The following is a 59268-nucleotide window of genomic DNA, read 5'->3' as shown; positions in this document are numbered from 1 at the left end:
TTTGCTGCTAGGTTTAGAATATGTGCAAAGCATTTAATGTGATCTTCAGGAGACATCAGGAGTTTGGATTTGAGGGCGGTCTGGATGAATTTGTTGTTGTTTGAAGCATTGTCCAACGTGATCAAGACAATTTGCTTTGCGAGATCAGAGAGATCTGCTTCAACAGTTGATACAGCTTCATTCTCGTCACTAGATTGTGTTTCATGGTCATAAGTATTGGATTTGGATGAGGTAGCTTTTTTTTCAGACGTCTCATCAAGTTCAATTAATTTCCTTTTTTTTGAATTCAAGTCGTCAAGTTCCTGATCGCAAAAGAATTCTTTGAGGATCTGGAGTATTTTGTCATGGATGTTGGCGCCAGTGTGCTTTTCTCGGAAGGGTTTGAAGCCAATCGTTGCTGAATCAGCCCTCCAATCTTTTGAGATGAAATGACACGTAAGGGATATATAAGGTGTTCTGCTAGCCGAGGACCAGATATCGGTCGTGAAAGAGAAGCGCTTGGATTCATTTCTCAAAAAGCTAAATACTACTGGCTTGCTATCTGCGTAAAGCCCCTTGATTCTACAAGAGACCATATGTTTGCCAAGTATTCTAATCCCCGGGTCAAGTCCATGGATCATCTTGATGAATTCAGGACATTTGACTTTGGCGTAAGGTAGCTGGTCTTTGATGATCCAGTCGATAAGATTAGAGTCAAAATTTGACTGTCAACACTTGAGCATAATCTTTTGGAGAGATCCTTTGGCTTTTATTGTTGGCATGGACTGAGAAGTGAAAGATTTCAAAGAGCTAAGAGTTTATTTCTTAGTTAGACTCTATTTATAATCTATATACAATTCATAGATTAAAAATAGAGAAGCTGGTATAGTACCTAAGAGCAAGCAACTAGCCGCTCTATCTTTTAAGACGAGGAGCTCGGTTGCTCTACCAAGTGTGCTTTGAGTTTAAGTTGAGAATTATTCCTCCAGTTCACTGCAGCTGTTGACGAGTTATTAGTCAGTTTAGGCTTTCGCAGAACTGCTGAGAGAAACATTTGTTTCTTACTGAACGAGGGCCTTTGGCTCGTATTGTCCAGTTTTCTTTGCTTTGGAGAATTGGCACAAAAGTCTCTTGACGTTGTCTGTTTCAGAGAACGTCAATGATCAACTTCAGTTTCCGTATTCTCTTTTCTAAGCTTTGGACACAATCACTCACCGCTTTTAGTATCTTCTCTTTGAGTAGCTACTGCGGCTTTATCGGTCTGTTTTTCATCCGGTTCAACGATGTCTAACAGATTCGGAGATAGCTCTTTAGTTCTTTCTCCTTTGATTGTTAGTTCTGAATTACGCTACTTACCTTTGGTTTTTGCTGTGATTCTTTTTTCTAACGGCGTTTGGCAGCGTGGTTCCACGTGTTGGTTCTTGCTGCTTGCGGATGCCAAAACTGTAATCAGCATTGAGCTGTCATCAGTATCTGCACTTCTCCCGCTGCGTGGCTTTGACTGCGGGGAAATGGTTCGCTTTGCTCACCTTTCTCCGCAGCTGTTTGAGCTCCCAGCATCTTCCTCAATTTATGAGGTCAATGCTGTTTGCCTTGGCATGTAATCTCACAGCCATCCATGCTTTGAGTCACAAGATTCGAAGCAGATTCAGAGATTGGAATGATTGACAGGTTTTGAAGCGCCTTTCTGATGACTGATCTGCCAACCAGCTTTGTTAGTAAGTCGGCAGAGTTGAGATGAGTCTTGATGTAGGCGAGTTTCATGAGTCCGACCGCTATGAGTTCTCGCACAAAATGCAGCCGGATCGACATATGCTTAGTCCGAAAACTGTTTTGCGAAGTTTTGCTTTTTGCAAGATTGATGGCTCCCCAATTGTCAATGTTCACCGTGATGTTGTTGTGATTTGGCAGAAATAGCGTTTCATCTGCGAGATTTACCACCCACGCGAGATCACGTCCAAGGTCGGACAGGGCCTTGTATTCCGCTTCCGTCGTTGACAATGAGACCGTGCTTTGTTTTGTTGACTTCCAGTTGATCAAGTGCCCGCCACCTAGAACTACATAGCCCGTGGTAGATCTTCTGGTGTCTGGGCAATTTCCCCAGTCGGCATCAACGAATGCCTTCAGTATATTTTCAGCCTGCTTCGCATATGTGAGCCCAATTGAGCGCGTGCCTTTGAGATACCTGAACACTTGAATCGCCGCTTGATAGTGTTTGATACCCGGTCTTTCAAGATATTGTGAAAGAGTGCTAACCGCATACAAGATGTCCGGTCTTGTCAGGATGCTAAGATAGTTTAACAATCCAACCAGCCCTCTGTAGCTGACTCCCAGGTTTTCAAATGCCTTCACTTCTTCTGCAGTCGCTTTCTTCAAATATTCTCTTGGATTCAACGGACACGTTGCCGGATGAAGATTCTCAAGACCAAATTCTTCCAACTTTCTGTCAATGTATTGAGTCTGATTGATTTGAATGCTGCCGTTGAACCTATCAATGTTCATTCCCAAGAGAAATTCCGCCTGCCCCATATACTTAATCTCGAATTCTCTTTCCATTTCTGCTTTAAAGACTTCTGGCTTGTTGCTAATGATTACTAGATCGTGAACGTGCGCAAAAATCCAGGTAGCTGGTTTTCCTTTTTCCGCCGTTCTCCAAAAGACGCAGGGATCCGAGATTGCTGCCTTGAAACCTAGCGAGAAGAGATAACCCAAGAGTCTCTTGTACCACACGAGTGGGGCCTGCTTCAAGCCGTATATTGCTTTCTTCAGTTCAAGTACCGAGTTCGCAGGACAGTCCAATCCCGGTGGCGGCAGGAGATTCACCTTGTCTTCAAGTGGACAGGTAAGGAAAGCGCTCCTTACGTCTAGCTGATGGATTTGCAACCCATGCTTTACCGCAAAGGAAAGAAGAAACCTGAGGGAAGCTGGTTTACCAGTCGGCGCATACTTGGCCTCAAAATTCAAGCCGTGGACCTGCCGAAACCCCTGCGCACATATCCGGGCCTTGAATTCGACCACTTCGTTGCTTGAGCCTAGCTTTTTTCTGTAGGCCCATGTCGCCGGGATCGGGTTGTCAGATTTGACTCAAACACGAACAATCCAGACGTTATGCTTGTGCATGTTCTCGACCTCTTTCTTTTCCGCTTCCACCCAGCTTTGACTTTCCGCACACGCCATGGCCTGCTTGTGATTCTTGGGCTCTATCAAGACAGTCACGATGTACGCCTGCTTCCGTTCTCTCTTCCTGTCTACAATGTTTCGTCTATCGATGTTGCCGATGATTTCCTTGCCCGGAAGCTGACTTTCGTCCTCCTCCCAGTCCTCGGACCCTTCGACAGGTTCTTCCGCTGGAATGGCCCGTTTTAGCTTCGCTAGTATGTCCTCAATGTCCGATCTCTCCGCCTCGCCATCATCATCACGCTCTTCCAAGGTTGACTCCGCCTCTTCCTCCAAATCTTCAAAAGGCAGCTCAGCCTCCGAGTTGAACAGCGGTAGCCGATCCCCATTGGATAAGTTGTCAACTTGTAGCCCCTCCTGAGTGCGCCACATTCGGGAAACGTGCTTTCATCAAAATGAGCATGCTAACCAAGTTCCTGGTGAGGTTTGGAACAAAAAGCGCGTCTTTGAGCGTGAGAGTCCCTCCATTTGCTAGCGGTAGCAACGCGTCACCTCTGGCAGTTGCCACTAGTTGCCCAGGTCCACTCCCCGTCGCGATATCGATGCATACGGGACTAGTAGTTTTGAAGTATCCCATTGAAGTCAGCATGTGATTGCTGGCCCCCGAGTCAAGGATTGTCGTTTGCGACTTCAATAAGCCCGAATTTGACAGGAAGGTGAACGACGGCCGAATGTTGTTACTGTCCAATTGAGCACTCGACAAATCGGCCTCGGCATGATAGGAGGAGCTCTTCTCCTTTGCTTTCTTTGCGGCTGCGGCTTTCTTCTTTTTGAGATGGTCTTTGAAAAGATTTGGATGAAGAGTCCAACACTCATCTTCCGTGTGGCTTGCCTCAGGATTGTGCTTCTTGCCCGGACACGTTATCGGCGCATACGTCCGCTTCTTCTTGTTTGCGACATCGGCTACCAACGCAGTGGATGAGGTGTGTGATGAACTAGTATCTGGAGCCTTCCGTTTGTTGGCACGTTCGAATCGTCCTACTTCCCTCAAGCGATTGATCACGAACTTTCGTTTACCGAGAGAATCGAGATCTCCGAAAAGACTTTGCATTAAGAAAGGTCTCTTTTTTGTAATACAACTTATGATACTACAGCAGATCACAAAGTCTGGAACCACCATCCCTAGCGAATCAAACTTGGAAAGACACTCCTCGATACCGACTATGTAAGCCGCCATGTCATCGTTAAACTGGGTGTCCTCCCACTTCGCCCAGACCTCATAGCTCGCCAATATTGAATCTGACGCATAGACTGACTTGAACATCTGCCAGAGCTCGTACGGATTGCTTGAGTTGTCCTTTTTAACGACGGTGTTGAATACGCCGTCGGTCAGATTCGCGCATAGTAAATTCGCCGCCTTTTGCGCTTTAGTCTTGGCTTTCCGATTCATGTTGGGTAGAGGTGGGTTGTCGATGTAGTTCACCAGATTGTATTCAGATAGCACCATGCAAATTTTCTTTTCCCAAATCTCAAAGTTCTTGCCTGGGAACTTGGGAACCTTCATCATAGGCTTGCCGCTTGTGCTGTCGCTCGAGTCACCATCTGAATCGGCCATTTCGTTGTCTTGCTCCTAGTCTTTGCAATTTGATGTTGCGTTCGTAGCACCAAGACTGTAAATCTGAAAGATTTCAAAGAGCTAAGAGTTTATTTCTTAGTTAGACTCTATTTATAATCTATATACAATTTATAGATTAAAAATAGAGAAGCTGGTATAGTACCTAAGAGCAAGCAACTAGCCGCTCTATCTTTTAAGACAAGGAGCTTGGTTGCTCTACCGAGTGTCAGCTGGCTACTATGGCAGAGCCACTGTGACAAGATACAAATGAAAATATAAAAAGTAGTTTTACATATGAAAGAGACATTATTACTCTTACATATGTAAAACTAGGCAAAAACATTAAAATACATATGTAAATAATTGATTACTTAGCTTTGTGTAATCAATAAGTAAAATATTATAGAAGATTCTGATTCTACGGGTAAAATAACCTAGGGTACCTCTCTTACAAGTACCCTTAATTATTATCCCTTCCTTGTGTAAACTAACTTCAAAGTTTAAGCAAGTGCATCACGCCCCGCGTGAATGATCTTGTACGCATATGTATATATAAGTACATATGTTTACACCCAGTTTTAGTGATGTAACTGAGGTGTTGTGTATAGTTTAAAAGATGGCTTTATTGGTTGCGTGGCGCACCCAAGCCCGCGCGCAAGGTGTACATATATGCATATTGCATAAACTGGCCCGTAACCAATGCGCCTAGGCTACTAGTAAGTGAGAATGGGCCAGAATACGCCCCAATAGCAATATTACATGTGTTATATGTCTTGTACACATGTAATCAAACACCAAACAAGATGTAATTACCACGTCATTCAATATAAAAACATTCTAGACTGAAAAGAACTCTTGTAGCGTGCTCAGGAGAGACTAGAAAGCACCCCAGCTTCTCCCAAGCCTCACTACATGTAAATTACAACTGTAGTAAATATGTAGAAGGGGTCAACTGAGCTGGAGCACTTAATAAGCGACTCCAAAACATGTATGAAGCACTGCTTGCACGTGTACAAGTGCACAGAAGCCAGTTCTAGTACCTTCTGTGGCACATTTCCACGGAAATGAGCGTCACAGAACCCCCAAACCAGCCCCCATGACGTGTAAGGCATGTGTAAAATCACGCAGAACCTCTGTAAATGGTCCTTGGCAACCCTTGTATCCAAGCCCCAAGGTTCCACAACCCACAGCGCCTTCTAGCGCAACCAAATTGCCTCAGAATGCGCCCACAAGTGTCCCCATGTCCCCTGGGCGCCCCTGGAGGCCTGCCTAGGCTATAAAAAGGGCCCTTTCTCCGCCCAAAAGGAGATTCCCCAGCTTGACATTACCCATTAGTATTTTACCCGCCTTCAACAGCCTCATTAGCCTGTGATTTGCCAGGTAAAATACCTACTTTCGTGATTTTTAGCCCCAATTTCCGCCCTGAAGCTGTCCAGTAACCACCCTGCCCTCAAGTTTACCTCCTCTGAGCGCCTCCAACTGCCCAACTTCACGCCTGAAGAACCTCAAGTCACTCTAGGGTCTTATACTAGTAAGTTTAAGCCCCTTCTCTTGAGATTCTCCGCCATTTCTTTCCGGGATTTGAAACACCCCTGTTTACAGGCCCCAGTTCTTCATTCTAGAGGGATTAAACACCCCTGATTTCTCAAGCCCCTCTTAAGATTAATTATATCAATTTTATTACGTCTAAATTGGCCCAAATTGCCCTATTCTTACACCATAATTCCCAACAATTACATTGGAATTATCCCTTATAACCTTGTCTTAGAGTTTTATAACTCTAATCTTTAGCTTTGCACCACGTGTAGCTAGAAGGATAATATCCTTGGCATCACGTAGGCTGACACCGAGTCTGCTTTGAGTTTAAGTTGAGAATTATTCCTCCAGTTCACTGCAGCTGTTGACGAGTTATTAGTCAGTTTAGGCTTTTGCAGAACTGCTGAGAGAAATATTTGTTTCTTACTGAACGAGGGCCTTTGGCTCTTATGGTCCAGTTTTCTTTGCTTCGGAGAATCGGCACAAAAGTCTCTCGACGTTGTCTGTTTCAGAGAACGTCAATGATCAACTTCAGCTTCTGTATTCTCTTTTCTAAGCTTTGGACACAATCACTCACCGCTTTTAGTATCTTCTCTTTGAGTAGCTACTGCGGCTTTATTGGTCTGTTTTTCATCCTGTTCAACGATGTCTAACAGATTCGGAGATAGCTCTTTAGTTCTTTCTCCTTTGACCGTTAGTTCAGAATTACGCTGTAAGACTCAAAAGTGGTTATGAAACCCTTTTGCTGAATCAAGAAGGGGATGAAGGAGGTGCAAGCTCTGCCCTTCTATACTACTAGCTACAAGACCCACCAAGGTAAGCTTGGCAAGTTTTAATAAGTGATAGGAGTGGTTAGCTCAAGATAAGTTTCTCGTGACACAGTATAAAAAGGTTGTTATTCAGTATGTAAGGGTTGTTATATGTAAGTAAGAGGGTTGAGTGGGTGCGTAGGTGTTTTGGGTGATGGGTGAGTATAAAACTTGATGAGTAATAAAATGAGGAACTGCAAATGGGGGGGAAGAGAGCTCCTTATATAGACAAATGTGAGGGGTTTTGGCTCCAGGGCAGCCCCTGAGTGAGGTATTTTAGCTGGCCTGGACTGTACAACATGAGGGAGTTAAGAGGGAGTGGCTGTGTACAATTTATGCAAGGGGTGCATACATGAGGAGGGGCTGTGCCAGATGATGTCATAATTTATGCAAGGGGTGCATAAGCTGTGCAGGGAATGATCAGGTGATGTAATAAGACCAAACAAAGTGGAGTTAGAAGGAACTAGAATGTGGGGAACCATTCAGTTGAAGGGGCACAGCCTGCAGGGGCAGTGCTGCATGATGTCATGTAAATAACAAACAAAACCAAACCAATATATGTAGTGGGGATAGAATGGTGCGGGGAATGTGACTTGAGGCGCCTGACAGGTGGTTGACTGGGTGCTACAGGTTGTCCAGAGGGTCTAACTTCCAGTGTAGTGGGGCTCCAGTGATGCTTCCAGTGGGGAATAGGGGTTAATTTAGCTGTGGAGTCCATTTATGGTGTCAAATGGATGTTATCTTGAGGCCTTCTGTATGTACACAAGAAAAACTTTTGATTTATCACATTTTTGCGTACCACAACGCTACTTACCTTTGGTTTTTGCTGTGATTCTTTTTTCTAACGGCGTTTGGCAGCGTGGTTCCACGTGTTGGTTCTTACTGCCTGCGGATGCCAAAACTGTAATCAGCATTGAGCTGTCATCAGTATCTGCACTTCTCCTGCTGTGTGGCTTTGACTGCGGGGAAATGGTTTGCTTTGCTCACCTTTCTCCGCAGCTGTTTGAGCTCCCAGCATCTTCCTCAATTTATGAGGTCGATGCCGTTTGCCTTGGCATGTAATCTCACAAGAAGCGGCCGGGCTACTAGAACTGAGGGGAGATTCAATGCCGTCTTTGGCATTTTCAGAAGCTTCAAGGGCAATTTTACATTCACCGGGGTGCTTACAAGCCATGTGGTTCACAAAATTTGCCTTCGTTGTTTTGTTTGACATGAGCACATCGCCACAATACTCAATCAAGCAGGTACGTTTTCCACTTGAATCAGGAGGACCGAAAAATGAGATCGCTGTCTCTGATTGGTTTACACCAATCAATTTACGTCTCTTGAGCTGGAATTCCTGTGATGATGATGGAATGGATTGCAGAGCGATATTTGGCGTAGGATCTTTGTCATTCGCCATGATTCTGCTGGTGTGATTTGTAAACAAAGCAGGATAGTTTTTTCAGTCACTCTCATTGATTGGCAGATATCAGAACTAATTCTATACTTACCTTCCAAAGCTCCTAGTGGGCAGGAACCAATGTTGGTCACAGGTTGTGGTCCCGGTCGCGGTGCTCTGTGAAGTGCTGTGGTGGTGGTACTTGATGATGCCCAGGATATAAGATATCTGCAGCCCCGGTTCTGGGTTGTGTATTATACCCTGGGGCCCATAGACGGCTCATTGGAGCTCCTCCGGGGCCCAAATGGCCCCGGGTGGCAATTTGAGGAAATATTTGATTTTGTTCAAATATTCAAGCAAAAATATGCCCTGGCATTATTCAAATTGAATCAAATACAAATACAAATACTCGAATTGATTTGATTCGAAGTGCTATGCACTGAGCGCAGCGTTTCACCCTTGCTCTTGCCCATCACTGAAGTGTGTGTGTATGTCAACCACTTCTATGTCTTGAACATCCGCGCACTGATCCAGGCGGACTCGATCCTCATCCTCGAAGACCCAACCTGTCCCTCTGCGCTCTCCTGCCCCTCCCCCCCTGCTCCCACCACCAACCAAGACCAAGAATGCGCGTCCCAATACTCCTTCCGCTCCGCCTTCTTGTACAACTTGCTCAACAACCTCGTCAACCATGGCGTGCCCTCAAGCAACCCTTCTCTCAGTGCCAAAAAATCCACCAAGCTGCTCTAACACACGCTGTCTGTGAGAAAGAAACTGACCTAAGTGGGAGAAGCTGAAGCTGCTGCTGCACTATTTGCGGCGTCTGTTGGTGTTTAACGGGTGTGCACTGCCTGTCCAACGATGTCTCGACAAGATCCTTGAAAACTCTCCGCCCCAAAACCCTATACAAAAGAAAAAATGCTGATTTTAGTGTGTGTGTACAGAACAAGACAGTTTTCATCCTCTCTGCTTCCCAATTATCATTCAGAAACAAGAAGCAGAATAAATGAATGTTGTGCTCTCTATCACCAACACATACAACACAAATGCATATACATGTGTTACATATATTTATATACATTGGGCCTTCTCCAGCTATCCACAACACCATAAGCGCTGTGCTATACGCAGTGGGTTTAGGCCTGCTTTGCTGGCGCTTTATCAGCAGGCGGTGTGGAACTCCGACTGGTGCTGGGCCTTCGGCAGTTACTGGAAGGAATGTTGCGCTGAGCGCTGCCTTCGCGGTGATCCAGGAAAAGGAGCCGAGAAGATTTGAAAAGATAGCGTTTGGGGGGGGGGGGTTGTTGAGAGACGACGGGAGTTAGATTCCCGTCGGCAGTAGTTTTGTTGTGAAGGATCTGATATGGAAGGAAGACCGGCAGAAAATGCCGGAGGATGTCATCTAATGGAAGGGATCGGGAAGGACTCGAGGGCGCTGAGAGTTTAACTCTGAAGACACACACTTTGGATTCTGGCTAATAGACTCTGAGTTGGATTCACAAGAAGCTGATGAAAATGATCTGAAAAATTTGGTTCAGACGAAGTCCCATGCCGCCCCATCATCTGAGTTCAAGCTGAACTCAGACTCCGGGGACTGTGACATGTTGTGGACAAGTCATCATACACCTGCGTGCCTCTGCGCGCGCAACAACAACAAAAGGAGAGAGAAGGGAAAAGAAAAGAAACAAGACCAACAAAACAACCTGAGACAAAACAGAAACAAAACCAACCCTCCACATAAAAAACCTCTCCAACGCGCGCATTTAGAAACAAAGGAACATAAGACGGGAAAACAGAAAAAGAAACAAAACAAACAAAGCAAGAACCAAGGGTCCTTGATCCTGAAACATCTTGAGGATTCCGCCGCGCGTGAGCGCACTGATTAATCTTGAGGCTTAGGTCTTGAAGTCTTGATGTACTGAACTTGAAAAAATCCTTTGCGCCACGGGCGCCACAAAAATGATCACCACAGCGGGCCGCTACGCTTTTTACCGATTGTTCTGAGAGAAAGAAGGTATACATTTTTAGCACGCTTTTTCAACGGCCCATGGCAGGATTTTGCTACGCTGACCGCTGGAGTAGCGTCAGACTGCTCCGCTGAGCGTTAAAAAGCGGCAAAACTCGCTGAAATAGTGATTTTTGGTTGCTAAACACGCTGAGCGCTGAAGTAGCGGAAAAAACTGCGATGAGTGCCAAAAAGCGGCAATTTTTGCTGATCTCCAATCCTAAGTTCAGCGCACTAAAGCGCAGGGTTGTTCTGCGCTCTGCATGTCATTCTCAGCAAAGATAAACTTGGTGTTCAATAGGGCTGTGGCACAGTTCAATATTGGTGCTATGAGATGAGTTCAATTTCAGCAGCGCAGCCGCAAGTTCCCTAGTTCTTACATAAATACGTGCGGTGAAAGCCTCACCGACGCAGGTTATCTATGCCGCTTGAAATGCTGATCTCAGACAGGTTTGATCCAGCCGGAGATCATTTTTGATATCCAATATCTCGGTCCTGGAGACTGTGGCGCACGGTTATATGTTACCTGGAGTTGCTTGCCTCTTTGGCCTAAGGCTGATGTCATTTGACATTTAAATATGTTCGTTTCATTTCGTTGGAGTGATGCAACAGATAGCTATGATTCATCGAGGTAGCAATTTTTTGACTGTTGGTGCAACGCAATAATGTATCATGGACTGTGGAGCATCTCCTTTTTTACTTCAATGGGTTGACCACCCTTAGCCAAGGTATAAAGTTATGGACAACTAAGAATTTTATTTCTTGTCAGATTCTGAGTGGAAAACTATGTACAATTGCAATGAATTTGATTCCGTATAAGTTGAAATGCCAATTACCTAAGAGCAGGCGAATTTGCCGTGTCTCTGAGCTTTATGTGTAGAGTGGAAATTGGGGCACGAAGCCTAGGAGTGAGAATTGGAAGGAAGTGGGATTGGCTAGGAACTGAAGAGAGGAATAAGGCTGTGTCTTTCTCTTGGATAACAAATTGACACGCTGCGTTAGCATGCTGATTTATGATCGTCTTAATGCGACTAGTGAAGGTTGTTTACCTCTTGAGTTCAGCGCACTCGTGTCTATACTGTCGAGTCTATTAGACTGTGGAATTGTTCCTGTGGGAACTGCGGATGAGCGGTGCTCAAATTAGCGAGCTGTTGCCTGAGCACTTCGTAAGTGGATAGCTTACTCGTTTGTCTTGGGGCTGATACGAGCTGATAGGTTGTCTGAGCTGTTTACGCGGCTGGATATTCTTTGAGACAGTGAGCTGTGATGTATGAGCAATGATTAGTCTTGTGCCTCATTCATGATCTCAAGACTGCTCTTTAAGTACTCACGAGACCGAAGGTTCTGGAATCGCGGCTGCCTTGGAGTTGTTAGATCTTTCCGTCGCGGCTTGCGCCCTCGGAGTCTGGTTGCTCGTTTCACCTGCTGTGTTTGGAGATGGTACAAGTCGGAGTTAGCGACTGTCTATGTGGCTTGGTTTGAGCTATTGTCTGAGAGGGTGAAACTTGGAACTTACGTTGCTGTGCAACATAGTCTGTTTGCCCCCTGCGCCGTTTGGCGGGTTGCGCAGCTGGCACTGTATTCTGACACAAGGGTCCAAGCCTACAATGTTGAGCGACTCGGATCAGCACCGCGGTCCACCAAATGATCCCCTGCCTTTCAATTCTCGCGACAGGTTGTCTCATGCCCAATCCATCCTATGAGTATGGCCCAACCAGCCGAACCGTTTGCCGGATGTCGATGTGAACAATAAATCCTGTGTACCGCCAAAACATCCCAGTCGAGGTCAGTCGAGGTTTGCACAGCCACCGCGAGTGTTTGTTGAGACCGGTTTTAAAGGAGACGCCGAGACTTGTTCTGCCAAGGGTTTGCATTCACATGATGATTCAGGTCAAAAGTATGCCTGCTCTAAATGGTTTGCCCGGAGTTATTAGGATGCAGCTTCCACATATAGTCTGGGGTCAAGTCCAGGGAGCATGTACTAAAAGTAACCAAATCATTTACAGTTCTGACATTTGAGCTCATACAACCCCTGGAATTATTATCCCACATCCCATTAATGCTCATTGGTACACTTTAATCAAACTGTTTCCCACTTCTTGCTATAAAAAGCAGTTAGCAAGACAAAATGGCATCAAGAAAAGGAGATTATAATTATGCCTCACATTGCACTAGAAAACCCACCTTCTATCCTCTCTCTCTCAAAGTTTTATTACTTTCCTTCTTGACACTCTTTATGCTTGGAGTAGCTCTGGGCGAAGGAGCACTAACTGCTGCCACTAGCGGAGCTTCTAAAATTCACCCTGCCTCCAATTTCAATCACGCTGCAGATATTACATCTGAAGAACATGCGGTTTTGGCTGGACAAAAGGAAAAATCTGATCTTCTATTCAAAAATCCAATGGAAATCAATAAAGAGGGGGAGATCTCAGGACCTGACACAAGCATGTTTCAAGGACCACCCTCCAAGCCCACTCAACAACCACCAACAAATAAAAATCCAAGCAGATTAAATCGGATGTGGAGATTTGTAAAAGAGAAGTATAACCAACTGATGGAATGGTTTTCCAAGTTTGTTTTTAGGAAATCAGGAGATAAAGTAAAATGTAAGTTGCTAAAACTGATACTTCTATGTATGGAAAGAATTCCACATCATTTAAATTCTGACTAAATTTCTCACAATGATAATTGCTGAAAAAATGATTTGGTATACCACAACAAATAAACAAGACAAAATAGCTGGTAAAGTGGGTAAAATAGTAAAAAAAGAAGACCCATTGGAAACTACAGACCTCAATCTTCCCCATGAAGCCCAAAATTTCATCAGAGAAGATGAAATTGTTACCACATTGGAAAGAAATGCAGTACCACAAGGCTACCAAACCCCAATCCAGCCTGAACCACAAGATGATTCCTCCAAAACCAAACATGTTATCAAGAATGAGGAAGAAATGAGTGCCACAATGGAGAGAAATAAAAAACCAGTGTTTAAAACTCAAGAAATCAATTTTCCCTCCAAAAACCAACATTTTATCAAGAATAATGGAAAAATTGATGCCACATTGGAAAGAAAGGCAGTACCAGAAGAATACCAAACCCCAATTCTGCCTAAAACAGAAGATGATTCCTCCAAAATTAAAAATTTTATCAAGAAAGAGGACAAAATGAGTGCCAAGATGGAAAGAAATAAAAAACAAGTATTGAAGCCTCAGGACCTCAATGTTCCCTCCAAAAACAAAGATTTCATCAAATATAATGAAAACATGGATACTGCAAAGGGAAGAAATATGATAACAAAAAGCAAACCAGCTCCTATCCAACCTAAATACAAAGATATTGATCCTTCTAAAACAAATCTCTTTGTCAAAAAGGGCAAAAACATGGGTTTCACAATTGAACGAGAGCCAATACCAGAAGAATACCGTACTCCAATGCAATCTAAGTCACTGCAATATCTCTCTAAAACAAAAAACTTCATCAAAAAAGATCAAAAAAATGTGTATAGAGCACTTGCTCACCTCCGATACCATGATCAAGAGAAGCATGAGATCATTGAAAATGACATAATAGCATCCATTCAAAAATATCCACTTGTCTTTCAAAGATACAAAATCACAGAGAAGAATAAAGATGAATATCGTGATACAATTTGGGTTGGTGGAGGGATAAGGTATGGTGCAATCAGTCACAGTGGGGCAAGGGGGGTCATATTTGATGCCTTTTCAAGGTATCATGATGTTGGCTTTAGTATTTTGCCCAAGAAGGCTCCTGATGGGCGTGAAGATTCAAGGCTGATGTCACACTACTCACTTGAATATGAAGATAAGAAGAGCCTTGAAAAAGGTGGATTAGTTGTAGAAGGTGGGCATTATGAAATATTTGGGAGACGTAAGTACCATATTATTCCAAACCACTTCTTGAATAGTTTACTTAATCTTTATTCCATCTTATTTGAATCAAGCTGAATCTATACTGCTCACAAGATTTCCCTCCAAAATGAGCACTTCTCCCAAAAATGATAAAAAAATGGCTGTAAGAATGGAACAATATGCAATAACAGAACTGACTAGATTTCAATCCAGAAACTTGATCCATCTTTCTGTTACTGAAGATTTCATAAAACAAGATGAAAATAATGTCTTTAGAGCCCTTGCTCACCTCAAATACCATGACCAAGAGAAGCACAAGGTCATTGCAGAAGATATAGTAGATTACATAAGAAAAAATCCAGACGATTTTAAAAAATACAGGATCACAGAAGGGAATAAAGGAAAATACATTGATACACTTCAGGTTGATGGAATTAATTATGGAAGGATCAGTCCTGGTGGGACAAGAGGCATCATATTTTCTGCCTTTTCAAAGTATCATCAATTTCCAGTTGGTATTTTTCAAAAACAATACCTTGAGACCAAAGGTCTTGGTGATCTTGGTGAGGCTACACTCTATTCCTCCCGCCCAGATGAAGAGAATGCAGTAGAACAAAGGGGATTAGTTGTAGAAGATGGAAAATATGAGATATTTGGGAGGCGTAAGCACTCTATTATTTATACTCAGTTGTTGATCAATTTATCACTGATTTAGTTTTTAATTTAATTCTTATACAAATCAAGCAAAATCTGTATTTTTCACTGAATTGAAGGCCATACCACAGGATTCCTCAGACTTCAGAAGTTTTTCTTTTTACTAATAAACCAATCACAACACATAATTCCAGATGAGGTACCTTGATAGGAATGCAAGAAATCTGAGTTATTAAGACAGAAAATCATGAAAAAAAATCAAGGGTTTCCCCTACAAAATAATAACAAGAAAAAAAAAGCCACACTGCAAAAATATGTTTCAACTGTGAGCAGTTGACATGTGGTAACTCCAATGAAGCTTGTGGTGTTACCTCAGCCTTACTCAAGGTTTGCCTCAACCCAAGCTTCAATGCACAGTCACTGTGCGCCTTGCACAGTTACTGTGCCAGCAAAGGCACTTGTAGGTGGAGTTACAATGGCAGCTTGGATTGAGTATACTGTATGTCAACTGCAAGCAGTTGACCAGCTACCTAGCAGGAGCTAGCTAGAAAAATAAAAGAAAATAAAAACATATAAAAGTTTAATTATAAAAGGAAAAGGAGCACAAGCATAACAAGCAGTCTGAAAAGGAGCAAGAGCATAACCAGTAGTCTGAAAGGGAGCACAAGCATAACAAGTAGTCTGTTAAACAATTTTACAAAAAGCCTAAGTATAAATTAAAAGACTAAAGTTTGAATAAGTAAAAGACCTTGCAACTGCCACTTGCAATACTTCAAATAATCTTGTCACTGAGTTATGCAGACCTTGCCGCAGCTAGTTGCAATAATTAGTGGAAGCCTGGGACTACACGTGTGCGCAAAGTAGCTCTGACTTCGCCACAGCCAGGGTTAGTGTCAATTATGTCAAGTTTGGCCAAAGGGTGGGTGGCATTGGTGGCTCAAATTTGGGGTTTGGCCACCGGCAGAAAGGGGGACTGGAGCATCTTGTGAGGTTAGGCACAGTTGAGGGGGGGGGGGGCGTTGATAAACGCACGCCCACGCCCTTAAAAAAAGGGTGTGCGGCCAAACACTCCCTTGAAACAAGGCACCAGGAAAATAAAATATTCAGTTGATGACAAGTGACATTAAACCAGCTCCAGCCAGTTACCCACCATCTATCCAATATCTATCCACTTTCTACCCCAATCTCCCAACCATCTCCTCAACTTCCAAAAATTCACCTACAAGGTCCTGTTCAGTTTTTGATGAGCCCAACTGATCCTCAGTTCTGTCCAGCTGATACTCAGTAAGGATTGCCAAGTGAACCCGGGTACCTGCGGCGGGTGCGGATACCGCCACTTTTTTTTAGCAATTCTGGACACCCGCGATCCCACCCGGCACCTGCGGGTGTTTTCTGCGGGTACCGCGGGTACTTGCAGGGAAGAAATGTGCCTTCTCAATGAACAATGTGTGCCGGTCATCGAGAGGGAGGTGTGCCTTCTTGATGACCGGTGTGGGCCGGACATCGAGAGGGAGGGTGCCTTCTTGATGACCGGTGTGTGCCGGTCATCAAGAGGGCTGAGTGAGACCCTCTCAATGACTTGTCTCTGCCGGTCATTGAGAGGGTTGTGCACCTTCGTGATGACCAATGTGTGCCGGTAATCAAGAGGGAGGTGTGCCTTCTTGATGACCGGTGTTTGCCGGTCATCGAGGGGGTTGTGTAGCCCTCTCAATGACCAGCACCAACCGGTCCTTGAGGGCCTCAAGAGGTGCTGCGGCACCTTGATCCTAAATACAGTGGTGGGTGTTGACCACGGGTACCCGGGTACCTGGGGTTTTTTTTGCCAAATTCCAACACCGGTACCTGCCGTAAGGCCGCAGGTGCCGGGTATCACTTGGCGATCCTTAATACTCAGCTTTGGTACCCAGCTCATACTCAGCTTTTCTGCCCAGCTCATACTCAGCTTTTTCACGCAGCTCACTCTCAGAATTGGAATAAAGCCTTTTGACCAGTCCTTGCGCAGGTGATGCTCAGCTTTGTACCAGTCCTGGCGCAGCTGATGCTCAGAATTGTACCAGTCCTTTCTCAGCCTTCTCCTAGTCCTGTCCCAGCTGATTCTCAGCTTTGGCCCAGTCCTGGGCCAGCTGGCCAGCTGATGCTGATCAGCTTGTTGAGTATCAGCTGAGCCAGGCCAGGGAAAAAGATGGGAATCAGTTTGGACAGGATCAGAGCTGAAAATCAGCTAGGCTAGAGCCAAAGATGAGCATCAGCTGAGCCACAGCCAAGGCTGAGCATCAGCTGAGCCACATCCAAGGCTGAGCATCAGCTGAGCCACAGCCAAGGCTGAGCATCAGCTGAGCCACAGCCAAGGCTGAGCATCAGCTGAGCCACATCCAAGGCTGAGCATCAGCTGAGCCACAGCCAAGGCTGAGCATCAGCTGTGCCATGGCCAAAGATGATCATCAGGTGGCCAGCTCCAAAGCTGAGAATCAGCTGGGCCAGGGGAAAAACTGAGCATCAGCTGAGCCCGGGTAAAAGCTGAGCATCCGCTGGGCCAGGTCCAAAGCTGAGAATCATCTGGTTTTTTCACATTGAGTGCTTTGATCCTGACACCTATCATGTGAGCCCCAGATTTGCTGGTCGAGAGGAGCAGCATTGGAGCAGTGTTGGAAAACAAAGCTGTGTCATGTCACTTGCCATCAAGTGACCAATTTTTTTTCCTGGTGAGGGTGTGCGGCCAAACACACCCACTTTTGGGTGTGTTTTGGTGTGTATGTACACGCCCTTGTGTAGGACGTGCAGCTCGGCTGAAAAGGGAGTGTGAGGCTGCACACCTTCTTCCCCCCTCTCACTGGTCAAAGAAAAGGGCCCTTGCTCCTCTTTGACCAGTGAGAGTAGAACCCTCCTCTATGTCCAGCGAGATGAGAGAGAGAGTGAGGGCATTCCATCCTTCCCTTTTCAAGCGGGGAGGAGTGGGGATACGGCTACTGTGCGCCCCCCTTGTTTCCTCTCGGAAAGTCTATATTATGTGTCCTAACTCACCGGGTAAACCTCTTGGCGAGCCTGGATACAATCTAGGCTCGCCAGGAGCTCCTCTTTGACCGGCGAGTTGGGAGGGAGTGCGGGCCTTCCATCCTACCCTGTTCAAGAAGGGAGGAGGGGTGATATGGCTACAGCTTACGCCGGGAAGAATCCCCTTGTTTCCTCTCGGCAAGCAGGAACATATGTATCCTCAAAACCTCTTGGCAAGAAGGATACATATGTATCCTACTCTCCGGGAGGAAACCTCTTAGCAAGCCTGGATTATGTATCCTATGTGCCAGGCAGAAAACTCTCAGCGAGCCTCGATAGATGTTATCCAGGCTTGTTGAGAGGTTTCCTCCAGGCAAGTAGGATACATATGTATGTCTCCTGCTCGCGCCAAGAGGATCAAGGCTTGCACACCGTTTTATAGCAAGCCTTGCTATGTGCTGGTCATCCAGAGGAGAATGAGTCCCCTCAATGACCGGCACAGACCAGGCATCAAGAGGAGACCTAAATCCCCCAATGATTGGCACAGACCAGTCATTGAGAGCTGTGACTCCCCTCAATGACCAGCACATACCGTTCATGAGGAGGAGATATGAGTTCCCTCAATGGCCGGTCAGAGCGGTCATTGAGAGGTGTCACTCCCCTCAACAACCGGTACAAACCAGTTGTCAAGAAATGTGCAGACCGCAAAGGAGGTCAAAGTCTCCCCGGCCGCAAGTGTGGACACATTACTCCTTGAAGCCAACTTCTGTGGATTTGGAACACTTCCAAATGACCATGAGCGGTGTAAAGCTCAAAAGTGTTCCTGAGAACCTTTTGCTGAGTGCGGAAAGGGATGTATGAGGAAACTTCTACCTTTCCTGGGTCACTAGACACAAAAACAAGCCCCCCAATCTTAGATTGGAAGGTTTATGTAGTGATAGTGGAGGTGTATCAACAGATAGCCTACTTTGAGCAGGTGGCTTGAGGGGTATGGTGATGTAGCTGATGTGTAAGATTTTGTAATGATGTTGTAATTTGTATGTAAGGGTGTAAAACCACAATATAGAGTGGGGCTAATACTGTAGAGTGAGCAAGTATGGTACAGTTATGGGGTAAGCTGAGTGCAAGTAGCTTGCTGAGAGAAATTACACTTCGGGGGAGGAGAGCCTCCTTAAATAGAAAAGAGTGAGACATTTTAGCTCCAGGGGAACAAAAGAATGAGGGGTTTTAGCTGCCCTGAAGGCTACAATTAGGTATTTTGGCTGGTGGTTGACAGGTCACATGAGGTCATGATGTCATATGAGGGAATTTAGCTAGTGAGAAATAGGAGGTGAGATGTTTTAGCTGGCCTGGCCTGTCAAATGATGTCATCTGCAAGCTGCATGAGGGGTTTTGGCTATCCTGACACCCGCATGATCCTGCATGATGACATCTGTCAGCTGTCAGACTGCAGCCCCTATTACACTAGTCTGCATAAGGCTGCATAAGCCTGCATCAAGTGCGCATAATACTGCATGATACTGCATGACATTGCATGACATGTGCATAACACAATGTAATGAGTGCAGCTGATGAGGTAAAGTATATGTAAAGGGTAGACAAGCTGTCAGGGTGGTCCATGTAACGGATTACATGTCCTGGGTAAGTGTGGTTCATGTAACGGATTACATGACCTGAGTATGGTGTTTTGTGTGTATGTAACTGACTGATGGTGTCTTGAAGAGGTTTTAACTTGTGATCCAGAAGTGTGTGGGGTGTGTTGTCCATGGTGTCCTGTGTAGTTTTGGCTGTAGAATACAATGGTGCCGCCATATTGAGTGATTTGAGAGTGTACATATGAGAAAAAAAGGAAATCTTGAAATGGGCTAGATGGGTAACCATAAAGCATACCACAGCGGTCATCCTGAGGACCTCTCAAGCTGACCTGTATACACTCGGATGAGTGTGTATGTACATACAGGCCAGCATGTTGTCTGCCCAGGTGCAGGGCCCTGGCAACACAGTTGTGGTGTGCAAAGAATGTCAGGGCCCAGGGTGTTGTCAACTTCTGTCATGTGAGCTGGGACCAATACTTAAAGGACTAGGGGGAAGCTGTTTGTACCCCCACAGGATGTAGTTTTGTCCCACCCCCTCCCTGGAGCCCACTAATCACTTGATTAGGGCCTCCTTGATTACATTTTTGACCAACCTTTTTTTGCCTGTTGCTCCAGCATGGGGATTTTTGCTAATAAGCACAGGCAAAAACTTTGATCTTGCCTTTTGTGTTTCTGTGATTTTAATAAACTTGGATTCTGGGCAAACTTTTGGTTTTGAATTAAATTTGCTCAGTGATCACATAGAATGGGGTGTCCAAAAGGGGCTTAAGGTTGTTATGGTGCTTTTATATTATTTATAGAAATAAATTTACTCAGCTAGTTTCTTCTTGGTAGCTGGCTGACAGATCAAGTTATTTTTTATTCTTTCAAGAGTTGGGGAATCAAATGAAAAAATGCCCAACATGGGTCAGAAATTTGAGAAAAAACTCCCAAACAAACCACAACTAAATGGTTAGGCCATGGAAGCAACCATTTCTGGACATCCTCAAACAGTTTCAGGGATGTCAACCCACTTTTGGAGTCATTTCTCTAGATTTTGGAAGCATTAAAGCTTTCAAAAAGTGCACTGGAGTGTGGCAGCTGTGAAGAAATATTCTGCAGTGTATGAAGTGCCTTTCACCATATGCAAATTTTATCTTTATGATTTTAACAAGTGCAAGCTGAAGTTATTCCTAGTAGAACCTTAAAGTGCAAACCCTGTCCAATGATAAAAAAAATACACAAGGGATTTCACACCAGACGAATGTGTAAGGACCATTGATCCTCACTCTATCTGCAAGTGGGAAAGCCGGCTTGCACCCTCACATCTCCTACTTTCATATTCTACAAAATTTCTTTTAAATCATTGGGTCAATTGAAACATTTGCTCTGATTGCAGCAGAGCCTGCGTAGGGTGCTTTGTCTCTGTTCTGCACCATTTACAGACAATGTAGCATACATTTTGCATTTGGTTCACTTGCAGCAGTGTCTGCATAACAACAATGGGAAGTTATGTTATGTGTAACAAAAAGTAACAGATAATGTAACTGAATTGGGGCTGTTATTGTTGTGCTAACGGCAAAGATGTTTTTGTCACATCATTTTTTTTATTTGTTTTCCTGATTCATTAGACCTGCTGCGTTATTCCCCACAATCTTAGGGGAAATCATTTCACAAGAATCACTCTGCATAACATAATATCAGTAACTTCCCATTGTTGTGCATAAGATGCTATGTTCACTTTGGGAAATCCTTCAACATTATATGGGCAACTCAGCAAGTCCTCAAATAACACACACAATCATATTCACTTGGGTGAAGCCACATCTAACTACAATCAATCATTCACTGCTTTATGTCATCCCCCTTGGCTCTCTGTGTGCCAACCATATTGTTTAGCCTCAATCAGCTAATAACTATTTACATAGCATGCTTTGCAGCTTTAGTGTAGCCTGATCTGTAGTCGTGTTACCTGCAGGTTGTGCTCCAGCTGTTTTTCTATGGTTATTACCTGTCAGAGTGTTGCCTCCTGAAACCCTTAAATGTTGATTCAAAGTTGATCAATGTTTGAATGCTTGGATAAATTCATGAGAACAAGGTGAAGCCAATTTCGGTTGATAGGTGTGGAGACGTGGCTCGGGGACTGGGTGAGATATGGGTAACGGTGATGATCAATGCAGATGATGTAGCTCCGGCGGAGGAGACTATGTCTCCTCCGCAGCCAAGAAGACTGTGACCCAAGTCACAACAGCCCCCCCTTGGCAAGGCTCTAATTAGAAACCTACCACCAAGAAAAGGCTGCATCTACATACAAGTAAATCAAGAATAGAAAAGAGATAAAACTAAAAAAATAGCCAAGAGATTGGAAAAAAATATGGAAGAAACTAGTAATCATCATCAAAATATTCTGAATCTCCTCCATCATCATACACATCATAAGTAGCATCATAGTCTACTTGTTGATCATTAAAATTGTCTACTTGATCATTGGTGTAATTGTCATTATCTACATTATTGCAATCATTGAGACTTGAGTTGTAGTAATTGTCATAGTAGTTGTTGTTGTCAGGGTTTTACTCAATGTTATTTGCAAATTCAGGTTGATCAGAATAGTATGGATGGTGATTTTCAGTAGATGGTGTAGAACTCCTAAAAGCTCAGGAAAGAGCTGTGAGGGGAAATAGTCAACTACACTACTAATAATGCAGAAGAGGCTACAGGTGCTGGTGAGGCTGCCCTCTTGACTAATGCTGATGGAGAGAGGGTTACACTAATAAAAAGAAAAGGGTGTGGCTGATGATTCTCTTTGACTTAGATGACTTTAACACTAATGGGTTTGAGGTGTATCAATCCTACTGAGTGAGAGAGGAGAAGTGAGATGGAGAGAAAAGCAGAAGCTCTTGGGGAGTCACTCTGAGATGGGTAATGAGATATATGTTGGGGAATATATCCAAGTTTATTAAAACCACAGTTTCAGTAAAAAATCAAAAGTTTTTTCTCATACATGTATTTACTCACCCTAGGCCTCACAATAGCACCAAATGGACCTCAGAAATGGATTCTAAGGCCAATTTTACCCCTATTCACCACTGGAAGTGTCACTGGAACCTTGCTGGATTGGAAGTTACACCCTCTTGGACCCTCATGGACACGGCCAACCCCAGTCATCAACCTGTCACACCTGCGCCGCTGCAGATTTCATGGCAATTCTCCAACCAAAAATGGGTAAATTTGATACCAGTAACGGTACCATGTCAATAGTTTATCAATTTTTGCTTTGTTACAGCTGCCCTTAGCAGTAATGGCAGGGCACTACCCACAGTCAATTTTTCTCACTTTTCTTTTCCAGTGCCATTACATTACTTTTTTTCAGAAGAAGTTCATTTATATCATGTTACAGTAATGTGCTGAAGGCCTGTGACCTGTTCATTCATGGCACAGGCACCAAATATTTCACAGCTATGTCAGATTTGGAAGAAGTAGCCACCAGTACTTTTTTCAACCTGAACCATGATTGCAAAATGAATCATCAAAAGTCCCTTGCTTTGGAATGCCCTGGTAAAGCCTGGGTTGCCACCATGCTCCCTTGCAGAAAGTGCAACCCATGAAGGATGGACTGGTAATTGCAAAACCTTGGTGTGAGAGCTTTCACCCTTTTTGTGGTAGTTTTAGAACACCCCCCCCCCCCCCCTTATGATGTATTCTCCCTACAAATAATCACACCTGTGGTGCCAGTTTAAATGCCTGAATTTTCTCTTTCTTTTGGTGTCAATCAAATCTTTTCTCTCCTCACAATCTCATCCCTTTCCTCTCCCAAGTTTCTCATTTTTGAGTGTTTGGCCAGAAGTGTGTCCATAAATTCCCCCAAATTGCCTGAAGAGTTAATTGAAATACAGAATCATGTTCTCCCTCCACCTTGACATATGGGTGAGGGAAAGAATTCCCCTTACCATTTCTGGAGTACAGTGAAGCTGAGATCCTCAATACCCTTCATCTAAGGTTGCTTTCTCACAATCAGTATGTGTTGTGTAAATTCAAAAAGTTGGTAAAAAGCAACCAACTTTTTGAATTAAAGTGATATCTCCAAAGCTCTTAAATTGGAAAATTCTGATAACTCAAAAGCCTTGACTTGAGTCAAATGGAAATCATGCCTTGTTCCACAACCAACAATGAAGCTCTAGACTGGGAGTACAAACAAATTATACAAGATGTAAGTAATTAGTGTCATAAGCAAAGCAGCAACGTGGGATTGATGTGTGAAAAGTTCAACCAAAAATTCACAACAGATATGCAGGTTTTTTAAAGAACAAGGCCCCCAAGTCCTTATTTGCCCTCCAAGGCAGCAGAGCATCGAGCATGTGTGACCGATCACCAAGGAAGCAACAAGGTCCTAAAATCGCAAACAAACAGGTGATTAGGACATTAACCCCAGACAGACACACATGTAGTGCCAAAGCGCTGACGAGTTTGCTTTTGAACGGGAACCAGCCACTTCTGTCCACCCGGTTGGACCTCTTATCGGTCCACACGACCGGAGCATCTTCTTCGGGGATGCGATCCCCCTTGTGGCAAGCGATGGCCATGAGGTCTGAACGGAGCTGTGAGTAGTGGGCCTGGGCAATGGGTCTCTGATCACTTCAAGGATAATTAAATTTCCCAAAAAAAAATACTCAAAGTTTGAGGTTGGGAAAATCATTGAAAAAAAATCACTCTGTACTGAAAAAAAATGTGAACTGAGCGTGCTCAGCCAAAAAAATAAAAATGTGTCAGACTGAGTAAAAAACAATGGGGCACATTTTTAGGGTCATTTGTTGGACGGGCCTGCACAAGGCCCGCATGGGCCCATAACAGCCCTGTTGGGCCCATCAAAAAAGTAGTAATTGTTTGGAATTCCAATGCTTTGCTAAAATGTGAAATGGGTCAAACTGAATAAAAAACATGGGGGTACATTTTTGGGGAGATTTTTTGGACGGGCCTGAATGAGGCCCACATGGGCCCCACAAAGCCCACTGGGCCCATTGAAAGAGTAGCCCTGGTTAAGAAAGCATATGCTCAGCTAAGAAATAAAAATGTGTCAGACTGAGTAAAAACCCTAGGGGCACATTGTTGGGGAGGCTTTTTGGACGGGCCTGCATCAGGCCCGTATGGGCCAACAGATTTCCAAGGGAAGGAAAGGGCCTGGACATACATTCTGTGAGTGCACAAATGTCACACAGATGTCAGAAGCCCTTCAATATCTTCTGTTGATTAGTGGTCAATTGGTGCTGTTCTCAAACATCATACGGGAATTCTTAAGCAATACTACTTCTGGGTTGGCCGAACCAGCTTTGGGTGGGCCCTGACGGGCCTGATGCAGGTCTGTCAATAAGCCCTCCCCAAAAGTGTGGCCCCATGTTTTTTACTCCGGTTGACACATTTTTGTTTCTTAGCTGAGCATAGGCATTCTCGACCAAGGCTACTCTTTCAATGGGCCCAGTGGGCTTTGTGGGGGCCATGTGGGCCTCATTCAGGCCCGTCCAAAACATCTCCCCAAAAATGTACCCCCTCATTTTTCATTCATTTCAACCCATTTCACATTTTAGCAGAGCATGGGAATTCCAAAAAAATACTACTTTTTCAATGGGCCCAACGGGCCTGTTAGGGGCCCATGCGGGCCTTGTGCAGGCCCGTCCAACAAATCAACCCAAAAATGTGCCCCATTGTTTTTTACTCAGTCTGACACATTTTTATTTTTTTGGCTGAGCACGCTCAGTTTGCATTTTTTTTCCGTACGGAGTGATTTTTTTCAATGATTTTCCCAACCTCAAACTTTGAGTATTTTTTTTGGGAAATTTAATTATCCTTGAAGTGGATGGGCAGTCGCCGCCTTGATCGCGCGAGTATGTACATGGTCCGCCGCGAGGGCGGCGATGAATCCCTGGACATAAGGGGCAGAGATGGGGGGGTCTTTGTTGAGTTCAAATAAGCCCGGGCCGCCAACGTGGAATACAGCGTCTTCTGCTTGCGCGGGTGGAGCTCTTGCTGCCGCGATGGGGTCCGGAGAAATCGGCCTCGGAGGAGAAATTGGCCGGCTAGCGGTCTCGAGCCGCTCGACGTTCCGTTGGTGGGCCGCGGAACGGACATGGCGACTCCAATGCGTTGTCCCCCTCGCTAGGGGACAGAGCTTGCAGTAGTATGTGTTTTCAGAGTAGGTGAAGTCAAGGTCGGGGTTCATTTTCAGTTGCGTGGTCGGAGAGAGGTTGTGGGGGTGATGGATCTGTGGTGATGGATCGAGGGCCGGAGCGGTATGAATGGGAATCGACGGGTGCTGCAACACCCCACTCAAGCGGAGAATCCAGGTCCCTCGGCAGGGGGTGTTTCCTCCCCAGTACGTTATCATTGCCTGTAAGAGTCGCCGGCCTGAAACGGGGGGCATGCTCAGGTCGATGGCCAGCGTCATCAGGTCGCCAAGAGGCCGCCTCGCCCGCGCGGTGGGGCCAGACGCCTCAGTGGGTCGCCACACAGGCGACCGGGGCATGTAGGCGGCGTGGGGGCGGCCCCCTGATGTGGGCCTTGCATGCCGCCTACCTGACCCGGCCGACCCGGTGGCGGCCCCTAGTGGCGCCAAGGCTTCGCAGGTGATTGACGCCTGCCCGACCATCCCGACAGGTTGGCCTGCGGGACGGACGACCAGCAGGCGCCCAGACTGGCATACAGCAAACTGAGGTGGGTCGTGACGCCACCTGGCCTTAGGCGCCCCGCCCCTATCACAGTGACGCCACACTGGACTCCGGGTCAAGATGGTGTCATGTAGCGCCCACCGGGCGCCTGTACGGCCCTGGCGTCCTCATGGCGCCGCGGCTTTGCCCGATTCGTCCAGGTGTGTATAGCGTAGACTGAGCTTTGACTCAGAGTATTGGCCGCCTGAGGGTTCGCTTGGTGCTCGAGACGAGGCGAGTCCCTGTGGCTGGTCTGAGTGGCGTGTGGCGGGGCGAGGTGATGTGACTCTGTCGTCAAGGCCACGGTCGTGTGGCATAGCGGCCGTTAGTACGGTTGCGGTGTGGTAGCTAGATACGGCGGGGTTTGGTGTCCGTGGCTTGGGGGGGTGGTTAGTGTGCGTGGAGGGTATTGAAGGATTGGCGTGGTCTATAAAAGGAGGGGGGGGATGAGGGTAGTTTTCCTCAGGCGACTCACGAGCTGTAATTCCAGCTCGGGGGTCGTCTCACCCCCGTCCGCTGTTGCAATTGCGCAGTCCGGCGGGGGATACTCGTGGGCCCCCCTTGTGCTTTAGGGCTGGGGGCCTTCCTCCCGACGCTTTTGGCCCTGCTAGACAGGGAAGGGCGGAGGGCCACGATGCGTCAGCTTGCTGCGCTAGGTGGCTGGGCGCGGTTTTTTTTTTCCCTCTAGTGTGACACTTGTAATTTTGTGCGCTTTTTTTTGTGGTTTTTTTTTACTGTGGCTGTTGCGGTTTGGTTGTTGCTTGTTTTGTAGGGGGGAAAACCTCTGATTTTTTTTTTGTAATTTGTCAAGTTGTAGGGGAAACCCTTGAATTTTTTTTCTACAAACCTGAGACTTTAAACACCAACTGGCTGCAAACCCTGGCATCTTAACAGCTGCCAGAAAAATGTTTTGCAGGGTTGGGGAGAGTTTCTCTGCCTGGAAAATCAAACAACAGTTTGAAAATACTGGAAATCAAGAGAATGTGTAGCACTCTCAATGGCCAGTATTGGGTCCTTCAAGAGAGTTCTTTTGAAAGCCAGTACCACTCATCAATAGCTACACTCGGACTGGTTGATTGGTGCTGCCCACTGTGCTAGATGGCTTGCCCCTGTACCCCTATAAGTGCAGCGGCGAAGCCGCCTTGGCCTCTAGTTTCTATTATGATGAAAGGTTATCTAAGTGTGATGTGTAAAGGTGCTACAGAGACTATGGGGGGGGAAGGTGCATACAAAGTGTAGTGGGTGAAAGTGCCTGATGGGGATACAACATCTAGAGGGGTGTTTTATATATGTGAGAAGTACAACAGGGGGGTGATACATGATGAGCACATAGTAACAATATCTGAAGATGAGCAGTAATGATGAAGGTGCAATGACCAAGGAGTGAACATGAAAGTTAACTATGTAGAAGATGAAATAATGATGAACAGAAGTAAGAATGTACATAATGAATAGAGATTGGTGCACACAACCCGTTGCGGGTATCTGCTATCCGCTGGCAGGTACCCGCCAGCGGATGCGGATGTCTGAGATTCCGGCAGAATCCAGCAGGTACCCGTGTGTCCCGGCGGGTATCCGCTCTCCCTCCGGTATGGGAGCTGCGGTGGTTGGCAGCCATAAAGCAGTTCTATATTTCTGTTGATCGGGGGGAGTTGCTCCTGGTCGACAGCAACATAAAATAGTCGACCGGGATGAGTCCTTCCCAGTCAACAGGCATATGTATTGAGCAGTCGACCGGGAGAAATCCCTCCCGGTTGAAAACTAGACATACCAGCTGACCGGGAGGCATCCCTCCCGGTCAACGGCCATATTGAGCAGTCAAACGGGAGGCATCCCTCCCGGTCGACAGCCATATGGAGCAGTCGGCCAGAAGAAGTGCCTTCTGGTTGACTGGCATATGGAGCAGTCAACCGGTAAGCACATTTTGAGGGGCGGGTATCTGCCCAGGCACGCGGGTACCCGCTGTTGGATGCGGATGCCAGGAAATGGCTAAAATTGGCTGCGGGTATGCAAACACGCGCGGGTACCCGGATGCAAAGCGCCCATCTCTAATAATGAAGATGAGCATTTGGTAATAACTACAAGAGCTATGAAGGAATTTACTGCTGATTCATATGAAGGGAAAAATGTGTAATGAAGTTATGTAAGATCTGCAGTCCTACGTAGCTATGATACTAATGAATGATGTATGCAATAATGCTAAGGATATGTATGAAGAAAATACCTGCCAATAACTGCTGATCCATTTGGAAATCCTAGGTGAAATGAGTGGGTGACTAGGGGTAAAATGGGGTGTAGAATCTGAATATGAAATAATAATGGGGTATTTATGAAGGGTGATAGTATGAACAGGAACAGGGTTACCACAACGGGCATGGGGATTGTTGATGCGGAGAGGGAAGTTCAGGGACATGATCCAAATGGAATGGGGGAAGATCACCGAGGGGGTGACTGTGCAGGTGGGAATCATTCCAAGGTTGATCATAAGGGCCAACATCGTACAAGCGGTGATTGTATAGGTCGTAAACAGGTCATTGGGGATTGTGTGAGTTGTGATTGTTCAGGTTGGAATTGGGCTGGCGGGCATCTTGCAGGTAGTGGTCGTTCAGCCGAGCTGGTCAATGACGGGTACTCATCAGCCTTGGAGCTTTGTCTTCAGAGGCGCTGTCATCATCTGGCAAATTGAGTCTAGCCAGACGGACAGATTGGTAGGGTATACAGCGTCGGGTTGATATCACTGATGCATCTTCATTTCTGTGGTCAGGGAATTGTTCCCCAGGCCGTCTCAAAACAAAGGGAGTCCGAAGCGACGGGAGTAATGGAAGCGGGGCTGCTGGTGTTAGGATCAGTAGCAAGAGATTTGGATTGACGTGTTCAGATTCATTGTTGTTGCTTTCAACACACGCATCCCAATTGTTAGCGGACAAACTCGAGGGGGCTTCAGCATTTGAACAAGCTTTGACAACGGCCTCTCCCTTTTTGTCAATAGAGGATTTGATTTCCATCGGAACCATGAGTGACAAGATTGGATGAGAATGTTCTGGGCCTAGATCAATCTCCAAATCAGATTGATTGTCCAATTCTCGGGGATAATTGAGCTCCAATGACAAATCGACATGAATCACAACACCATCATCATCGGCAATTGGTTTTTTACCAAAATCTGAGCTCGACTTGTTCATCACTTGTTGATCTCGTTTGCAAGGGTCTTCAATAACTTGTTGCTGGTATTCTGATTGTATTTGGTCATGATTCTGCACAACGGCCTGGGGCATTGGCGGTCCGCGGCGACTTTGAATAGGGACTAGCTGATGATTGGTGGAATGTTGAACCGCGTATGCGACCGGTTGAGGGCTATTGAGCTTGAAAAGATTTGCTGGAGCCTGAGGGACGGAAGGCAGGGAATGAGTGGCTTTCTGGGAGCTTTCACAACGGTTCCTTGACTGAGAGTGAGACTTTTTCCAAGATTGTGAGTGGCGAGTTGGTCTCTTCCAGGATGCAGCTTGATGAAAAACACCTTAGTGAGAATTGACAGCACCTTGAATCTGATTGAAATTCACAGCAGGCTGGGCAGTCGGAGGCGGCAAACTACCAAGAACAAAATTTAAGTTGGCCATGAAAAGTTGAATCCAATCATAAGCGCCATAAGAGTAGGGATCCATTCTGATGCAGAGGAAAATTATGAAAAGTTGGACAAAAGGAGTAATAGGTCTGGAATTTTTGCTTCAGGATGATAGAAATAGGAGGTTGAAAAAAAAATCCCGGTATTCTTTGTTGGTAGGAAACTTCTTCAGCAAATGTATGCTGGAATAACAGGAGCAAGACACCTGAAGGGCTCATAACTTGCGGAGATGTGGCTCGGGGACTCGGTGAGATATGGGTAACGGTGATGATCAATGTAGATGATGCGGCTCCGGTGGAGGAGACTATGTCTCCTCCGCAGCAGAGAGCCACAGCCAAGAAGACTGTGACCCAAGTCACAACAATAGGCACAATGGAGAATTCATGAGCACGCTGCGGCTCAATGGATTGTCTAAGATCAATTTCCTAGTATTTCTAGATCACAGTCCAAAGTTCAAAACAGGGGTGCCATTGGTTTTTTTGAAAAACTTGAGCATTAACATTGGTCTGCGTAACAGGAAGTGATTGGTTGTGGTAAAGGTCACTTGACATACTTGAAGTGGTTGAATTCTGACAGGTCCCCTCAAGGGAGGGGAAGTAATAGATAACTCTTTGGCACAAGGGTGATTCAGCTGTCAGAATATCTTTCTATAGGTATCAATTTCATGTTGGGTTGGCTTTTGCCATGACAATTAATAAGTGCTAAGGCCCAAGTATGATGCAAGTGACCTTGGTGCCAAGCAATTAGGTTTTTGCCCATGGGCAGTTATACAGAGGAGTGTCACATGTGCGTGATCTAGGCAATTCTTCGTGGTTCAATTGACAAGTACAGATTTGAATGTTGTAAATGTTGTGAAGAAGATTAAAGCACTGAAATCACAGTAGAAAAACATGGGTAGTTGAATCATTTAATTGTGCAGTTGACATTGAATTCAGGGACAAGCAACTGCAGTTGTTACACGCATAAAGCATCAGCATGTGCAGGTGGCAAAGCCGCCTTTGAAGGTAATAAGATAAAAGGTTCAGTTTGTCTGATTCTTCTAATGTATTGTATCAATATCACTTGTAAAATTTTTATAAGCTTCTACGACCTGTTGAATGGCCACAGAGGTTTCAGTCCTCCAAGTAATCAACCAGGCCGAGAAGTCTCTTTGAACCAAGGAGCTGCTGGTTTCTGCAATCAGAGGAACAATATGGACGGTTATTTTAAGCAAGGCGGATTCGAGATTGGCTTTGAGATGGTTGGCTGCTTGAAGTAAGTCGTAAGGAGCTAGAAGTGCATTGTTTGGGTTCGAATAGTGCTCCAAATAAATTAAAAAGTCGTGGAGAATCGATGCGACATCGTGAGCTGAGTAATCTAGGTCATCAAGTTCAGCCGAGGACATCTTTGTAAACAAGGGCCATTTTTTATTCATGCCCAGTCTGGGCAATTTCCGGAAAAAAAGTCTCGTGAGTTTTATTATTGGGATAAGCAATTCGCCGAGATGGATGGCTTGTATTCTGAGGGGATGCACTCTTTCGCGTCCGATTTGGGTTTTTAGATTGATCAATCTCAAGAGCTTGACCAGTGTTCCATCAATCGACCCTGTTCCTGATGCCCAACGAGATTGAACGAGGTCAATTTCAGAATCTTTGAGGCAGCCAGTGATTAAATCAATCATATGTAGAGCATAAGACGTGTACTCGTCCGCGAAAAACTTGGAGCAATGTAGTTCTTCCCTGACATCAACATCTTCGGCTGGGTCCTTCAGATGCTGAAGCTCATAGTACCTGTGACAGACGGGACTGATTTTTTTTTCCACTCTCGTAAGTTCAAGCAGATGGATTTCAAGCTGTTCAAGTCTGTAGGATTTGAGTTCGTTGGTGTGTTGGTCGTTGGTTTTGGAGAGGGCATAGTCTTGTCCATTCGGATAAATGATCGCCACTGCACAGTCGAGATTATGCCAAATTTCATCAAGTGCCGGTTGACTCTCTTGCATGAGCTTGAGCATCGAGTGAGGTCTCTCCAGCAAATCGCATAGTTTTATCACTTCGTTTCGTAGTTTTGGGAAAAGGTTCGATTGTAGTTGAAGTAAGAGGTCTTTGATCTGTGTGGCTAGTTGTAAAGAGGAACTAGTTCCTGCGCTAGGCGCGTCAAGTGCCAGTCCCTGGTTCATTTCGGCTGATCAGAACAAACCCAAGTGAGTTTTTCGTTAACCCAGTAGAGTGGTACAACGTCTATTAAGAGGAGAAATCATTGTACATAGTCCAGCTGAAAGTAAGAAATTGATAACTGACTCGAGTCCAAATCGCAAGCACGGGTATTCCTAACGAGCGCAACGAGGGTAGTAGCCGCGTAATGAGATCTGTACATAACTCATAAGAAGATTCGATGTTGAGAGATTACATAGTCATCAGAAAGGGGCATCCGAATTGAAGACGAACCAGATATTTAGCTAGACCAACCAGAGGTTGCTTCAAAAAAAAACAAGCTGGAGCCCACGAGGTCGATTGTTTATGGAGGGCAAGTTCGTTTATGAGGTTGAAGGGTTGAAGAAGGTCGCTGTTACATAAGCTCGCCGCTCGGCCTGCCCGGCAGTTTGGCAAGTTGAAATGTCGAGACTCGAGAGTTCAATGTCGAGACTCGAGAGTTCAAGTCACCACTCTCGTTGCCGGTCCGAATCATGCCTCGCGTCTTGAGCATTCAGTCACATGTCGTATCTGGCTATGTAGGTCAGACTCATACAAACGTCTTCTATCTATATTGAACATGGGCGATAAGTACGTGGTGCTGATGTTTGCTTCAAGTTCTGGTCTGATTTGCTTCTATTCGGCAGGAAACAAATCGGCCACGTTTCCGCTGCAATTGCTTGGCTGGGAAGTTGATGCTCTAAACACTGTTCAATTCTCTAACCACCTAGGTAAGTCGTGCTGGTTTGTATCGGTATCGTGATCCCCAGTCAGTCCTCAGTCCTTACACTCCAAATATGATACTTCAAGGTTACGGTCTTCATGGTGGAAGCAAGATACCAGTCGAGCATCTTATAAGTTGCATCGATGGTCTTGAAAACAATGATCTTCTCACATACGATGCGCTTCTCACCGGTACGTTTTTCCTTATAAATAGCGATCTATATCGACTTGCTGTCGAATTCATCAAGACTTTCTTCCAAACCTTTTTGTAGGCTTCACGCCAGGTCCTGAAGGCATCGATGCCCTGATTTACTCTATCAACAAAATCAAAGGAAAAAATCCTAATGTGACCTATCTCGTGGATCCGGTTATGGGGGTCAGTGATTCATTTAGGATGAAACCAACAGTGTATTTCTTGCTTGATTGCTGAGAAGTGTCCATCACAGGATGATGGCAAGTTATACGTTTCTGCACAGGTCCCGCCAAAGTACAAAGAACTTTTGAAACTAGCAACTTTAGCCACACCGAATGAATTCGAGGCACAAATCTTGACCGGCCACCCTACCAGGACCATCCCCGAAATTCGAGCCTGTCTTCGAGCTTTCCATGAAATTCATGCTCTCGAGCACATAGTGATCACCTCGATCTCGATCCCGATCTCTTTGGTTGCACATTTGGACGATCTACCTGCCCCAGATCACGAAGGCAATGTGTTGATCTGTGTAGGGAGCACCAAAGACACCGAGCCTTGGATGATTGTTTTCCCCAAGAGAAGCAAAAGATTCGTCGGGGTCGGTGATCTATTTGCGAGTATCCTCCTTGGCCGATTGCTTTCAACAAAGCCAATCGATTTGTCTCGGGCTGCCGAATTCGCACTGGCTTCAACCCAGGGCGTCATGGATCAAACGGATCTCATTTCCTCCCGCGATGTTCCATCTGATAGCACCCTTTCTACTCAAGCTATCAAATCCCGTCATTCCGAACTCAAGATCATACAAAGTCGGGATGTGATTGAAAGTCCGATAGTCAGATGGAAGTGTCGCAGTTTTTGATACGATGGTCTCAGTGACGTCTCGATGACGTCTTAAGAACATTCTTCTCAGTTTTGACGGAAATTCCTTCATTTGGCTGTTCCCTTGGAATGATAGTTCGTGCGCGTTTGTAGCATGCGGAATCCGGATGTTGTTTTGCCGAAGTACTTAATGCGACCACCACAAAATTTGGAAAGCCTTGTGTCATTCTCATTTGGATTGCTTCAACTTCTGATTGCCCCGTAATTCCACAGTTCGTAGTAGTACGGACGCACTTGCTACATAAATCTGATGGGTGCAGAGCTGCTGGGTTCTTCTTTGTGCATCTTCAACCTTGACTAGGCAATGCGTGCATCTGAATAATCTAGAGAGTCAATTGATGTATTCATTCCCCTTTGACATTGGTTGTTGAGGCAAGCTCCCCATTTCTAAACCATCTGAGGCTGGGCTGGATTAGCGATGGATGTGGCTTTTGTCTGGTCGACAAGCTAGTCTGCCCGGCTTGGCACTGGTAACATGTCTTTACCCTTCTAGCTATTTGACCCTTTGGTTTGGTCTTTAAATACTTGTTCCTCGAAAGGGACTGTCTGCTCATCATCAGCGCGCCACACTCCCCACCACAGCGGAATTTTTAAAGTTGAAACAGAAGTACGTGGACTGATCACATCTCATCAGAACTACCAAGCAGGCAATAGTCGTACTGATTAGGAAACACAATCTTTTATTTCACTGTAGACTAAACCTGCAACGCGTTCTCAACGGCCTCTCACCACTCGGCACTCAACGCAGAATTAACCAAGAAATACCCACACCTCAGAAACAGGTAAATTCAACTCTTGAGCTGTGATTGTTGAACAAAATTAAATCGTAGCTCTGCATATTCTTGCAGGTTACTCTCAGAACCAACGCACCTCTTATCGCGAAAGAAGAATTTCAAAGGACGGCACCCAAACATGGAATCGGGCGATCTCACCTCCAGCGCAATCCAGGAGGCGTATGATCTTGTTCCAAAGTTCGCTGGCAAGAACTTTCCAATTTGGCAAGCCAGGATGAAGACGTATCTCGAACGCAGCCGTCTCTTGGATGTGTGCGAAAATGATCAAGGAGAGACGCCTTCCGAAGCGATTCAGAAACAAATGAATGAGGCAGCTTTCCGTCTCGCTTGCAAGATCGGGGACGAAGTGTATATGGGCATCTTCAACGGCTGCGACGATGTCCCTTATAAAATATGGAGCAAGCTGACAACAAGATATGCCGCACCAACATCCCACAATCGAATTCGTGCCTTTATGAAGATGGAGCAACTGGAGTTCAAAGGTGACATGCCCGCGTTCATAATTGAGGTCGAGGGCGCCCTAGCGGGAATGCAGTGCGTTGGATGGGATGTGATGGACCATAGCACATGCGGCAAGATTATTTTTAAACTCACGAAAGACCGACCTCAGCTACTCGAAAAATTCTCCTACGATACAGAGCCCATGTCCGACCCATACATGCTGCTCGAAAGAGTGAGGCAAATCGAGCTTGACATGCCAATCCCAGAAACCAATACCAACCCCAGGAAGAGACCCCGAAAAAGATGCAAAGATGGAAGCCATAATCCTCGGGCCAACCACCCTCAACATCGATGTTTTGGCCTTCACCCTGAGATGAGAGCTGCCAAAAAGCTCAGATCAAGGTCCTGAGAAATTCGGGCGTCCATAAGTAACTCTCATGGTATACCGCCATTTTCTTGCCGCCCCCACACCAAACATAAATTAACAACAACTATGAACCATCTCCAAACTCCGCTGCAAATAAGGCTAATGTCTTGCATCCATCGATTATCTTCTAACAAGACTCCGCCGTCTATCAATCAATCAACCGTTACCCTCCCACTCTCAAGTATATAGCCAAATCTTGTAAATCGTGAATTCTTCATTTGATCAAAATCAATTTTCCTGGTTTTAATTCATGTGCGTAAATGTCTCGAGCATTTGCCAACACGCCAATCCCCCCGAGAACTCACAAGCCAAGTTTGGAACACACAAACGACTTGGCACGGAGCACGTCAGTGTCGATGACCACCAGCTTGGATGATAAACGCCAGCCGCACAAGACTGTCAGGATAAGCTTATTTTCAATGGGTTTGGTTCGTTTAATTCTTGGCCTGGTGCCGCGGGTCAACTCCTTAACTCCGAATGCATCAAGTATTTCAATGAGAAACGCATCATTTTTCTGCTTTCTGTTTCAAACTCTGACCGTGTGCAATAAAACGATTTCAAATTGGAAATAGTGCTACATATGTTGTTGCTCCTTATTGGAGCCTGACAGTGGGAAAATGTGTATACATACGAGTGAATTGACTGAGAGGAATGTATGAGAATACACAAAAGAGAGAAACAAGGTTTGTATTTATATACATGAGTTATGTAAATACAAACAGCTGTCGAGTCGAGTAACATGGGATAGTCCCATGTCTATGGTAAGTCATGACACTATGACTTACGTCGACCACTGTAGTATGGGACGTAATGTCATATTACGTCTCCGTGCTACAACACCCCCCCACTCGACGAGACCACTCCCAACGTTATTGTCTTTTGAAAATTGTGGGTGACTGGAGGGAGGTTCTTGGTGAAGATGTCCGCAAACTGGTGTTTAGTATCGATCCATTGTAGTGCTATTTGTTTTCGGAATAGCGCCTGGTTAGTAATATAGAATTCTCTATCTGTGTGCCGGGTCCGTTTGTTGGAGGTCTCATCACCGCAGATCTTGACCGCCGCTTGATTATCGCAGTATACGTTGACAACAGTGTCCGTGCCGGTCATATCGGTGAGAAGGTGCCTGATCCACAGGGCTTGTTTTGTTCCGTGTCCCAAAGCCATGTATTCCGCGTGTGCTGTGGAAGAAGCGATTGTTGCCAGCCTCCTGGCTATCCAATGAATAGGGCAGCCGTGAAATAGTATGAGAATACCGTAGTTAGACCGCGAGAATTCTCCCCCCCAGTTTGCGTCGGCGAAGCACGCCAGTCGGGGACTCGTAGTATCAGGTCGAAGACGGAGGGCCTGGTCCTGTGTAGCTGCTACGTAGTTGACTAAATGCCGGATACACTTCCAGTGCTCCTCTCCTGGGCACTTCGAGAAACGTGACAGAAAATTGACTCCAAATGTAATGTCTGGTCTTGATCCGGCCGACAGATAACTCAGAAAACCAATAATGGAAAGATACTTTCCAGGGTCGATGCCGGCGGTCAGAGTAACCGTAAGAGGCAGGTTTCCAGTGGGTAAAGGAGTTTTCGCATGGCTGATGCCGTCCCAGTGCAACGAGAGTAGTTTCGATATCAGTTTTGGTTGGCTCAGAGAGAAGTTATCAGCCCCGCGTGTTACTTTTAGTCCAACAATATCCGATAGTGACGATGACCATTTGATTTCAAGGCAGTCGGATAGGGCCGTTTCGAGTTCGCGAAGAATCTTGTCGGTGGATCCAGTGACTATCCCGTCATCGACGTGGATCCAGATCACAGAAGGCCCATCGGACTTGCTGAGGACATAGATACTGCTATTGAATTGTGAGCTGATGTACCCTAGTCGTCGAAGTGTGCTAGATAAATGTTGCCACCAACAGCGGGCAGCCTGTCGTGTCCCGTATAGTGCTTTGTGCAGTAGGCAGGCGTGGCCAGTTGGTGCGTTCAGTCCTTCGGGAGCCGCAACCCAAACCTCTTCGTCGATAGGAGAGTTAAGATATGCGGCCACAAAGTCAAAAGTGTGTACCGGCCATCCGTTGAGTGCAGCAACTGAAAGAATCAACCTCATTGACACGAACGTAGCGGTTGGGGCAAAAGTTCCGTTAAAATGTTCCCCCTCTATCTGCACAAATCCCTTTGCGACATACCGAGCTTTAAAACGCAGCACTTCACCAGTCGCCAATAGTTTTCGAACGAAAACCCATTTAGCCCGTAGAATCTTGATTCCGGGGGGCACAGGTTTGAGGGACCATACGGCAAGTCGATCTAGATTTGACAGTTCCTCGTCAATCGCCGATTTCCATTTTGATGCGTCGACGTCTTTCATCGCCTGCTTGTATGTCGTGGGTACGGAAGCGTCCATTATTTCCGGTAAAAAATTGATGGCTATATCCACCAGTATGTCTTGAGATTGCACTAGAAGTTCATCCTCGAAATTACCTAGTTGCAACGCAAAACCGTCGGCCAAAGAGACAGAAGGCGATAGGTCGATGTTGCTGGGAAAATTTGGAAAAGTCGCAACGGCAGAGTGGCAGTAGGTGCCCAACTCAGGAACCCAGAATCCCCAGCCTTTAGAATTGGGTAGATAAAATACAGCATAACCTCGTAGGGCCCGGTCATCGAGTTTGCGTCGTTTTTCAGCCTGGACATGTATGAAAGCCACAGATCCAAAGGGACGCATACGGTCGAGGTTCGGTTGAAGACCGAAGAACCGTTCGTAAGGAGTGAGGTCACCGCTGGCTGCATTCGGTATGCGGTTAAGGGTATAGCAAGCCCCAAAATTCTTTGGGAAGTGTGCTGTTGAGAAGGATGGTCCTACCCATATCTTGGAGGGTCCGGTTGAATCGCTCAATCGTGCCATTTTGGTAGTGATGATAGGCTACCGCTCGTTCTGCGGTAATGCCTTTGGCAGAAAGAAACTCTCCAAAGGCTTTGCTGTTGAACTCGCCGCCATTATCAGATCGCAAGATTTTCAGTGGTTTTTCCGTCCTGCGCTCCAGACGGAGTATGGTGTCCTTCAGAACCGAGGCCGCTTCGCTCTTTTTTGTCAAGATTTTGACTTCAGCGTATCCAGACCCGATATCGCGAATAGTGAGTACGTAGAGTCCTCCTCCAACCGCCGGTACTTCAAACGGGCCTACAAGATCTACGTTCCAGGCGTCCATAGGCCGAAAATCGCGTTTGTCATAAGTCAGGGTATTTTTGTTCACGCTTTTCGATATCATGCATGCCGGGCATTGAATGTCGCCTTTTGGCAGAGATTTTGGCAGTCCCAGTGCCACTCCAAGGGCCATCATTCGACGAATGGTTCGAAGGCTTGCGTGTCCAAAACGTCGATGAACATGCAGTAACAAAGCTTCATCTGCGGTAAGCTTTGGTAACTCAAAGGGTCGCGAAGTAGCAACCGGCACCGAGAATTCAAATGGCACAGCGTTACGAGTATCATTTGCAGTAAGTACGGATACAGCGTTGGGGTTATGGACAACGTGGGCGGAAGGGGCAGGCAGATTGTATAAGGAAGGCACAGGGGGATTGGTTACAGCGTGAGAAACGACAGACAGTGGTGGGTTGGGATTCGAGGGATAATGGGGCAGGGATGGAACAGTAATGACAGAAGTGGGATAGGGAACAGGGGATGAGGACACAAGTGGTTGAGAGACAGTCATAGAAAAAGTAGGCTCCGGTGAAGAATTTGATGTCCGAATAGGTGCAGGAAGCTCCCATTTCCGATTAGCGGGGTTGAGGACTGAGCTGGTCCAGAATCGGGTGCCGTGCGAAATGTGAAAAGAGTCGGATTTGAAGGAAAAAGAAAAACCTGCTAAACGGAGAGCTGCTGGAGAGATGAGCGTGTGAGCTGCATGCGGGCAGTAAAGCACCTCATTGATGACCGTAAGCGTTGAATTTGCCCCAGGAAAAGTGAGCGTTCCCTTTGCTGTGATAAAACGGGAGGGTCCGTTAGTAGCAACGCGAAGGGGAATAGGGGATTTCAGCGTTTGTACATTTGACAGAGCTTTTATATCACCGGTCAGATGGTGAGTAGCACCTGTATCAAACAGGGCAGGGGAAGCAGCGTACGCGGAGGGGGAAACAGCGGAAAAGTTCAATTCGCTGAACATCGGTTGGCCATCAATTCCGTCGACTTCCATGTTCTGAGCTGATGGTTGCTCGTTTGGTGTCTCGACCTCAGCCTCTCTTGCAGCTGGTCGCTGGCTTGAGCTCGCCCTGGTGTTCTTAGGGTAAACAGGTCTGTATATGTCAGCTGGTCGGAGATTCGAGGCCGGAGACGGAGCCGGTTTTGCTGGCAATGGATGAAAGCCGGTAGGCGGAACAGGGGGCGCCAGGATCGGGTAGTAAGCCGTATATTGCGGAGCCGGATACTGATGGTTTTGATTCGGGTTGGATTGCTGATTTGGTGCCGCTGGCACAGGACAGACACCAATGAGATGGTCACCGGAACCGCATCGGAAGCAATGTTGAGGGGCTGGCGTCCTGAAATTTTCTGGTCGACCGGCCAAGGTGTACACGTTGTCGGGATGGCTTTCGACGGATGCACTTCGTTGAGCTTGAGCCGTCGCTTCGGCAGCGAAGGTACTGGGGGCGATGTGTCGTTGTTGAGCAGCTTCACGGCCCTTTATCTTTTCTTGGCAGTCGTTCAGGATGTCGATCATCTCCACAAAAAGTAATGGAATTTGTCTTCTTGCAGCTAATTCTTGATCGACACGATAGTCGAATTCCTGTCGGAGCGGGGTATTGTGACCAAGCGAACCCTGAAGAAGCACACCGAAAAGGAAATCCTTCGTGAGAACGGCGCCAGATTCGGTAAAATCTAAGAATTGGCGTTGATAGGTGGCTGCAACTGAAGTAGCCGGGGTCGACAGATCGCACGTAATCGACTATCCCAACGATTCATTTGAGCCGCCCGACTGAATGTTGTGAACCGGCGGCGTATAGCATTCATGATTTCGAAACTGCTGTCCAAGCCATCGACCTCGGCCTTGATTTCTTGGGATAGCAATGTTAAGAGAATTGCCCGAGCAATCTTATCAACACGGTGACGGGAAAAGTCCTTGAAGTAATATTCTTTGTATTCCAGGTTGAAATCCGCCATGTCTTGGACATCCTTGAGCCAATCCCGGTAGTTAATTCCGCTTGACATGAGCCGGAAAGTTTCGGGAAAACGGAGATAAGCGTTCTTCGTGATGGGTTCTCGGTGGCGATTGTCCATTGCGTACGAAAAGTCTGGAGCAGGCTCTTCTTCGTCCAAAGGAGCCGCGGCTGGTACCGGTATGGTTTGAGAGGTCGAACTGACATGAGGTGCCGAGTCTTGTCCTGCGCAAACCGTTTCTCGCTCATTGTCGGATCCCGTGGGACTGCTTGCTACGCGTTTCCCGGCGGCGTTGCTGCTGGATCCTGCGTTTGGACCCAAACCAGAAGACCTGGTGGCGATGGAGCTGGGGGAACGGTTGACCGGTGCCATTTGCGAAATGTATGTGTAGCGGTAAAGATGTTACTGAGGAAAATGATGCTTATAGTAAAAAAAAAATGTGACTTTAGACGATAGTAGAGATATGATCCGTATAAGAGAAAAAACCGTAGAGATACTCCGTAGAAAGAAAAACGTAGAAACAGAAAAACCTTTATTGTACTATATACCGAATATAGTCAGAACTCCGTATGTATCTATTTTAAGACAAGAAAGTGCTCATAACCTATTGGAGCCTGACAGTGGGAAAATGTGTATACGAGTGAATTGACTGAGAGGAATGTATGAGAATACACAAAAGAGAGAAACAAGGTTTGTATTTATATACATGAGTTATGTAAATACAAACAGCTGTCGAGTCGAGTAACATGGGATAGTCCCATGTCTATGGTAAGTCATGACACTATGACTTACGTCGACCACTGTAGTATGGGACATAATGTCATATTACGTCTCCGTGCTACAACACTCCTAAACACCCAATCGAACTTCTCAACTCTGCATTTGGCATTCTTCTATTTCATCTCGGCCATTTTCACAAAGCCTTGCAATTTTCAAAGAGGGAAATGAATTGATGGATTAATACGCTTTGCCTTGGACTGGTTTGTGATTGATAGGATGATTTTGTAAGTGCATACCATTTGAGTTTAGAGATCCCATGTACATCTGAATTTTCTTCAGGTACATGCAGTGGGACCCAGCCAGCCAACACACTTTCGCCAGACTCATAGGTGGCAGATTTGAGGTAGAAGAGCAGACCATCGTGTTCATAGTTGATGGAGTGCAAAGATTTCGAATGGGTACCATCATTTGGTCGCACTGTCATCTCACGCGTAGCTGTAGAACATGTGCTCATCTTCGCCGCTATTTCGGCTACCTGGGTCTTGGAAAAATCGCTCAACGCAGGTATTGATGTGCATAGCAGGGTCGCCGAAGTCGGCCAAGATTGTGGAACGAGTTCAGATAACTTAGCATCACGCCACCAAAATCTAAAAAAAGGTTTTTTCATCCGATCAGTAAGGGTGTGCAAGATACTCGAGAAAATTTCAAAAAAAAAGTACTCGGTTGGTTGAAACGAAGACTTGCCTGAAACTAGCTTCGCAATCAATCATTGCTTGATCCTTCCATTTGAGGATATCCAGGACCCATAGAATGCAATTAGGAAGATCATAGATACAATCAACAATGCAGCCCGGTGGCAAGTTAGTGTTAAAATGGCCGATTTGGTGAGCGTTTTGTCGACTCAGCAAGAGGGTAGACATGTTTCCTTAAGTTTTCGAGGCATAAATCACCCTAGGGTGGGGCGATCGCATTGCAAAAACATTAATAATTCGAAACTCTAACGTTCACCACTTCGCGAAAGAATAAATAAGAAAGAAGTGCATCAATCAATCGGATACGTACCGCCGTATGAGGATCGGGTTTGATCGTTCAGAGTTAACGCTAGACATCGTTTGCCTTTAGGTACCGGGCCGACCAAGATCCAGTCCTCCTCGAACCAAGCAGGCAGACCCGACGAGAGGTCTAGAAATTCAGCCCTCATGCATCGGTCGCGAAACCTACGATACTTGTTTGGTTTGCAAGTCGAAATTGATTGGTCTTCATTGGCTTGATGGTGTTGGCCGACTTTCGGGGGATTCTGGACATCTTCTTCCTCGTCTGCATCGTCGTATCTTCCTTCCGAATCAAGATCTCCATCATCATCCTCGCCCAGAAAACAATCCGCAAGGTCTTCGATTCCTCTGATAGAGTCAAACGTATTTGAGCGGCGCTAAGCATCGAAAGCAAAATGGATGATCTGTAAGAATTCCAGCCTCTCAAGATTTATGTGCGGAGAATACTGACTGCTCTTTGGACCGCCAGGGCTTCCCGTCTCCGTTTCTCCTGGCCCGATTCATCCATGACCAGACCGAGCTTGAAATTAGTCCGGCGAAGCTGTGTCCGTTCCTCCATCTTGTCTGATTGTCGTGGTCCAGCCGGGTCGGTCATAGCGGAATGCGAGGCGGGGATCCCCGCCTCAGATCGCTGGTAGACTGGTAGTCCGTGGTTCGGGGGGTTTCGGAGAGAGTTACAAAAAGCTCAGAACTGGTAAACTGTAGCTCACCAACTTAACCCCTCCATCCCTGAGAAACTTGTTGCGTGGGACCAACTGAAGGGAGGGAGTCCTAGATTTGCTTTTGGTGGGTGAATTATTAAAAGAAGGCTCACTCACTGATCTCTGGATGAATTTGATTCTTGTTTGGATTTTTTCCGCTATCCATCCCCATCTCCTTGATCAGTGATGATTTGTCCAAGACTAACATGCAGTAACTAGGGATTCTGTACAGTGGGGGGTGTGTGGCACGGGATGAAGCTGCAAGCAGGAGTGTCACTCAACTTACGGCCCCAAGACAAAAACATGAAGGTTCCTGCCCTGGTTCTCCATGATCAGATTTTACATCTTTTGCTCCCCCAAAACTTAGTCACACAATGCAAGATGGTGAGGGTATAAAGGATTGAAAAATACCAGCTTTTCTAATTCTCTCAGGTTGCCATCATATTTCCATTGAGTCTCAGCTAGCTATGATATTTCAGTTGGGAACATGTGATGTGATCATTTTATTTTGGAGCTTTGAAAGATGAAAGATTCAGCATGATTTTTCTAGATGATTTCCTTAGTTCTGAACATTTGGTTATCCCATTAATCTGTGAAATAGAACTTATTGATTGTTTTGAGATTGGCTTCTCCATATGTTGATAGTGCTTGAAGGGATGTAGATATTGTGTTTGAGTGGGCCCCAGTGGGTAGATGTTTTCTGATGTGATGCTGCAGTGGATTGAGTTTCTGGGCGGGGGTATGGGGGCGGGGATTGCTGGTGGGATGGTGATGGTGTGATTGTTGTTGCGCGGCCTGAGCCAGCCTTCACTTCACAGCCCGCCGAGTGCTTAAAAAGCCAGAGCCCACCCCATCAGAACGGCCACCCCCCTCCCTCCTCCCCACCCCTCATCTCCCTCCCCACCCATCCACATCCCAAAACATGTGTGGCATCTTTGCCTATGCCTCCTACCTCGTCGAAAAGGTTCGTCTGCCACCCCACCTTCCCGCATCTTCTGACCAGCGATCCCCTCCCTACGTCATTGCCGATCGGCCTCACTGTGCTCACTGACTGCGCACGCACAACCATCCCTCTAGGATCGTCGTTACATCATCGATACCCTGCTCAACGGCCTCCAGAGGCTAGAGTATCGTGGGTATGACTCTGCTGGTCAGTCCTTACCTCCCCCTCTTCCCTCTCTGCCCTCTCTGCCAGCTGCTGCTAACCACACCCGATCTGTGTTGGCTATCCTGCAGGTATCGAGCTCGATGGCGACGAGCCAGGCCAAGTGTTCATCTTCAAGCAGGTGGGCAAGGTCAAGTTGCTCCGGGCGCACACCGACCAAGCCACGATCGATTTCACCAAGTCCTTCCTCATGCAATCCTCCATGGCCCATACTCGTTGGGCCACCCACGGCCAACCATCCTCGTTGAACTGCCATCCCCATCGATCGGATGCCAACAACGAGTTCACTGTCGTCCACAACGGGATCATAACCAACTACAAGGAACTCCGATTGGTCCTCGAGAAGAGAGGCTACCAATTCGAAACCGAGACCGATACCGAGGTGGCCGCCAAGCTCTGTAAATTCCTCTACGACAACAGCAAGGGTAAAAACTTGACCTTTACCGGCTTAATCAAAAGCGTCATCAAGGAATTGGTCAGTCAGCCCTCCTCTCCTCTCTCCCTCGAAACCCTGCTTGACACCGTGCTTATGTATACCCTGCTGCTTGCTGGTTGCTCTCTTTCAGGAAGGCGCATTCGCATTTGTCTTCAAATCGGCTCATTTCCCAGATGAGATCGTAGTGTGTCGAAGAGGCTCGCCAGTCTTGATCGGGGTCAAGACTGAGAAGAAGCTCAAGGTGGACTTTGTGGATGTGGAGGTAGCTGGGCCCAACGAGGGCGAGCTAGAGTCCTTATCGTCCCCCACCGACGCGGCCTCACAAGCCAAGTCTGGCTTGCTTGCTCCGCCCACCGAAGGCGGCTTGAAGCCCGGAGGAGCCAAGTTGATCCGATCCCAATCCCGGGCCTTCTTATCCGACGATGGCGTCCCCCAACCGATCGAGTTCTTCATCGCCTCCGATGCCTCGGCGATCGTCGAACACACCAAGCGTGTCTTGTATTTAGAGGATGACGATATTGCCCACATTGCCGAGGGCGAATTCCACATCCACCGTCTCAGACGAAACGATGGGGTCTCCTCCGTCAGAGCTATCGAAACTCTCGAGATGGAGCTCGCCGCGATCATGAAGGGTAACTTTGACCATTTCATGCAGAAGGAGATCTACGAACAACCCGAGTCTGTCGTCAACACCATGAGAGGTCGAGTTAACTTCGACACCGGAAGGATCAACCTCGGAGGTTTGAAGGCCTACCTTCCTACCATCCGACGATGCAGGCGCATCGTTTTCGTGGCTTGTGGAACCAGTTTCCACTCTTGCTTGGCGGTAAGCCTTCTCTCTGAAAACCCCTTTGAACGCCGAATCTTGCGACATGTACTAATCAACCGCCGATTTCTCATCAGACACGTGCCATCTTTGAGGAGCTGACAGAAATCCCGGTTTCGATCGAGTTGGCGTCCGATTTCCTTGACAGACGATGCCCAATCTTCCGAGATGACACGTGTATCTTTGTCTCTCAATCTGGGGAGACGGCGGACACGATTCTAGCGATGCGCTACTGTCTCGAGCGGGGCGCGTTGAATGTGGGAGTGGTGAACGTGGTAGGCTCGACGATTTCGCGCGAGACGCATTGCGGGATCCACATCAACGCCGGGCCGGAGATCGGAGTGGCGTCGACGAAGGCCTACACCTCCCAATACATCGCCTTGGTCATGATGGCCATCCAGCTCTCCGAAGACCGCATGTCGCTCACCGAGCGCCGAAACCAGATCATCGACGGCCTCCACGAATTGCCCCGTCAGATCAGAGAGATCTTAACCCAAGATAAGGAGATCCAACAGTTGGCGGGCACGATCAGCAAGGAACGAAGTTTGCTCATCATGGGCCGGGGCTACCAGCACGCCACGTGCTTGGAGGCCGCGCTCAAAGTCAAGGAGTTGACTTACATGTCTGTCCCTCTCCTTCCCTACTCCATTTTCTGTGATTAGTACTGAGTGTAACTCTTGGCTGAGACAGGCATTCCGAAGGTATCTTGGCTGGAGAATTGAAGCATGGCCCGTTGGCTCTGATTGACGAGAAGTAAGTAATTACACTCCGGGAAGAGAGTATACAAGATACTGACTTGGCGCGATTTCCTTTCTGTGTGCAAAAAGCATGCCGGTGATCCTGATCATGACCAAGGACTCTCTCTACCCGAAGGTCCAATCGGCCCTTCAACAAGTCACCGCCCGCAAAGGCTCGCCGATCGTGATCGCTAACGAGGGCGACACCGGCTTGACCGCTGCCGACTCCACCCGGATCTTGAGGGTGCCCCAAACGGTGGACTGTTTACAAGGCCTCTTGACTATCATTCCTATGCAGTTGCTCAGCTACCACATCGCTATGTACATCCCTCCCCTCTCCCTTCAGTCTCTCGGTTTGCTCTCGCTAAAAACTGATTCTCTTCTTGGCTTTTGCTTGGCGCTTTGTAGCTTGAGAGGCGTCGACGTCGACTTCCGTAAGCTTCTCTTCTCCCCCCTTTAACAACTCAGTTCTTTTTCCCAGATCACTTACCTGCCTTCCTTCCCCATCAGCCCGAAACTTGGCCAAGAGTGTCACGGTCGAATAAGGTAACTGAACAGCAAAAAAACAAACGCACTCTGAGAGGATTTTGTTTTTTTTGTGCAAACTAAGAGAGGTGGTTTTCCTTGAGTGTGTATGTATGTGGCAGTGGACGCGTGTGTTCCTACTTTTCTCGCAAGTCTATGCGTCGGATCCGAGGCCAATGAACCTCTCTCTCCCTCCCTCTTCCTATTTATATTCTCTTAGTCTGCCTCGAACACGTACATACATATTTATTTATATATTTATTAGCACGTTCTGGGTCTCTCCTTTCTCCATACGCTTCCTTTTCTTTCTTTCTTTGCGTCTATTAGATGGACTTGGCCTCCGTGACTCTTTCTCATTTGGTTCTCTTTATACAAACTCATGAAATACATAGTCGGTGATCGTGTTTATTTATTTATTTCCGCATGGTTTGGGCAGATTGCAGTGGTGATTTCTGTGTTGTCTTTGCCGGAAATATGTGACGGTGTTGGCCTCGATTCATGGACTTTCCTGTCCAGGAGGAGTCCTCTTCGCCGACCCGGTACAAGCAGTACCGGGTTTCGAGGAGGATGGCTTCTTGCCGGGAGGATGCAGTTTGTACCGGGTTGTTGAGGGCTTGCCGCCGGGTCGTCAAAGAGTCCGCTAGGGCAAACGATAAATCGGGTGCACCATCTCCCGGGTGGCCAAAGTTAAAAGAACTGCTCCAGGGTAATTGGTATAACTGGTACCGGATCACCAAGTATAATTCCTCGCCGATAGCCGGTACACCTTGAGTAGGATCCCACCTCGGTGGCCGGCACCTTGTACCGGATCACCGCGGAGGATTCCTCCTCAGTAGCCGGGACGTGCTGCCCCGGGCGCCGAGGGACAAAGCCTGACAAAGCTCACAGGCTCTTGGCGGATATGTAAAGCCCCCCAACAACGACAATGCAGCCGTGCAACTTGCCGAGGAAGGCACGCGAGCAATGAATAAGAAAGCAGGATGGAACCCTCTACGGTCACCATCCTCTGCGAGGGCTCTGAGTTGACCGCTGCACCATTGGATCCGCAGACATCTCGCTGACGTTCCTGGGGCTATTTGCTTCTCCCGGACGCGTGATCACGCTGGCCGACTTCACTTGCTGGTCTGAGACTGAAACCACATACACTTCTTGGAACATCGGCTTCCACATTGCTTGCTGGTTACACTTTTATCCTAAAACGCGAATCCACTACCTCTTCAAATCTGCCATCGGCGCGGCTCTAGACACGCTACAAACATCAACCGTTTCTCCATACAGTCAGAGTGACACTTGGTTATGAGGGGGAAATGTAAATTTTTCAATACTCTTGTTCCTGCCAGAAGAAGGGAGAACGAAATGGCATCGTCATTCCAATAACAACGGCATATAACGGCTTGATGAATTCCGCCCGAGTTGGCTCATGCAGCAGAGTTGGTTTGGGCCTTGTTGGAGCACCCCCATTCTCCTTGATTCGCGGGAGTTCGCGGGATTAAAGATGGTTGAGGGTAAAGTTGAGTACATGTGCATCACTGCAGTCTAATTACACAGCCCTTCTTCCGACCCTTTTCCATGTGTCAGACTATTCATTCAAAGTCGACTATTCGTGGGTTTGTCCTCAGGCGCCACATGGGATACGCTATAGAATAGAGGTCCCATCTCACATGCTTCTTTCCGTTCCAGGATCCTCCGTCTTTCAAGCAAATCCTTGCGTATCCACCTTCAGTGAGCTTGAAATCGAAGAGGAGACACTTGCTTTTTGACAATCTGCTCGGCTTTTAATCCGATCGTTCAACCCAAACCATTTGCCGTTCAAGCCGTTCATATTTCAATGTTTCCCATGGCGGCCCGGTTGATTCTTTACCTGGTATATGGAACGGTGAACCATTCATTACTTTTCCTTTTTGTTGTTGTTGTAGAGTCTGAGACAATGCATGATGCTTTATTTTTTGACAGCTTTTCGTTGGAAGGTGCTTGGCGATGGATCATCTTGACCAACTGAATCGGGTTGGTTTGAAAGAAGGCCAAGATTTTACTAGCTCACAAGACTTCGAAACAGCTAGCTCTACTTCAGATCATGAGCCGCAAAGACAAGTCGCGGGCTTAGCTCGCCCATCCAATCCTCGGGTAAGTTACCGTCCTGGATTGCTTCTGATGAAAGATTCATTTTGACTGAACCATGTGGCTATCGTTCATAGAATTCAGAAGAAAACCGAGAGCCTTTAATATTGAGCTCATCTCATCCGGAACACAATAGGAACATTATTGCTGATGTACCCGACACTTGCCCAATCTGCTTGGCGGAATGGGGATCAGGTGAAAAAATCACATCATGGGAGGGGTGTGGCCATGAATTCCACAAAATCTGCATCGAGGAAGCCAAGAGAATAGAGCCCGTTTGCCCGGTTTGTCGGCGATCGGTCTTGGGAGAAGAAGCCCCGGCATTGGAAAACAGGGTCGCACTCATTGCACACCCGCCAATCTACAGACTCGTGCATGCGTGTGGATTTAAACAAATGGCCATATATTCCTTGTTTATGCTTTTTTTGCTATATCTTGATTATCTAAAGGGGCCAACAAGTTGTTAAACACCAACCCACACCAACCATTTCATCCTACATTTACTTTCAACCAGGCCATACAAGAATTGGATTGTAGTTATCAACAGTATGGTTCTTTGCTTTAGCAGCTGAACTTTTAAGACATGCTTGACTGGAGAACTGATCATGGGTGAGGTAGGAGTCAAACCCAACATGGGTCTGTTATACATTTCTTTACTTCTTTTGAATGTGCTGGCAAGCAGAGTCAAGTCAAACCCGTTTAGCTGTCCGCTTTGCAGACACTTCCAATTGAGGATGATAATTCGCCGGGAGCGAGCTGCCTGCGGGCTAGCCTGGCTTAACCCGCTTGAATTCTGGACAGGCCGGGCCGGGTCAAGACATCCCAATCTTGTATCCAGCCTGAACCGCTTTGGGAAAGATGGGCCACGCGGGTGGCCTGCGGGTAGCCCACAGGCTACGTCCAATCAAGGGCATAGATGAAGATTGGAAAGGCATTCACATTTTTCATTTTGAAAATGCACAATATCTAGCCACCTTTGTTTTGGTCCCTGGTGTCCCTTAACACATGATTATCTCTTAGGCCCTGTTTGGCAGCGTGATTATTACGCAATAAACAATCTTGCCATGTCCTCCTACATTGTGTAAGACACTACTTTTCTGCCTGATCTTTTGGAAGTAGACTGCCAAGCCTTATGAGGGTTTACTTTCAAAAGATTATCCTAAAAAGACATGTTTTACCATATGTAATGTAGCATGTTTCCTATTATTACGCTGCGTAAGATGACGCTGCCAAACAGGGCCTTATCCTTTCACATACAGCCACTTTGCAATGTGCACAGTGACTGTGCATTGAATCTGAGATGAAATGGCCCTGATAAAGGCTTGAGTATCACCCCAAGCTTCTTTGACTTTCTGTATATCGGCTGCTGGAAGTTTCTAGAGTTTTTCTTATAGTTAGAGTGTTCAAAATTGGGATGCATTGGATACTGCCGGCTTGGCAGATATTCACCAGCTCTCTGCCTTCCAAGGCTATGCAAGTCTTGCCATGAAGAGCCCAGGGTGGAGGTTTGCATGATCTTATATATGCCTGTCTTGAGTGTGGTGGGAAACAGCTGGAAGAAGCAAGTTACAGGCAGCGGTGGGCAGATACATTATCCAAAATTCCACATTTTTGGTTTGTAAATTTGAATTTTGCACACAAAGGTTCAAGTTATCAGCAGGATTTAAAGATCAGGGCTTTGTAACACTATTATCTTGAATCTCAACAAAAAAAATCCCATGTTTCTTGAGTAATTTTCTTCTAATCATTGATTACACGACAGATTTTCAGTTATCTGTAACTAAGTTACAGACAACGGTGGGTAGTTACTTTACTTTACGATATCTGCAGGATTTTTGTAAAGTAACTACCTGCCGTTACTTTTTGCGCCGTTATTGTTAGCAGTAACGTGCAAACAGCGGCATCACGCGTAACGTAACAGGCCTCTTTTTTTGAGGCCGTTGTAGGACTCTTGTGGGACACTAAATGTTTATTTGGTGAAAATATCCTCTGAGGGGGAAATAAATTGCTAATAGGTTGAAAGGCTATTACAACTTACGGGTGGTTTGAAAGACCTGCCCCTCTAATGGTACTATGCAAATAACTAAGAGTCTTGTAATCAATATTTATAAAGATGTGGCTGATTCCAAGATAGATCTTACTTTTGTATAGTAATCTCTATCAGACCTAGATTCCTCAAATCACTATTCTTGCAGATCTGTTACAACTTCTGATGCTGGAGGGATAATGTAATCCAGTGGGATCAATTATGTAAAATACAATTGTTGTTGATGTTGGGTTGTTGATGAGAAGGTTGGTAATGATCTCTTCCTTAAGCAATCTCTTGATAAGGCACTTTAATCAATACTAGAGCTCCTGGTTGCTACTACACTACTACTACTTGTTATAATTGTTGTTGATGAAGTTGGTAATAATCTCTTCCTTAACAATCTCTTGATAAGGCACTTTAATTACTACTAGAGCTCCTGACTACTACTACTACTACTGACTCAAACTTAACACTACCACTACCACTACCACTACCACTAAAATACCACTAAACTACCACTGTAACTAAACTAACCACTGTGACCAAACCTCTGTAGGCTGATGGGGAAAAGATCTGATGAGGGGGGGAAAGAGGCCTCCTTATATATTGAAGGGTGAGGGATTTTTGCTCCAGGGAAGCTCCCCATGAGGGATTATTGCTGCAGGGGATCTCAACTACACAGCCTCTCATGCATTTACTGCGCTGCATGTACAAACAACGAGGGGTTTATGCTGCAGGAGACACTCAACTACACAGCATCTGCATGCGTGTGCTGCACTGCCTTACAAACAATGAGGGATTTATGCTGCAGGAGATGCCTCCTGTACATCTTATCTACCTGCATATGATGTGCTTCATGTACAAACAATGAGAGATTTATGCTGCAGGAGACACTTCCTGTACAGCTTATCTGCCTGCATATGCTGTGCTACATGTACAAACAATGAGGGATTTATGCTGCGGGAGACACTTCCTGTACAGCTTATCTACCTGCATATGCTGTACTATGCGTACAAACAATGAGGGATATATGCTGCATGAGGCGCTTGAGCTACACAGCACTTTCATGCATGTACTGCGCTGCATGATGTCATGTGTTGCTATGCAACCAAGCCATCTTCCATCCTCTTCCACACACTCTGCATCCACTGTCCAACCTGTTCCATTCCCAATGTTGAGGGTCAAGGCCTCTCCTCCCATCTTGCTCCTTCTTCCCTACTTCCCCCGCACTGTATTACACACTCCCTCTACTATAATACCTCTGCAATGGGCTTTTGGCATTGTCACGCATATGGAACACCACACCGTTACCAGTAAAGTAACACGTTATCCAGTGGATAACACGTTATTGAGCAATAAAAGGCCAAATTGGCCCTATTTTGGCTTTTTATTGCTTGTTATCTTTCCCAATATCTGTCGCTACGCGCTCAGATATAGTAACGGCTGTCACAAAAAAAAAACTCTTGGTGTGATATTGATATCCCACTGCCATTACTGGTAACAAGAACGATAACGGCCAAAAAACGTTACATTATCGTTATGTTACGCGTTACTGTAGCAACAACTACCCACCTTTGTTACAGATAACTGGAAATATTTTGCCTAATCAATGATTAGGAGAAAATTACTCTATAAAAATGTGATATTTTTGGCACAAATTGAAGATAATGGTGTTACAAAGCCCTGATCTTTAAATCCTGCTGATAACTTGAACCTTTGTGTGCAAAATTCAAATTTACAAACCAAAAATGCGGAATTTTGGATAACGTATCTGCCCACCGCTGTTACAGGTATAAATTCTTGTGACATCTATTTGAGTGACCTGAGTGACATATTGCAACCAGATTTTCCTTTCCCCATGGGCATGGTTGTTGGTTCCAATTTTGAAAAAGTGCACGCTAGCCTGTGTGGTGCGCTATCCGGTACACGCGGGGTCAACTTCAAAACTTGCAATGGTCTTCAAGACGGTTGGAGGATCAACGGTTCCCTTCCCTTCTATGTGGTGTTGTTTCCTTTTTTTTATTGGCTCTTTCTTTCTGTTCTTTTATTTCCTTTTCTCATCCCTTGTTCTGTTTCTCATATGTGCGTGTTGGATGGTTGGTTATGGGATGGGTTGGTTTTCTTTCTTGTTTGGTGTTTTGTCTGTTTTGTTGGTGTTGTTTTTCTTTCCTGTTCTCTTGCTTGTTGTGCGCCCGGGGCATGATGAGCTGTTCCGCAGCATGTCACAACCCCAGGGTCTGAGTTCAGCTTGAACTCAGATGATATCATGGGGCGGCATGGGATTAACTCTGAACCAAATTTTTCCATCAAAAAAAAATCTTATCAATCATCACTACCAGCGTGTTTTGAGCGTCCCCTTCTAAGTTTCCTTGTTGTTCCCAACGACCCATCGGCCCTCTCTGTTATCACGCACGTCGCACGTGGCGTACCCCTTGATCCTTCTGATGCCATTCTGATCCTGCCTTCCGGCGCACTCCGACGATCCTCGCCTTCCCCAAAATTCTCCCATCCCCTCAAACTTTCTTAATCCCTCCTGCAGGCGCCTTGAACCAGCATTCCTTCTTGGTTCTTTCCTCTCTCAACAAACAACCGCGCCGACACGCGCTCACCGCCGTCGTAAATCAACCCCCTCCATACCTCATCGCTCCCTGATCCCCAATTTCTCTGCAACCAATCCCCGGAGGGAATTCCCCCAAATTTCCCCTCCAACAACTGCCGCCGCCTGGCATGGACAGAGTTCCACACAGGCACCTCCAAACTTCCACAAGCTAGCATCTTTGGCTGGGGGTCGGGCACCAATTATTTCTTTGGGAAAATCATAAAACAACTGTTTTTTTGCTTATAAATGAAACTTTCAAATGATACATGAAGGCAAAACATTTGCAAGTAGATCAAAACATGTGGTCTTTGACCAGTTTGAATCCTTTTTGGGGTTGGTATTGATTGCATCAACATCAAAGACCTTGTTGTTCTACACTGCAAAAAAAAAAAAAAAAAAAACTGTGTCAACTGTGAGCAGTTGACATGTGGTAACTCTGAGGAAGCTTGTGGTGTTACACCAGCCTTACTCAAGGTTAGATGGATTCACAATGGCAGCTTGGAGTGAGTATCAGTTTTTTTTGCAGTGCTAGTTCAGACTGATATCCTTGAAAATAAATCTCTAGAATTGTAAATGGTAAATTAGAGCTAGAGCTTTGACAACCTACTTGTGAATTATCTGAGTCTTACCATTTGATAATGGAAGAAGTAGTATTCCACTGATTAGCTCATGGGCTTGCTATCGGAAGGGATCAAAAAAGATATCATTTGGCCATTTTTGTCATTGGAGGATTTGAGTCTTGACAGCAACACTTTTACTTTTCAACTCTTTCTCTTCAACCTTTCTAAGCAAGCAGATTTATATTTGGCAGGAATATTTTGACAAGTATACTTCATGTGCAAGAATAGAAGGTGTGATTTTGCTTGGTTGAAGCTTTTGTTGCAATATGTGCACACCAGGGGAGAATTTGACGCACTCTCCAGAGAGTGCCTGACTGTAATTTTATGTTGTTCTGGGTCTGATTTCAGTCAGATGTGTATTAGGAAATGATTGATAAATTATTCAGAAGTCAATGGGAAGTCTGTCATGATTTATGAGGAAGTATCACAGGACCTCATGCAATGTTGTATAGAACTGTTTCATTCTTTAAGGATAACTCAATTACAACCTATAATGAAATGATATTTACTCAATGCCTAATTATCAATCATTTATGGTTAATTCATGTTGATCAATTTCTCCATGTGCAAGGGGTTTCACACAACATAAATGTGACTAGCTGGGGCTTTAATGGAATTCTGGCCAGTTTTTACTTGTCATGGAGCTGTGAAAGGCCCCTCCAGTGATCTGTCACCCCAATGTACGCGCGTAAAAGAAGGTGACATTGTCAAAATGAAAAACGGCTCACATGCATGTGCATGGAGACATTGGAAAACAAAAAACCAGAAATATGACTCATGAGCTTATATGTGTTAATAAGCCAGGTTGTTTAGCTGAAATCTGGTACCACAAACCTCAAAGTTTGACTTGACACATACTTTCACCCTATTTCCATCCTTTTTTGGCTCAATTATAGCTAATACCTGCCTTTCTTTTAGGGAAATATGAAAATTCAGGTGGGCCTTTCACATCATTCTAGCCGGTGTGTATGTGTTGATGATCTGAAAGAGGCCCAGCCTGCAATTTGTAACAATCTTTTACGCGCACACATGAGGGAAAAATTAGCAAAGTGAAAACAATGAACACCTTCATGAGCATGTGAATGATATGAATTGAACCAATAAATCATCCCAATCAACAAATAGGTCAAATTGAGTTATGATTTAATTGTGGCCATTGTGTCTTAGTGGTTTCAACCGTGTTCTGATTGAGTTCTGATTGAGTTCTGCATGACTTCTTGATGATTTATGGATGAGTCCAGGATCAGTTTCAGAACAGTTGTGGATGAGTTCATGCATTTTTGATTATTTATTACACTACTTTTACCAAAAGCATCCAGCACAGTTCTGGAAAAAGGGTATGGTATGGCAATGTCTGGAGAGTGCATCAAAATCACCCCTGGTGTGCACTTACAGTTGTTACATTATTTAATGTGAATGAGAATTCAAGCTCCCAAAATTTCCCCGTAAAATAGTGAAAACTATATATTTGAGTTATGCACATATCACACAGAGTTGGACATATGTACATATGAGATATGTAATACGAGATATCCAGCAACAATATTGGGGACCCGGGACATTGGGGGTCCTTTATCTCTGTCCTTAGAGATGGGAGCCAAGAGTTGGAATCCTCCGGAGCTCCCGGGCCAATAAAATACATCATTCCAAGAGCACTTCCTCCTGGAGTGGTCCAAGAGGGAAGAGAATACCAGTAATTATATTTTGGGCTGAGAAGGAGGAGGCGACTGGACATCATTACTGAGGTCCTCTCTCAAGTTGCAATAGCAATAAAACTGATTGGTCCAAGAGGATTGAGATGGCAGTACTCTTGTCCTCTTGGAGCAATTGGATGTAACAGGATGTAACAGTCGGAGAGGACAGGAGGAGTGATGTCCAGTCTCCTGCCTCTTGGACCTTTCTGTTCAATGTACTGCCAGGGTCCAAGAGTATGGGAGGAGTTATCACATGTCAGATTTTCTCTTCCTTCCCTCTTGGACTGATCCAAGAGATTGTATCAGCCCCAGAGCATTGGAAAAGTCTATCCAGACCCCTAGAGATGGCCTCGCGGTACCGGTTTGGGGGTACCTGGTACCGCCTGGAGGGTACCCTCTGGTGCGCCAGCGCACCAGCCCAGAGGTACCAGGTGTGGTACCAGGTGCCTGCTTTGGGGGTAAAAAACTGAAGACACCCGGGTGTACCGGCGGTGTACCGTTGGCTAGGGAATGCCTTCAGGTACCCGCCGCGCACCCGCCAGGCGGTGCCGGATGCGGTGTTGGGTGTCCGCTTTTGGTGAAAAAACGGGTGCGTACCCGGGTACCCGCCTCCCGCACCCGCGCAGCCAGCCAGACGGGGAAGTTGGGACCTTGCCCTCCCAAGCCAACCAACTCCTTCCTGATCTCCACTTTGGTACCTGGTACCTCACCCCGGTCGGTCAAGGCGGCGTTGTCTTCCGGCCAGGGCGTTGTGGAGCTGGGTGTCCCCTGGCGGCGTTGTCAGTGGATTCCCAGCTCTGACCAGGGCCCCTGCCTGCAGAGGACTCGTTCGCTTGTCTTCCCCGCCCCGCTGAGCCTCATCCTCGGCGACTACGCCTCCGTCACCCTCGCCGTCCCCGCCAACAGCCGCGAGCCAATCAGCCACACCCTCGCCGATCGCCGGCCTCCTTGCCCGCACCAATGCCCCCTCGCCCCTGCCCCACCCCTCGCTGAAAGCCGCCGGGCTCTCCAGCCTGGCATTCAAGACCCCCGGCCTCGCCGGAACACACAAAGTCGCCCGCAACGCCGTCCTCGGGCACCTGTGTGACTTGTCGAGTACGCCCCCACCCCTGGTACCCCCATAAGGTACCGCCGGTACCCTGTCAGGCGGTACCAGGTGCGGTACCAGGTGTCTGTTTTTCAGAAAAAACAACCCCGTACCCCGGTCCTGCAAGGGTACCCGGGTCCCATGGGGCCATCTCTACAGACCCCCAATACCCCCAATACCCTCTACTGCTGGTCCGTGGGATATCTCATACAACTTTTGTTTGAGTATCTGCATAACTCAACTATATAGTTGGCACTATTTTAGCGGGAAATTTTGGGAGCTTGAATTCCCATTCCCATTAAATAATGTAACGACTGTAGCTTGTTGTATTCTTGACTTGTCTTTTCAGAGATTGGTAATCAGGAAGCCAGCAAATTTTGGCCCATGGGAGAATTTTGGCTTCAACCAATGAGGTGCAGCAGGCAGGTTTCTACTTAGCAGCATATCAAAGCAGATTTGGGACTTCAAATCAATGAATGAGCTCAAGGTGGAAGGCCACCTAGCTTCCTAAGAGTCAAGTAACAAGGAAAAGTCATTCCTCAACAAGTGGTGGCTCTTTCCACTTGATTTCAATATTTTGAACTTTCATTCTCAGGGCCATTGGTGATTCAAACTTCACTATCTATGGCTAATTTAACACAAGTCCCTTCCTTCCAAGGAGGCGCAAAGCAACCCCAAAGGAGGGACTTGAATATAATGTCCCAAATCTTGCGCAAGGGCAACCAGCCATTTGGCTGGGGAGGGAATTAAAACCCCCAAATCACCCACAAGCACTCTGATTCAGGTCACACCTCCCAGACCATTGAAAAGCTTGTGATTGTTTGGTATATGTACGGTGCTCAAAGCTCCACATTTCCATAGGATTATGAAACTGTGGGGATGGATAAGTATTGGAAATTGGAGCAATCTGCCCAATGAAGGCCCAGATAAACTGTTGGATCAATCTGGTCCTTATTGCATAAATAGCAAAAGGCATACATCATAAGCCATACATGCCACCAATTACAAATATGTACATATTCCATTGAAAATACAATTTGATACTTCAAGAGCTGTGGGACTCTCCCTGATCCAACAAGAGCAGAATCCTGAGGGTCAGCAAAGTCTAATTCCCCAAACCTGCAAGTGCCCTTGCAAAAGAAGTTGCTGAGCAGGCTATTTATGGCCAAATTTCCCCCAAAAAAATCCAGCAGATGCCCAAGATGGGCAGCTGCAACTGTGACAAAAGGCATTAAAGAGAGTTTATTTATTTATTTTTAATTTTGTGCTGAGTTTATTTTTTATCATTTCTCTGCCAAAATTTGGCTGTCCTCAGGCCACAGGTCCAACTTTACAAATGCCTCCCCTTTGGAGAGCGTCCCTTAGGCAGCATATCAACCCAAGCTTGCGTGGCTAGAATGAAAATTCCATGCCAATTTTCCTTTTTTTACTTCCATAGATCATGTATTGCTGAAACATTGCTACTTTTTGACTTTCTTCAGGATGCAACATGCTAAGCAAAATTTTACTACTTTTCTTTTTATCTTTTCCCATACCAGTATTTTACTAGAATTAAAATAAGAAACATGCAATTTATAGAGTCACCAAGAATTTTAGCCAATTCTGAAATTCCTTCATCTCAGTAACGCACAGACCCTCAGAATTATGTGATATTTGTTTCACGTTTAGATTTGCATTCTCCTGGAGCGGAAGCGTATGTATATAAGTCTGTGAGCTTGGACCTGCTTAGATCATCACGGACCCCCTCTGCAAAGAAAGTCCAATTGATTTCAATATTTTATTTACAAAGGCAATTTATTTGGAGTCGAAGGATCATCATGATCAAGCACAGTTTTGGTGTAGAGGATGGTGAGAAGCAGGGCTGTCACCCAAGCAAATTTATTCCACCAAATGTTACGGAAGCAAGGAATTATGAAGGTTTGAATATTCCTGCCACCAAAATTTAAATTCTAGCCCCCGCAAAACGCTGCCGAGGGCTATCGAAGGCTTGCTTCCCAAGACCGTTCGCAGCTCCACAAACTTTGTATTCCTGGGTGCGCGCCAACCCAGGAAAAAGTGCGCGCCTGGGTGCGCGGTTGCGGCGCGGGCGCACCTAGGCGCGCCATGTGGCGCCGACAACCAGGGCCACGAGATGGTAAATACATAAGTAGTCGATGCTACCTTTGTCGAACTATATCGGGCTACTTCGTGACATTGAAATCATCGGATCATCGTTCGTCCAACGAAGAACGTCATAATGGCCGGGCTCAGCAGACTGTTCGGTTGGTTGACACCATATTTCTCAACTTAAATCATCCGGGAATTCTTAGATCACGCTGATTTGTTTGGTGGTTGTAGGTGCAGTATCTTCTCTCATC

The 59268-nt window shown here is 46.2% G+C and overlaps 9 protein-coding genes across 9 annotated transcripts in view; 4 read left to right on the top strand and 5 right to left on the bottom strand.

Annotated features, from left to right (window-relative positions):
- Positions 1 to 17350: 17350 nt before the first annotated feature.
- On the bottom strand, positions 17351 to 17600 carry PtA15_2A459 (uncharacterized protein; the record flags this gene model as incomplete). The annotated part of the gene is made up of 2 exons (XM_053166482.1): positions 17351 to 17437; positions 17535 to 17600. The coding sequence occupies 2 exons, from the start codon at positions 17598 to 17600 to the stop codon at positions 17351 to 17353; spliced, it is 153 nt and encodes a 50-aa protein (XP_053017700.1).
- A 6107-nt stretch (positions 17601 to 23707) lies between these two features.
- On the bottom strand, positions 23708 to 25744 carry PtA15_2A458 (uncharacterized protein; the record flags this gene model as incomplete). The annotated part of the gene is made up of 4 exons (XM_053166481.1): positions 23708 to 23712; positions 23896 to 23920; positions 23994 to 24158; positions 25418 to 25744. The coding sequence occupies 4 exons, from the start codon at positions 25742 to 25744 to the stop codon at positions 23708 to 23710; spliced, it is 522 nt and encodes a 173-aa protein (XP_053017699.1).
- Positions 25745 to 31161: 5417 nt separating this feature from the next.
- Positions 31162 to 32202, bottom strand: PtA15_2A457 (uncharacterized protein; the record flags this gene model as incomplete). The annotated part of the gene is made up of 3 exons (XM_053166480.1): positions 31162 to 31206; positions 31364 to 32010; positions 32127 to 32202. The coding sequence occupies 3 exons, from the start codon at positions 32200 to 32202 to the stop codon at positions 31162 to 31164; spliced, it is 768 nt and encodes a 255-aa protein (XP_053017698.1).
- Positions 32203 to 32345: 143 nt separating this feature from the next.
- On the top strand, positions 32346 to 33793 carry PtA15_2A456 (uncharacterized protein; the record flags this gene model as incomplete). The annotated part of the gene is made up of 6 exons (XM_053166479.1): positions 32346 to 32387; positions 32486 to 32561; positions 32666 to 32749; positions 32829 to 32933; positions 33014 to 33117; positions 33188 to 33793. 6 exons carry the CDS (start codon positions 32346 to 32348, stop codon positions 33791 to 33793), a joined length of 1017 nt encoding a protein of 338 aa, XP_053017697.1.
- A 1115-nt stretch (positions 33794 to 34908) lies between these two features.
- On the top strand, positions 34909 to 35457 carry PtA15_2A455 (uncharacterized protein; the record flags this gene model as incomplete). The annotated part of the gene is made up of 1 exon (XM_053166478.1): positions 34909 to 35457. One exon carries the CDS (start codon positions 34909 to 34911, stop codon positions 35455 to 35457), a length of 549 nt encoding a protein of 182 aa, XP_053017696.1.
- A 6015-nt stretch (positions 35458 to 41472) lies between these two features.
- On the bottom strand, positions 41473 to 42969 carry PtA15_2A454 (uncharacterized protein; the record flags this gene model as incomplete). Its single annotated transcript, XM_053166477.1, has 5 exons — positions 41473 to 41524; positions 41619 to 41969; positions 42067 to 42247; positions 42385 to 42751; positions 42826 to 42969. 5 exons carry the CDS (start codon positions 42967 to 42969, stop codon positions 41473 to 41475), a joined length of 1095 nt encoding a protein of 364 aa, XP_053017695.1.
- A 1028-nt stretch (positions 42970 to 43997) lies between these two features.
- PtA15_2A453 (uncharacterized protein) lies at positions 43998 to 46784 on the top strand (the record flags this gene model as incomplete). The annotated part of the gene is made up of 9 exons (XM_053166476.1): positions 43998 to 44039; positions 44153 to 44225; positions 44312 to 44715; positions 44807 to 45502; positions 45580 to 46124; positions 46193 to 46255; positions 46330 to 46560; positions 46648 to 46673; positions 46750 to 46784. 9 exons carry the CDS (start codon positions 43998 to 44000, stop codon positions 46782 to 46784), a joined length of 2115 nt encoding a protein of 704 aa, XP_053017694.1.
- A 393-nt stretch (positions 46785 to 47177) lies between these two features.
- PtA15_2A452 (uncharacterized protein) lies at positions 47178 to 47934 on the bottom strand (the record flags this gene model as incomplete). Its single annotated transcript, XM_053166475.1, has 3 exons — positions 47178 to 47434; positions 47499 to 47610; positions 47800 to 47934. 3 exons carry the CDS (start codon positions 47932 to 47934, stop codon positions 47178 to 47180), a joined length of 504 nt encoding a protein of 167 aa, XP_053017693.1.
- An 11213-nt stretch (positions 47935 to 59147) lies between these two features.
- PtA15_2A451 (uncharacterized protein) overlaps positions 59148 to 59268 on the top strand; it is a gene marked incomplete at both ends in the record, with an annotated part of 991 nt that continues 870 nt past the window's right edge. Inside the window, 2 exons of the mRNA XM_053166474.1 lie at positions 59148 to 59172; positions 59249 to 59268. The exon at positions 59249 to 59268 is cut by the window's right edge and continues 656 nt beyond it. Of these exons, the coding sequence (XP_053017692.1) occupies positions 59148 to 59172; positions 59249 to 59268 (45 nt within the window). The remainder of the gene's footprint in view (positions 59173 to 59248) is intronic.

This window comes from Puccinia triticina, chromosome 2A (genome assembly GCF_026914185.1).
Source record: "Puccinia triticina chromosome 2A, complete sequence".
Taxonomy (NCBI): Eukaryota; Fungi; Basidiomycota; class Pucciniomycetes; order Pucciniales; family Pucciniaceae; genus Puccinia; species Puccinia triticina.
The sequence above is the reverse complement of the archived record's forward strand: the minus strand, read 5'-3'. Positions and strand labels throughout refer to the sequence as shown.